Below are 60948 nucleotides of genomic sequence, written 5' to 3' on the forward strand. Positions count from 1 at the left end.
TATCTACAGTTACCTATTAAGTTTTTGACAAAGAAAAATTATACAACAACAAATTTGTATATTCTGTTTGTACATTTGAGGTTAAAATAAACCCACAAAAATACATCAGTATGTACTTTCTTTAATGAGCTTCATATTCAGATGAGCTATGACAATATAATTAATCAATAAGAACCAAGGATCAGTCTACATTAAATCAACCAGGAGTCATTTCCATGGTTATGAGCTTTTATACTGCCAGGCCATCTTAAATGCTTATGCAGCTGACAGCGTCAGAGCTGTAAAAATTTCACAGGGTTGGCAAGGCAGTGACCAAATACATTGTGGTGTGGCCAGAAACTGTTAGGTTCAAAGAACAGTTCAGTTCTGCAATAATCACACTGAATCGACAGGAAAATTCACAAGTGTTTTCCAAAACAAATCACAGAAAGCAGGCTAGAAGCACTTACTATTAAATCTACACACATATTTAAACATTATGCTGTCTAAATTAATTATATATTTATCTGATTAATATACATGTTAAATGGGTTTAGCAGTTGTGTTTTTATAGGAGGCTTTTATAAATCCACACATATAACTGTCCATTTTACCCCATAATACACAAAGAATAGTTGTTCTGAGCATTAATTTGTCATAATTTTATGTAAGTATATTTATGTGAATAATTAATTCCTGTTTTTTGTTGTTATTTTATGATTAATATGCTTACAAGTAAAATCTTAAATTAGTTAGTACATTTCACCTCAGGGTATCACTGCTGCTGCCCTCTGGTTTTGAGGGAAACTGCTTCTTGAAGCACACAGGAATAACTAATCACTTAGCAAGGGTGGCCGCAGAGTGGACAATAATTGCCCTGGGGTGACCATGGCCCTGTGGCACGCCCCCACCCCCAGCAGCTAAAAAAATAGATATCAAAAAAATTAAATGAATTTAAAAAAAAATAATGTAAACAGGAATCTTAGGATGATAAATTCTCTTTTGACTGCATTTGTGGATTTTTTAAATATTTAATGTTCTGAAAACAGTATGTATCAGTTCTTTCTGGATAGAGTGTTTTCCCAACTTAGAACAGATAAATGATCAATGTTCAAGTTGCATTATGTTTAAATGTAATAATATTTCATTTGCTAACAATGTTTTATTAAACAAGTTTTCCAATGACTCGTCTATTTTTATGCAAGTTTGTTGAAGTATGATTATATCCCTGGTAAAGCCAGAATATCTGTAAACAACCTCCTGCTATTAGATGTTATTAGCAGAAGATATATAGCCAAATAGCACTAAATATAAATAAATTATACGTCGAAAAACTAGCTAGTTGAACACCACCAGGGCAATCACCAATTGTTGTCTAAACAAGCTGAACTGGTGGAAAATCTTAGACAGAAAATATGTTTTTATAAAGAAGGAAAATGACCTGCAATCACTCATAATGCATCATATTTGTACAAAGGATTTCCTTTTGGACAAAATTATACTCCCTTAAAATTTTGCCCATACATGTTTACTCAACACTTCCTCACCTAATGTTGTGAAAGATTTTTTTTGTATCATGTCAGCCAAACAAGATTGTGATAGGTGTCTTAAATGCACCAAATCACTTCAGTGAGTGAAGGGGATTAGCCTAGAAATGACCCATTTACTAGCTCTATTTTTCAGATACTGTAGGAGAGGGAAGCAGTAATACTTTCAGGAGCATTAGGAAACATTAAACTCCCAGTGAACTAGAAGCAGAGCGGTAAAGATTGTGTTGGAAATTTTTGTCCATATCAGCAAAAGTGTAAATTATAATACTGTACTGAAATTTCAGCGTATATTTAATCTTGTTTTAATTCCAAATAGTAGGACTTAAAATCGGTCTCCTTAGAGCATTTAGACAAAATTCGTGTGAAAAGCTTTATATTAGCTCATATGTTAAAGTTCATAAGTACTGTTTAGCATAGAGTTCTTAAACTTTCTGACTATGTTTGTTGTTTATTGGATCTGGTTACGCAGAGGGTACTTCACTTATGGATTAAAAAGTTAAGCATGTGAAATTAGATTTATAAAAAATTAAGCTCAGAGAAGCATTACAAAATAAGGGTTTTTAATGATTTGGCTATTCAAAGGCTTCCTCGTGAACTAAAGCAAAAGTTTCTGCATTTCCAGCTTTGCTAATCAGCAAAATGTTTATCATTGCAGTATACAAATTGCAGGATCTAAAATTAATATTTGTTCATGCTAATTTTAATTATCCTATCTTTTCTAATAATTTTTTTATACACCAGTTTGAAAAGGACCTATAAAGTTATGTTGTTATTTTTTCCTTTTCTTCTTCGGCTGAGACATCCGAAGCTACAGGGGGAAAAAAGCGTTTTACTTTTTCATGTTTATATTTAGCTATAAGGAAAAGGATGGTGCTTTTAATGTATTCATCAATACAAACTATCAGGTATGTCTTAAGGGTTACAAAAATATAACCACTGAATTCAAACTGTCAAGTCAGGCCAAACAAATCCTTATTAGTTCTTATCAAGCACCATTCTGACAGTGTTATTAAGAAAGTCCATGCATGACTGGAATCGAAGGAGCTAGTTGCTATGGATGAGTAAGCTTTCCATATTGAAAGTGCTTTTTTTTTTTTATTTACATCTGTGTCTTATTTAAGTTGTGCATGCAGTTTATTAAACGTGTAAGTATTTATAGTTCTACATTTATATTTCAATGTATACTGTAGATGATTTGATGATTTGATACTTTTTTTTACTGTTACACATGAATGCTGCTTCTGTATCTAAACTTAATAAATGTCTTGTTACAATTTAGATTCAAACTTGCTTGCAATTGCTTTTATTTTTTTTTTTTTTTTGCGAGATGAGACACAGATCAAGCACATGTATATTCCTTTGGGTAATAACTACTGTACAAAAGAAATTAAAGGTTCTTTGATTGACTGTTATTTGCCATAGGAAGAGGAATATTGACATTATTGAAGCATTCAGAAACACCAAATAAATAAATTACATCAATAATTACATCAATAATTATCTATACAACAATCTACATGCCTCTAGTTGTTAATTTAACTTTCCATATTATGGAACATATTATGTCTTATCAGCAAATTTATTTGCAAGACAACTAATGTAACGAGCAAATATGCATCTTTGCTGTTTGAGTACTTGACAATTACTGTAATATGATTTAGATGTCTCATTGAGTTTTTTATGTGTTTCCTTCTAATCCTTCTAATTAAACTTGTCCCCTCTTTTACAGCAGTAGAAATGAATGCCTTAAATATTTACCTGGTGTGAAAGGTACCCAATAAGATGAAGAACTCCTAAAAGCACGAGCTGCGGGGGTCTACACATTCATGGTCTCTCAAAGAGCTGCACAGCAGCCTAATTAGCCACTGAGAAGTTGGTACACAAGGTAATGTATCATTCATGCAATTATTTTTTTCTGTACCTTTTCATCAATGATACATGGGCCAGTTTTGTTTTGCTGTTATGGTGAAGCCTCATTATGATTAACCATTGTTCTCAGAACAAACAATGCTTATCTGTAATTATATCTGGGTATCTATTACACTCTGTTTGTACAAACACATTATCATACACATTAGAACTTTGTTTCATTGTCAAATTATATCAATTTGTTTACTTGTAAAGCCTCATAAAATTCCATATTGAGTAATTAATCTAAAGGCTGATATATGTAGATATCATATAGGTTTGTGGTTTGTATTTATAGTTGTTTAACTTTTTATACTTTGTTAAAATGCACAAACTTTATGCAACAGTTTATTAGTCTTATAGATAAATAAATGACTAACAGAACTTAAAGCACAACTTTGAAAAGGAATCGTAAATTTTTCTTTTATTAAATTGAAATATGAGCTTTACTCAGAGAAGCAGCGAAGAGGCCAAACTTTGAAGTGGTTGTAGAGATCCAAAGCTCAGGCAAAGAATCTGTTGACAGATTGCACTGCATAATTGTTGCCTTTATGGCAAATAAAAAAAAATCTTGTTGAAAGACAAGTTTACCAAGTCCAATTTGCAGCTTGGTGCAAGCTTTGCAGAAGATGAAGTTAAAAAAAAAAATTAATATGCTAATTTAGCTTCATGAGCAGGGCCGTGCCTAAACCACATTTCTCACCCAACTTTCACAGTCTGTTATGCTATTTTGACCCAACATTCACAAACCCTCAAATCCCTCACCTCATCCCTATTCCTCTCCTTCAACCAAATATCCTCATCCCTCCAAATCAGATGATCTCATCCTTTCTTCCAGTTCTTCAATCACTACAAATCCTAACTTCAATCAACCTTTAAACTCGTATGCCTCAGGTGTGTTCATTGCCAGTGAAATGAAGGAAGCTGGCAAGATAAGACCATGGCCTACATGTTTAACATTATTAATTGGGTAAAACAAAAACATCACCATATACTCAACACACTAGCACTATTATTAAACATGGTGGCATCAGCATCTTACTACTAAATAAATACAACTGAAAATAAAGATGGTTGTAGAAGAAAACATGTTAGATTTTACAAAGGACATTAGTCCGAGGTGAAGGATGACATTGAGCATAAAAACTACCTAAACATACAGGCAGGGTTACAATGAGATGTGTTAGAACGACCCAGTCGAAGACAAGACCTAAATCTAACTGGTAATCTAAGGTAAGACTTACCAATTGCTGTTCACAGTTATCTTCCAAGCGGTTTGGCTAAGATTCCCAATACAGAGTTGGATTTTTCTATACATTTTAAGCCCATGTATCATTTTAGATCACACACAAAAGTGTGTGCTTTTTTGTCTTTATCACATGAAACTCCGAATACATACAATGAAATTTATGATTGAAATAAAACCAAAAAAGCAAGGTTTTAACAACTATGGCTGTGTCCGAATGCCCGCCCTATGAAGTCAATAACAACTATATAGTGCCCTATAAAGGGGTTATGCCATTTTAGATGAGTGTCTGAACGTCTATTGGATGAAAAAGTAGTGGACTCGAAATTTCCCACAATGCACCTTAAAAAGTAGTGATCATCCATGGTGACTAGACGGGCAGATATATCCTGGAATGCTTTGCGAGGAGAGCTCTCTTCGCATCATGGGATTTGCTGTCACGTCAGCCCGCTGTTGTTTACTGCTGTTGCTACCGGGCAGCGGCAACAAAAAACAAAGATGCCGCAGGTACGGTGCTGGGAAGCGGAGTTGTTTGACCAACGGTGACTGGAAAGTAGTGATCATCTGTCCAAACGGTCAGTTAACTGAGTTCACTATAAAGTCCACTATATAGTCCCCCGCTCTATGTAGTGATTGAGAGATTCAAGGGTTAAGGTGGACATTTCGGACAGAGCCTATGATCTAGTGTGTAAAACCTCTAAGACATCAATATTGACTGTGAAGTATGTTTTGTTTGTTAGCTGTGTAATAGCTGTGTAGTAGCATTAAGAACACAAAAGCAGCTCCAAATTAGTACACTGATGTTGTAGAGAACTCATCTGGTTCCCACCCCATGCCAGGGAGAACCTGGTGAGTCGATTTGAAATAGGCCAGAAAAGAAGTAGGCAGGAAAGAAAAAGGAACAAACTTTAATTGCTAAAATGACAGACTGTGTACCTCCTGAAGGGAATTGCGAATCTTTCAAGACCTGTTGTGACTCAAATTATGCTTATTACTTGGTTCTGATGAAGAATAGCTTATTTTTAAAAGTGACTAAAACTCAAATATTCCAATTCAAATGTGCAAAGTTGTGATTCAGATTCATTTTCAGACAGAAAAACATCCATATCCCCCACCTCCTTTTGCTTTTTGCTCTTCAAAGAAATGTATTCCTCCTGTCTGGGTGGATAAGACGATACATGTCTGGCTGTATGCATGCTGAAGGAATTTGAAATCAGTTTGATACACCCTCCATAGAATTAATGGCCCAGATATACACAGCATCTCATGGTAACTCAGTTCCCAATCTATAACTCTCTAAATGCACAGACTTACAAAATAGATGGAGGAGCTGACGAAGGTCTCAGTCATAAATAAGCCTGTTTAAAAATGAACCTTTTTTAAGTCATTTTATACATCATGACCTGCAGATAACATTATTTTGGAAAGTCATTTTCCTCCAGTGTTATAAACATGCAAAGCTTGTTCTCCACAACTCATGATTCTGAACTGTAAGAGATTTGGCCGGGAGGAAAAACTTTTCTCTTGGTGGAGTAAATGGGGTAAAAGAGATCCAACAAACACAAACACACTAAGTATGTGTAGCCAATCAGCTTTTGGCTTTTCCTGTGAGCATCCTGTTCCTCTGGGCCTTTTGATCCAGGAAAAGAAAGCCAATCATTTTTTCCCTCGGGTCCCGTAATACCTGTGTGATGAGTGCCAGCAAGCAAACTCAACCCACCATGAAAATGCCCCACACAGTGAATCCACAGGCTAGATCAGCCACTCAGGGACCACTGCAGCTCTTTAGAGCCCCCTGCTGTGCCAATGTAAAACAGCAATTAATAAAAACTGCATATAAAATATAAAATAAAGAAAACTGGGCTATATGGCAACTTTTTTCTGTCTGATTTACCTGCAAATCTTATTTTGTTTTACAGATTTGAAATATGTTTTCAGAGGTGTGAATAGGAATTTAATTACTGTCAATTTACTATTGACAGACAAATAAAATCTTTTTTTCAGTTCAAGCTGATAAAATAAGAGTCAGGTGAAAAATTAAGTACAAATTTTCACTGCTGGATTTAAAGAAATGCAATGTTGGTGAGGAGGGGTAAAATGCTAGATATTATTGCCACTGACAGGGAAAATTAAAAGTAATTTCATGGCTGTAAAAAAGTGAAACAAACAAAGCTGCAAAGAAAATTTTGTCCTCATAGTTGATGTGTTAGATTCATGTAAACTGCCTAAGTATGAGGATTTAAGAAGGTTATAGAATCTGTAGTTAACAAATTGTGATTGCAAGCATGTCTCTGAAAAGATGCAGTTCATTTTGGTTGTTCCCAGACTGCATTATACAGGGATCAAACAAAGGTAAACCCATAAAAGAGCCAATGCTCATTTATGCAGAGTGAAGGCTTGGACAGATTAGCAGGTTAGATTTCTAAAGAAATTAATGCTGTTTCTAAAATAATGCAAATGTATTCAGTGTCTATTTTAGCCATAATGTTTCGGCTGCTTTTTAGTTGCAATGGATTAACCTTATTTGTTAAGCTACAAAATCACCCTCAAGCCATATTGTAGATGGCTAAAATGAAACAACTGGTAGGAATTAATGTTTTCAGAACTTTAACTGCTGCTATCTTTTTCTTTTCCTGTTTAGTATATTCTGTATTCTGCTTGTATCACTTTTAAAGAAATGTGGGACTTGCTAGTAAAGTGGTAAAGCATACATTTTAACAACCTAAACTGTCCTCTTTCTAACTGTGGAGCAATGTTTTTTTTTTTTTTTTTTTTGTTCCCTGTGGTTATACTGCAGGTGCATACAAAATGGCTCTGGCTGGTCAGATTCGACTCATTGTAATTCTGAGCATCTTGGTTATAAAAGTAGAAACTGATGCACTAGTTTCATTATAAACATCATCTTAATAGAATTCATCAGGTAGACAATATAATTTAAAACGACTTGGTGCAAAAGGACTGCTGAAGATCAATCCAGAGGGCCCATGAAACCACAAAAACTGTATTTTTGATGTTTACTAGTGCCGTTTTTTTACTGAGATGTAGTGTCTTTACATAGGGCAAAAAAGATTATGCAGCAACCATGCAAAAATCTATTAAAAACATTTAAAGGAAGAATGCCCTGTGATAGACTGGCAACGTGTATGCCTCTCACCCATTGACAGCTGGACAAAATGGATGTATGGATAAAGGAAGAATTTTAACAAAAATCTGCAACAAATCTACCATTCATTAATAATAAAAAAAAAACTTCAGAAATAGGCCTACATCTATTCAGCTTTCTTTTTTTTCTTCATAATCCTAAATACATTTTGCTGTAACACAAAATGCTATATCACTGCAGGATCTCTCCCAGAGGATTCCAATTGTAGGTTTGTGCATTGTTTTGAAAAGTACAAGACAAAGGTCTTGAGCTGTCAACAGATTAGAATTATTTGTTTAGAATAGACAGAGTGTGGTCCTCTTGTGTATGCATGAAATGTCTAATGCCATCCATAACTGCAAATCATTTTTATAGTTGATCTTTTATACTGACTCAATTAAGAATACAAAGGGCACAGATCCTGGCTTTGCATTTTAAATGCATATTTAAATTGTTGCCTTGGAGCTGTTGTTTAAATTAAAGCTGCTTTTTATTGGATGAGTGCTTTACCATCAATGATTTACTGTCTGCAGACCAAATCAGCCATCCTAAACGGAAAACTGCATCACAGTTGCTCAAAGATGATCAAGGACAGGTTCTGGAAGCCTCCACTTAACCACCATTATTTTGTTGGGTTTTTTTGTGATTCAGTCAAATCTGCTATATACAATACACTAAACCAGAATTAACCATTCATTTTTCTGTTCCTATGGGGGCTTCCTGGATAGGAGAGGTCATTTTTCATTGTTTGTTCATTTGCATATTCGCCTTAATATACACCTTCTTTATAGTTGAAACAAAAAAATGAAACAGATGACTTAAATTTATTTCAGTATGTGAGAATATAATAAAAGGTTTACTTAATTCAATGGATCACAACAAAAAAATGTTGTGCAACCTATAGGCACAGGCTGTTATATTTCATGTTTATTTCTGATTTGTAACTTAGGCAGCTTGGGAAAACAATTATGGTGATACCACTGTCATTAAAGCAGGTATTGATGTAAACCTTGTTAGCTGATGGAAACTTTAAGGGTTCTGAAACTTTGATCCATTTAAGAATGAGTGTGAGTGTTGGACATACATTGTAATTCCCCAGCAAACTGTTAAAAGAAACTTAGTTTCGCAATCATATAAAGGATGTAGTTATTCGTGTATTTAGTTTTGGTTCCACTTCACTGTCATTAACATGCTTGGAATCAGGTATTCTTAACATGAGAAAAAGCATTTTTGGGCTTACTATATCTGTTTGACTTCAAAAACGTTCATCTAATTACCGAAATGAATTAACTTGTTATTGCTATAGTGACATATTCATGTATACCTATGCTGGTCTTCTAGTACTCATTAAATAAGTCTAAGGATATTTCAATAACATGACTCATTTGTGTTCGGTTGCTGGGGTATTTCTTCTCTGCATATGTTTTATTCTTGCCAGTCATTAGTGCTTTTTAAAAATACCTGGGCTGATTTCACCTTGGGGAGCTTTTCCAAGCTCTAACATTTTTTTGTATCCATGACAACTAATGTGTCAGACTCCACAAAAAGCTCAAAATACAGTCATCCCCCCTCCTTTTCTGGAGATTCATCTGAGCCAATTCATTATGGTAATTTTTGTCATTAAAACAGAAGTAGGAGATTAGAGTAGAGACGTCCTACCTTTTTAAAAACAACAGGAAAGATAGTCTGGTGATTTTTTTTCTCCTATAAAGACTGGGCATTTTACATCTTAATTAGGAAAAAAATATGAAAGACCAATTTGATGGACTAATGAAACCAGGCAGCACAACAGTCAGGTATTGCATTCTGATAATACAACTGCATCACTGGTGACAAGTTCATAAAGGCCACTTTTGATCCTCTCCTTCAAAATTAATGAAGACAGTTGGCACAGGCTCCACAGGCACAGGCTCCATGCAATTTAACCTCATAGGGGAGCACGCAGATGGTTGTATGACGTGGGTAAAAAGCAAATAGGATTTGTGCCATTCAAAATGATTCCTGAAACATCGTTCTTTCAAGGTCAAACTTATAGTCAAGGTATGGATTTTTAGCATGACACATCTTTCCAAATGTGGTTTTATGTGTTGTGCGTTGCTGCACCAGGAATAACACCAACTAACATCAAAAGGTCTTAACAATATAGTATAGGAACAAGAGAAATTAAGCTAAAGAGTTGAACGAAGGGCTTTGGGTCAATGCATCAAAAAGTCATTGTGCCAAGACAGACATTCTAGATGTGAACCCACTGGTTGACATCAGCATGAGAATTCAATCTACTGAATTCTGCCAAGAGGTACATTTTTGAAAAACTTTATATCAGATGATATACACAATGCCATAGGGAAGGGCACATGTTCACTGCAAACTTTGTAGTTTAGATAAAACTTGTGGGATAAAACCAACAAAAAGTATTGATTTTTATTATTCATTAAAATGTATACAACAATAAAATAATGTATAATAATAATAATAATAATAATAATAATAATAATAATAATAATACAAGGACAATAATACCTTGTTTATCACTTATGTCTGCAAAAAAGCTCAAACTCAGTCTGCTTGGATGGAGAGTGTCTTTAAACATCAATGTCTCCAAGACTTGAAATTGCTTTGATCAAAGCAGATTGATAGCTACTGTTTGAACAGCAAGGGTTGTTTTTCATCTACATTTATTTATAACCCTCCAGCAGAGTAGTTGTTAGTGAAGAACAGCTTTCTCACAGTCTGATGCCGTCCCCTTCATGTTTTAGCCTGGGTATTACGCACTAATACTAATACTAATATTGTTCATTTTCACTTTTTGTCTTTAGTGAGATTTTCAAAGCTCAGAAAATTATTCTATAACCAAACTTGCTTTTTATGTTACCCCTGATCTGTTTACTATATTCCTTAATAATGCTATTTACCGGTATTAATTGTTTTCTCTAACACACACCAGAGAGCTTAAATTAACAGTTGTTCTTATGCTGTGTTTGAACTGCATTTGGACTATATTTGTATATTATGTCTAAAGACAGTTGGTAGCACTGCATTATATTTAGTGAAATCTTCAACAAGTATGGATAATTTGGCAAGGAACTGTCTATGAATATACTAACTGAAAAACAAACAGTATTTGAATATGACAGTTAGTTGGGGTTTTTTAACTGTGCACTTAAAATTCAAAAGTAATATAGTGAAGCCTAAAGAGGAATTGTTAGCCTTTCCACTTTAAATTACCGTAAGTATCATTGGTGATTTTACTTCAAAATTTGATGTTTTGCATCAACTTCAAATTTCAATACAAATTAGAAACTACCTTATTGGTTTTAAGCATCGGTAAGTCCTTTTTGATAATAAAAAATTATTGTAAGCTGAAAAAAATAAGTCTGTGTATGGATGATGAACAGATTGATGGAAGCAACACTAATTATCACCAATCAACTATTTCGGGCTGTATGATCATGGGGTTCCATCCTTGTTATCACCTATTCATCAAATGTGATATAACATATATCCATGAAAACCTCTGAGGTGTTTAAACATCAGTGAAATTGCAATTCTTCGATCAATAGTTCTATAGGCTGTGGCTAAAATGCGAAACCCTCATGCTAAGGTGGTAGACGTGTCTGAACCACCTCTGCTAAATTTTCTCAATGTGAAGCAGCTCTATGCAGAGCCTTTCCCAGATCATCCTCTTACGGGCTGCATGGCCACCCTGCATAGGAAAGTCTAGCTATTTGTATTTTGGATCTCGTTCTTTTGGTTGTTTCCCAGGTTATTTCATAACCAAATGTAACGGTGGGATCATAGACAGAAAGCTTCACCTTTTGGCTTAGCTCCCTCTTCACAACAACTAACCCTTTAGCATCTGCACTACAAAATCAACAACACCAGCCAATCTGTCTGTTTCCCGCTATATTTTTCCCTCACTCTTGAACAGAGCCATGTGATAATTGAACTCTTCCACATGAGGTAGAAGCTCTCCTATGATTTGGAGAGAGTAAGCCAAATTTTTCGTGGTGCAGAACCATTGCCCCAGAGTTGGAAGAGCTGATCTTCATTCCAGCTGTTTTGCACTCACCTGTAAACCACCCCAGTGCATGTTGTAGGTGATGACAGGAGGGAACCAGGATAACCACGTCCTCCGCTAAAACAGTCCCCAAACGAGACCACTTCTCATCCTTGTATAACTTTAAGTGATACCAAACCAAGTTTGCACCTAGAAAAGTCAAGAAAAGTTATGAAAAAGACTGGAGACACAAGGTAGCCTTGCTGGATTGTAACACGCTATGGACACAGATCTGACTTGCTCTGGCAATGCAGATCGGACTCTTGCCTGCATGTACAGAGCCAGGACCCCTCTAGTAAAGGGCCCCCCAAAGGACACCATGAAGGACATGGTCAAATGTATTCTCCAGTTAGGCAAACTTCTCTGAACCCTCAAAAGCCTTGTAGAGAGCTGGTTTAGTGTTCAAGTACAAAAAACAAACTGCTCCTCCTAAAGCCAAGGTTTGACAACCTGCCAGAATTTCTTCTGCAGAACCCTGGCATAGGCCTTTCCAGGAAGGCTTAAAACTCAGATCCCCATGTGGTCACCCTTCCTGTGAAGGGGGAACTACCAACCCGATCTGCCATTTCAGGGGAACTATTTCTGACCTCCATGCAGTGTTGAAGAGGCATGCTAACCATAAAAGTCCAACACCCAGAAATCTGAGGTGCTCAGGGCACATCCACAATGCCTTGTCAGAGTGGAGCTTTTTGAACTGGGTGATGAACAAATCTGAGCCTGAGCATTCCATCTCTACTTCCACCACTGAAAGGTAATTCAGGGGGAGATCCTGAAAGTATCCCTTTAACCATTTTAAAACCCCTGCAGTCAAATTCACCAGATCCCAAAAAATAAATGCACATTTGGCAGAATTTCTCTTGCATAGATCTGAACCTAAGCTGGTGAACCATTTGGTCCCTAGAGAATTAACTTAATTCAGCTCTTTAGTCTTCTTCTGCCACCTGGGATGCACCATGCTTACATTAGCCTTAAATTAGTAGCCCTTCAAGCCAACCACGCTCAATACAACTCCCTCTTCAGCTTGACTGATCCCTTACTTCCGATGTCATAGGATTTAGTAGTATTGGAAGAGAACATGGCTTACTCAGACTATGCCCTCAGGCTTACCCAAAGGTCCAAGAGAAGCTTTCCTAGAGGTGAGAGTTCAGCATGTCCCTGAATGAGGGCTCTGCCAAATGTTCCCAGCAGATCCTCCCTTCCTCCTCTTCCAGCATATCTAACTCACCACCTGATGATTATCAATGGACAGCTCTGCCCCTCTCTTCACCTGAATGTCTAAGACATGCAGATATATGCAGAGGATAAAACTACAAAGTTAATCATTGTCCTGGAACCAAGTAGACTGATGAACACCCTTATGCTTGAACATAGGTTTTGTTAGGTACTATCCATAACACTGAAGCATTACTGCTAATGAAACACTGCTTGGGGTCGGAACTGGTGGGCTGTTCCTCCTAATCACATCCTTTCATAATGATTTCACGTTTCAATGTAAATTCTTTCATGGGCATTAAAGTCCCCGGTAGAATGCTAGAGTCCCCGAGAGGAATGTAAAGCCATAAGACATGATATTAATTTTGCACTTTGTGGAGAAGAATTCTGTTCTGCTGTGCAGACCCAAAAATGCACCACCCCCTCTGCAGAAAACTCCCCCCATGTCACCCCCCTACTTCCACACCACCTCCACTAAAGATAAAGAGGCTAAAAGGGTCCCTATTCCTAATTATTCTCTCAGGAACAATCCCAGAATGTTAAGAATAAAATATCTAAATAATTATTGATGTCTAATTAGGCAAACCATTTAAAAAATTGATTACCCACCTCTGGGATTTCTATTGTGAATTGGTTTGACCAGATCCTAATTGCTCTAAATTATTTAAGTTAATTTGATCTAATTCCAAACTATTCAATAAAAACTTTTGTTTAATGCTGAACTGTAAAATATAATTTCATAATTTCATTGATAAGGGTTTTCAATCAATTTTATTTGCCTTTTTTTATGTGTACATAACTAATTACTTGAGTTAACGTCTGATAGTTTAGTCAAGTTTTCAACTGAAACATGTTTGATCTAAAATTCAATTATTTCTTAAAAATATATTCTTATATTTTCAATAGAAGTTGTTGTGAGTTTGACCATGATTTGAGCTCAAATCACACTTTCATTTGTTGTCCTAACACACAGCCAGTTGGGTTTGTTCACAGAACAATACAAAGATCAGAGAATTATTTAATCCAATAGCATAAAGTCATAACAGCACTCATTTGCATAACAGGGGCACTATCCAGCACCCCCACCAGGAATGCTAAAAAGAAAAAGGCCTGGTTTTGCCGTGCTGCTCATAAGCCTCTCATCTTCTGGAAGGGATGGGCCCCTTTTACTCATCAAAGGTAACTCAAATACAAGAAAGCTTAGCTGGGGTGACCAGCAGACCTATCCCATTTTGCCTCACCCCCCATGATATTCCAAAGTAGGAGAGAATCCAGCTCCTGTCAAGGATGTGGGATCTGAGCTGTGCTTGGAGGTGTTCCCATTTCTACCTGGCACTATCAATCTCCCACACAAGCAAAGGGACACACCTCATGTCCCCAGAGCCTGTTTAAGTGTCTGTGGATCACCAAGGCCCCGCCTCTAACTGCTGCCAAATCCTCTTTGCACCAATCCCTCACAGTTCCTCCTGCAGGCGGTGGGCCCACTGGGGGATGGTCTCAAACGACTGATGCTTAATGAATTAAGCAGGTTAAATATGGATTTTGTCAAGCAAGTTTTAGTTATTATGAGCTCCTTGGGGTGACAGTGGCGTGGGCTGAAGGAGTTTGTCCTGATACCGGAGGGTTGTTGGTTCAAGCCTGTCTGTCTTTCGGTGTTGTTCTGTTTTGGGGCAAGACACTTTTACCCACATTGCCTGCTGATGGTGATCAGATGACCTGGAGGAGCCAGTGTACCCCAGCCTCATTTCTATTAGTGAGCCCAAGTGTGGTTTAAATGTAGCTAACCTCCATCAGCGGGTGCAAGAATGACTGAATGTAGTGTAAAGTGCTTGAAAAATTGCTATATAAGTACAGGAAAAAGCAATAGATGAGTACAGGCTGTTTACCAATTATTAGGCTGGGGCATGTTACTACTTCTATTAGTCAAATGTTTCACAACTTGAATATCTTCTGGTTTTATCAATAAACTTCAACGATTTATCTATTACCAAAGTACTGAAATATTAAACCAGTGATTTAAATTCCTGGATCAGACTGCAATAAGCCAAATGTAGCAGTAGCTCCTCTTAAAAAGCCAGAGGAGCAGACTATTCTTGCTAACAGGGTTGTTTCTTCTCTTCATTATTTATCTTGTTTTAAAAAAAATCATACCATTTTCAGTGGTTCCTCAGTGAAAAATAAAATGGTGAATGAATAAACTGACATTTTTGAAAGGGAATTGCATGTAAATGATGCCAAGAGCAATGAATGACTGAGGAGTCAAACATAAAATGGAATGAATTAAGCTAAGTATTAAGAGCCTGAAGTGCTATAATTATATTATTCAAAAATTAAACTTATTTTAACTATGAAACACATGAAATCTAATTCAAAATTATTAATACATGAACTCAAAGTTTTTGACACCATAAGAATTATTTTAGCATTCATTTTATTACATATTTACTGTATTAAAGTCATCATGAAAGAAGATGAACTGTCCCTATTGCACACCATAGAGACCCAAGTATGTGATTGGCTAATTTATCAACTTCAAAATAATATCTTTTATGCCAACTAACAAGCTGATAATCTTCATAGATGTACAGTAAGTCATGTCATAAACAAGAATTTTGGGATCAATATAGGATGATTGAGGCGTAAAAGAAATAACACTTTTATGATTGTCTTTACTTTTTGTACTCCATTCATGTTCGTTTTTGGTTATGTTGTCTTCTTCCATTGTTAGTATTTGCTTTGATGCTTCTGCTGTTGCATGCTTGCAATTTCTGGCATTAGTTTTCTTACCATAGTTGGTATCTGCATTGATGGTCTTGTTCCTGTATGCTAACCATTGCTTGTATCACCTTTCTTCAATATTCTGTTATTTGCTTTATTAACATTGATGGGAAGCAGTTATGTTTATAAGTATCCTTATTGGGAATAAAAGGGGTGGGAGTAAATATGTTTTTCTTCTTCCCACTCCTTTTTGAGCTGGATAACCTGTTATTTGTTTATTTGTATGAACTATACATTTACTTGTACTTGATATTTTCTGCTCAAAATAATTTGATAATCAACCCTACATATGAAACAGATCCGTGTTGTAAGAGATAAATCTGCGATAATCAATAAAAACAAGCATTATGAAGAAAAACAATTTCAATTTGTTTTTTTAATTTACTAATATGTATATTTTTCAAATTGCTAAAATATTTTGAGACTAATTTATTGAAGATATGCTATTTACTTTTTTTTTATCACATAAATCTGGACACTTTTAAAACTAAAAACAAGAACTGATATTAAGACCCACCATCAACAACTGGAGTCATTCATTTTTAAAAACCCAAATATTTTTGTTGACGATAAGAAAAGCAATTGTTAGCAAATTAAAATGTATTTCCATACCCTTTTTCATATGTACCCAGACTTGGCCAAACTAATCAAATTCCAGACTGCCTACTAATTCTGCAATAGAGGCTGAGTTTAATTCAACCGTATTCAACTGTATATCAATATATGGGGTAGCTTTAATACAGCACAGGCTTACGGCCTAAAACTAAACCCTGGTGATTAATGTCATGGTCTAAAAGAAAAAGAAAGCTGTTTCACATATCACACAAATAAGAAATCTACAAGGTGGAGGTTCATAACATTTGTACAACCCCTGACAAAAATTATGGAATCAGCAGCCTCACCGTATGTTTATGCAGTTGTTTAATTTTGTAGTAAAAAAGCAGATAACAGATATCACACAAAAATTTCCATCCCCAAAACTATCACCAGCATCAAACTGGATCAAACTTTGGAGAGCTGCTACAAGTAGACTGACATGAATCCTGACTCTAACTTAGCAAACTCTTAACCTCTTACACCCTAAGGGGGTATAAATAAATTTCTGCCTGACAAAAACACACAAAAGTAAATAACTTATAGCCTCAAAGCTATTAGATTTAAGAAAAAACTTTTGGTACGTCTGTAAAGGTAAGATGTCATAGAATGGTTTTCTGGTGTCAGCACCATTGTAGCTTTGATCCTGCCTGAAATATTAGGGACAAAATACAAAATATTTTGCATTTTTTGAACCTCGCCAAAATTTTCTTTGAAATAAACATTGCAAAACACTACCAAAATATTATTTATAGCACAAAAAAGTAGTACAGACTTTTAAATCTAAATGTTGTATAAAAATATACCAAATTTGGACTCAATCAGATGAATCATATTTATTTTAGAATGGTATTAGTGAGAAATTTCTTAGGCCATTTTGGCACATGTATCCATAAATGTCACCAAACTGTGCCAAATATGTTTTTTACATCAATACTGGGGGTTTGGTAAAATTACGAGGTCATGTAGCAGCTGGACCCGCCGGTGGGTCCGTGGGGTTCAAGGGGTAAATGATCACAAAATTTTGCAAAAGATGTTGGTTGTTCATTCAGTCCAGAGTCTTAAATCTGGACCAAAAACAAATGGCATTGGAAGATTGTTAAAGGCAAACATACTGATGACCAGGAAAGACATCAACACATCAAGGCAGAAAACTTAAAGCGACACGTTTTAAAAAAACAAAAATGCAAAACAACTGAGGATTGAATGGACCAAGTGGACAGACATGAATCATGACTCCAACGCCAGAGATGTCATTTGAAACAAGGCCTGTAACATTATCAATGACCCTTCACATCCCCACCATTGCCTGTTCTTCCTGCTGCCCTCTGGGAAGAGGCTTTGAAGCATTTGATGCAGGTCCAGCAGATTCTGTAACAGCTTCTTCCCCACAGCCATCAGACAGCTGAATGTTGAAAAAACTCTAAATCATGTCACAGACTCTGAATCATATTGACAACACCAATCCAAAACCCTGCAAAATTGCACCCTAAAATTGCACATCTATTTAATTTTCTGAACTTCCATATCAATGCACTTTTTGCACCATGTTTTTTTCTCCCACACTGTTTACATTTGATCACTGCTGCACTTTAAGAAATGGAAATGTCATTAGAGCTGTACAAAACTAAATTTCTTTTTGTGTACAGTCAGTTGTGTATAGAAAATAAAAAAAATTGTCTAAGTCTAAAACCGCCTAAAGGATATGAGATTAACAAAAAGGAAAGCTAAATGAACGCCATCATTAACGCCTAAACAGAAAAAAAAACAAGGTTACATTAGACTAAGGAAAGGCCATCGTTGACTGTGGATGGCTGGATGAAAGTCATATTTAGTGATGAATCTTGAATCTGCATTAGGCAAGGTGATGATGCTGGTGCTTTAGTCTGGTGCCGTTCCAATGAGACTTATAAAGATGACTGCCTGAAGAGAGCATGCAAATTTCAGCAGTCATTGATGATATGGGGCTGCATGTCAGGTTAAGGCATGGCTGTAATTACAACTTCAATAAATGCACAAGTTAACGTGGGGTTTTTGGACAATTTTCTTATTCCATCAATTGAAAGGATGTTTGCGGATGATTAATTTATTTTTCAAGATGATAATGCATCTTGCCATAGAGCAAAAACAGTGAAAACTTTCCTTGAAAAAAAGACACATAAGGTCAATGTCATAGCCTGCAGAGTCAGGATCTTAATCCAATTGAAATTCTTTGGTGGAAGTTGAAGAAAATGGTCCATGACAAGGCTCCAAGCAGCAAAGCTGAACTGGCAACTGCAATCAGAGAAAGTTGGGGCCAGATTGATGGAGAGTGGTGTTTGTCACTCATTAAGTCCATGCCTCCGAGACTGCAAGCTGTTTTAAATGTCAGAGGTGGTGCAACAAAATACTAGTACTAGTGTTGGAGCGTTTTGTTTTTCACGATTCCCTCATTTCTTCCCTCTGCTTGGTCTAAAAAAGTAAAAGTTACTGACTACCAGCTTTTAAAAAAAATTCTTTTGGTGTTTCTTAAAGCCAAGACAATATCCATTTGAAATGACTTTAGTTTTGTGTCATGTCTGTGATCTGCTTTTTTAAACCAAAATTAAACAGCTGAATGAAAATCAGCCGAGGTGGTGATTCCCTAATTTTTACCGGGGGTTGTATTCTTGCTCTTGATTCAATAGCTGGAAGAGGCAGCTTTTGGCACAATACCAGCTGCAAGTCTTCTGGAATGTCTACTAGATTCACAAAACTAGAGCCTGAATAATGGTGCCTATTATTTTTAGGATGGCTCAAACTCACACTGACTAAACTGAACATGTGATTCAGAGCCATCCCATGAATGCTTTTCTCTAAGCCATCCCATGGTAGCTCTGGTTGTGTACTGCTAGAAGGGAAACACTCATGAGTCTCAAGTCTTTACATGCCGTCTATGCAACTTCCAACCATCTCTATCTCTCTTTGCCCTTTGGGAGAAAAAAATTCCCCAAAGCATACTAACACCCCTTATAACAGATTATTCTGTCTCAACCAGAAAGAGCAATCTTATTTTCTAAATGTAGGATCGTTTTAGAACCTAACGCTTGTTTCATCCTCCTACTTTATCCCAGGTCTGTGTGGTGAGCTCCTTGGTTGTATTGTATCTATACGCGATATATTTCAACTTAAACTAAGTACTGATGAGGTTTAATGGAATGCACTGGACTTTATTTTGTTATATCAGTCTAAAAGAGAATTAATTCAATTTCATACCAAATTTTAAGATATAATAATCTTACCTTATCCTTGTTTCACTTCAAGTGTATCCTTTATTCTATGTTGGTCCCTACCTAAATCTTTTGAAAAATGCACTAAACTATGTGTTTTTATAGGACAAACTGTGAAATAAGGTAAAGGAGTATTTTTTTTTACACACCACTGTAATACTGAAAGTGTTGCACTCTTCAGTGACGATCTCCGAGAGGATGTGTTTAGGCTTCTCAGTGTGTGATCGATGAGCAGCTCCAATATAATCCTCGTCATTCAAACCCTCATCAAATAATTAAGATGATTTAGTCTCGCTTGAAGACACAGATGAGAAGCAGTACACGGAACAGCATGAATCTGAAACTGTTTAATCTGAGCTTAACATCACGCTGAATGTGCAAGATCAGTGAGATAACACATTGTCTCATCAGTGTGGTTTAGTACGATTGTTATTACATGAAGCAGGAATAAAATAAATAAATACAGTGTCATGTGAATTTATGCACAGTACTTCAAAAAAAAAGGCTTGTATGTGACTGGGTCCTTGAGTCTGAGTTAACTTGTTTTTCATTCCCACCACGTATCCATCCTCCGTACTCGCACTTTCTGCTTATAGTGGTATTCTTTCAAGTGTTTTTTCAGCGCATTTGGAATGGGGAGCATGTTGATGCCGTCGTATGTTGTGCAGCTGCTTATGACGGCTCGGCAGATGTGCTGCAGGCTGAAGGGGTGTGTGCGGTGTATGGGGTTGGACAGAAGGGGCTCGAAGAACATGCAAGAGTTGGGGTCCTTGTAGTGCTCCAACAGCCCCGTAACTGTGGGAGCGTGGAAGACGCTGGGGTCGTGGACGTCGAAGCTGAAGTTGTGGTTCCACTGTTCAATGCGTGCGTGCAGCGACCGGCCGTAGCGACGGAAGCTGACAGAGAAGAGGTAGTCTTCCTGGGCAGAGTCACGCAGCAAGAAGGTGCCTTCAGGCTTTCCTTCCAGCAGTGTCTCCGCTTCATATCGGTCCATGACCCCCCAGTAACACGGGAGATTAGTAATCTGCAGCAAGTCTGGGACTAAACAGTGAATGTAATCGATCTGAGTGTGAAAATGGTAGCCTTCTTGGGATTTGTGATGCTCTGTGCTTGGAAGTGTGGATCTTAATGTCAAACTGTTTGTTGTCACCTCTGGGTCAACCAAAGGGTCAGAGGACATGTCGGAGGAGTGCAGAGAAGCAGATGCTGAGGCTGCGACCTCATCGAGAGTATCCAGGCAGCTCTGCAGCAAGAGCTGGTGTTGCTGCTGTCTTTGGAGAAGAAGCTGTTGCTGCTGCTGGGCAGAGGCTCTGTCAGCCCCAGCTAATTCATTCATGCCATGAGCCAGCTTGGGGCCATGCTTGTACAGTGGGTTAATTTGAGCTGTCACCTCAAATGTGTGGATCTCCGCATTGGGGGGTGGCTCGACTCCTTGCTCAATGCTGATGCGCCTGCGCTCTCGCAGCTTGTCATCCACGTCTTCCACAGCAGCCATTGCTGAAGTTGGGACACTGCACACAACTGAGGGATCTAACAGCGGAGGCTGGGTAATGGGGGCTGTGTGTTGCTTGATGAGATACCATTTCTGAGCCAGCTCTGATCCTACAGGGAATGGGCAGTCGTCCAGCATCAGTTCACTGAGATGGATCTTCCGCCTGGAGGAGGCACAGGCAGCTGATGATAAAAAGGCCTGAGGGGTTGAAGCTGGTGCTGCAGCACTATGCGTCTTTATTGGAAAACACTGTCCCATTGCATCCTGGATTTTTTGCCTGAGAGTGCGACTGCTGCTTGAACCTCGGCCCTCTGCATCACACAGAGCCTGTATTTCTGTGGCAGAGTTAACTGTGCTTTGACCTTGCTTAATTGCAGCACTTTGTCCCAAAAACGATCCAGTGACATCGAAGCTCTGCCATTTCCAGGTGTCCTGAGGGGATGAGGAGGTTTGGCCCTTTGCCTCCAGATCATTTAACAGTTCCCCATACTCAAACCCATCACTGACAGGCCGCTCAGCTACAGCTTCATGCGAGGAGAGGCCTTTTTTCTTCCCCTTTCCGCCTTTCCGACCACCTCCTGAGTCTCTTCTCTCCTCTGACCGGCTCTGCCTGACCTTTGGCCGGGCCCCCCTCTCTCGATCTTTCCCTCTGTTTCCTGACTCGTTTGGTAATGACATCATGGATTATGTGGAGATGCAACTGTACCACTCCAGACAGCCGTCAGTTGATAACTTGGAAGTGCAGATTTCTTTCAGCAATTCTTCCATCCACATCGCTGGCTTTGAATGTTTCTATACATGTCCAAGATTAGTGATCATATAGATGTTAAAAAACCTGCAAAAAACAAATAAGAAATCAAATCACTGTTTGCTATCATAAGAAATTATTCTACACAGATACAAAACAATAAGTTACACCAATAGTAGATGTATAGAAAGCTTTAAATTATTGTAGTCTACTGACACACAATTTTTAGAAATGCTTTAAGTTTTAACAGAGAAAACAATCAGAATCTGATTAGTACATAGTGCTTGAACCTCTCTTAAACAACCAATAGTTTTTTGTTGTTTTATTATGATTGAAGAATCTAAATACTTTGAAAAAGTTGAATTTGTATCTGATATATCAGTGTTCATGGTTGATCTTTTGTTTCATGTGCTAAAACATCAAATGATGACCAAATTTTTGGCAGACTACCAATAGCATTAATCTAAAATATCCATATTTTAAACACTGCATAATATTATGCATAGTAACTAGGTTCTCACCAACTCTGGGAGAGAACACAAAATTGAAAATCCTCCAGTGGGGTTGTGGTGCTTTTGAACAAAACCCATTACCCAAAGGGAACTCCAGGTAAGAAAATTAGCTGCAACACCAAGAAGATCACAGCAGGTGGTAATATCCAATCCACAGTTAATGCCATATCTATTAGCCTCTCCAAGTAATCCTAGATCCCATTGTAAACCATTTCTTTCAATCAACTACTTTCAGCTCTCTCTCATGAACGTAAAACTTGACAAACACTTGATGAAAACACATACTTCAAACTACCACCAAGAATGTCAGACTGAGTAAATCTGATCCTTTATATGGTCAGAGACGAGGCGCTGTAGCCCTGTTGCCTTGCAGGAAGAAGTTCTTGGGTTTCATTCCTAGCATATGGCTTTCTGCATGGAGATGGTGAATTCTGCCCCTGCATGCGTTCTCTCCAGGAAATCTGGCTTCCCAACCACAGTCCAAAACACATGGAGGGATGAAGAGATACCACTGACCCCTCGCAATGCGAAAAAAGAGTGAAAAAAAAATATTAGCAAAGATACTAGGAAGAGAGATGGGTGTAGCAGAGTTTTTTGCAGGATACAGCCAGTGTGCAAAATTAACTTCTATGGAGGTTGCACTGTCATGCAGAAATCATTTGTGTGCAATTTATACTCCCCATGGTGAAAGGGTTTAAGTTTTGCATGGGAATTCAGTGGACCAGCATTCAAATCCAATGTAGAAACTTGAGTTTTATAGATATTTCTTATTAAATGTCACGTTGTATTCAGTGTATTGATGCCTTTTGATGTGCTTCACCTGTGAGGATTTTTCCATTGCTAGACGCAAACTCCACATTGCTTTCAAAGCAAAAAAGTTCTGTGTGAAATAAGGAGAGACGCTGCATGTGAAGCCACCACAGGCTGCAAAGTAAGAGGTACAGGTGATCGGTTTCTTTGATTGGCAGTGTTGGGGTTAGCACATAACAAAAGTAACGCATTACTGTAATATTCAGCAGCAAGAGTATTATTACAGTTGTTAAGGTGGGTAAAGTGTTATGATCTGAGCTGAACACTCCATGGCAAACCGCTTAAAACAAATTTAAAAAAAGCAGACTGCTCTTTAGGGAGTGTCGTTTTATATCAGGAGAAGACAGTTTTAAAACAACAGAAGAAGAAAACGGTTTTAAAACAGAAGAAGACAGGTTTCAAACAACAGAGGAAGAAGGCAGCAACAACAATATGGCTACAATCGATTCAACATTGCCAGCTGGCTATACTCCAATTATTTTAATTATGTCATAAAAATGGATAGGAACATCACAATAAGATGTGCTTTGTGTTTTGGCGGGCAGGCAACAGAACTGTTTACAGTTGAAAATGGCACAAGTAACCTCATGAAACACCTGGAGGAAGTGCACACAACCTTAAGCTAGAGGTTAACGAGCTCAGACCAGCCAGAAATCGGAAAAAAGATGGCGCAAGCAGATCTAAACAACTTCTCCATATCAGAGGTGAAGATGAGAAGTGAGAACGCTGTGGGCTGAGTATGTCATGGAGGATGCGCTACACCTCTCTACAGCTGAAGCACATGCTTTCAAAATGTCATTAGAAAAAAATTCCCGTGAAGTTCTGTAATGGTATAAACAGGCTTACATAGATACTTCATTTAAACCCTTCATGTCAACATTCACATGCAATTTAAAAAAAATGTTTTTTAGCCTTTAAGTAGTTGCCAATCAAGTGTCATGTCATGTTAAGGTTTTACTTGTGAAATTATTCTGTATAATATTTTAGTGATTCAGTTATTCATGACAAAATATTGCACACCATTTTGTAATGCTGATTGGAAATGTGGGCCGTTCGATTGACCGACTACTCAACAACTCTAAAATGTTTCGATCGAGCTTGTATTTCAGGATATAGTGGTGGTTTCCTTCCTTAATATTAATATAATATTTTGTCTGATTTTTCTAAGATGCTGCTTGGTCAGTAAACTTTCACAAACCAAAAGTAGTTTTTATTTCTATCATTAAAAACATACTTGCATATAGTTTAACTTTCCAAAACAAGTGTTTTTGTACTGCCAATAAAGCATTGGTTTTATTTTGCATGTTTGATCCGGAAAAAAGACCTTTCCAAATGAAGCTCCCAGTTTGAGCCAGCCCCTGTTGGAAAGCCAAATTTGACAAAAACTGGATGATAAAATGCTGAATTTGAAGAAACACAACCAAAACAGACACAAATTAAGGAAAGAAATTAACCCATCAAATATGGTACAAAAATTAACACCTTGTTTTTTGTTTCTCTTTAGCCATGTTCTATCATCTTGGAAACTTAAATCCTTAAATACCAACTGAATTATAGATTGTTACAGCCTTTGAGGGCTGGAAAGTGCCACTTAGATTTTTTTTTTTTTTTTTTTTTTTTTTTTGCTCTCCTAACCATAATGGTCAAATAAATTGATCTGTGCAGGGTGTTTTCTTTATACTCCAGGACAATGGGACATACCAGGACGTGACAGTTAACAGTTTTAATCACGTGGCCAGAGCAACTATTTTCCTTCCTTATCGCATCCTACTGACAAGCATAAAGATATATCAGAGTGATCCATGATGTAAATTAACGTAAAGTACAAAAGAAATTTTAAACTTCCACCCTAATGCAGATGTTTCGTTCAAACAGTTTGTTTGTTTAATGGCAAACATCTTAATTTTTATCTTTGCCTTCTTTTGTTTAAAAACTAAGGTTCTGTCTCCTCAAATCCCATTAAGATATTCTAATTTCTTCGAAGAAAGTGGAATATAACTTCATCTCATTACGTTCATATTTCCGTTATTTATTTTTTTTTATTCTCATTTTCAAAAAGTAGCTTCGTCTTCCCGAAAATAAATACGGGTGAAGATATCAATATGTTTTTATGCTACGTTAGCATAGAAGCTAAACCAAGTCAGCTGGTAGGCTCTGTAAAAGAAGAGTTAGCTTAGCAGCTAGTTCTCTGCTAACTTTGCTTCTTTTGAGTCCAGGGATGAAACGACTTGGTTAATAAAGTGAATACGTGTAAACTTTAAATTTAATCGACGCCACACAAAAAAATATACGCACCGTAAGCAGTTGTAATAAAGTTTCCATGAAAAGCTGAATGTCTCTCCCCGTTAAAGGACATAAAAAAAATGTAGCTGGCCGCTGTTAGCCTGATTAGCATCCGTGGGAGGAGGAAAAACGTTTGACCCGGAAGTGAAAGCTACAAGCGATTGAGACGGATTTCTGAAGTAAAAGCAAATAAGGAAACCATTTTTATGTTCAGTAATAAAATTCATATTTAATGTAAAAAAAAAAAAAAAAAGTCAATCAGGAAGTGGACAGAAAAATGTTTAGTTGCAAAAGAACTGAACCTCTTTATTTGGACTGTCTTGATCTGACAGATGTTGCACTTCAGACCATTCACACACATGACAGTAAAAAAGTAGAACAAAGCATGTGATGCAAAAAGTTCACAAAACATTAGAAAATGTCTGGGGAAAAGTAATTCATAATTAAATATAAATTGTACAAGACAAATATGCGCAGTTTAACCTACAGCTGGCTGCAGAATTGAACTATTATAAATCCTGGGCAACACTTGGTAGATGTCTCCATATGACACAGGCTCTGTACCTCTTATTTTGAATCCTAACATGTTTATATAAACCAGGCTAAATTCATGAAATGCATTCCCAGCTCATTTCTTGAATCGCTGGAATGTAAACATGAAGTAAACGTTTTCCTTGGCCTGTCGATAGTGTTCCGTTTACTTTCAACATTTGGCTCAGATAAGCATCGTCATCCCCTGCTGCATCAGCATCATTAACACACACTTGCAGAAAACTGAATTGTACCTCTGTGTCCATTAAAAGCAATAAATAGGCTTTAGAAAGCAACAGAGGCTATGAAAAGGATAATCTGAGCCATTTGTAACAACACAGTTAATGAAGACTGTTAAAAACAAGACTGTCTTACAAAGCCTGCATTTTTCACACACTGGAGTTCTTTCTAACAGGGAGTCTAATGATTTTTACTAAGTCAGATCCATCCAAGAGCCTGCTCTGAAGAAATCCATGACTAAAATGCAACCACTTTTAAAATAAATGTTTTCGAGTGCTGCAGTTTTGCACTTTAGGCACCACATGAACAGTTTACCAGGACATGACAGCTAACAGTTTAATCACATGGCCAGAGCAGCTGTTTGTAAAGCATAATCTGGAAAATCTTGAGTGCCATTTTAATTCACAGATCTGCGTGAGAGGATGTTTTTTTTTCTTTTAGACCCACCTATCTCAGAGTACGAGAGGGCTTTAGTTCTTTTATGCATTACGATGCAAGACAATATTTTACTCATGACATCAAATATTATGAATCAGGGATTATCCCAGAAATGTGTAAACAGTGACATCTAGGCGATATGAAACATACATTTGTTGCAAGATGACTGGTTTCTAGCTGTTGGTGACACCTGACACCGTAAGCCATCATGTCCTCTATCTACAACAGTGCTGTATTAGTGTGGCAAAACATGCAATTACAGAAAATAAGCATAAGTTATCAATATCAAGGGAGAATAGAAATACAATTGGAAAAGATATCTGTAAATAACCATCTTTACTAGACAGACCTCCTATGGCTCTGCTGAAATAATATATGGTTATCCCTGCTTTATGAAGCAACCAAAAGTGATCCAAAAGACCATAATCACACAGACATGCACCTCTGGCTCTGTCACATTCATAGACAGAGGCTGTTAAAAGACAGTTCATGGTTCAACACTGATACCAGATGATAATGGTGGAGCTCTGAGCTTGAAACACAGACACAAACAGAAAATATGGACATCGTCAAGCACCTTGAATAAGAATGATTCATCAAATCATCACAATGGCCTTTTTTAAGGACAAGGGCGTTGTGAGGTTTAGGTGCCGTGCTCTTTTGCATTTCTGTAAAAGATTAAGCTTGTTTTCATTTTCAAAAGCCAAAGCTAAAGAACCAGAGGGCTGAGACCTTTCTCATTTATCTAGCTCTGGCCAGCATTATGGTGGTTATTTGAAAACAATATGGCCTCAGTGCTTTTATCAATTCAATATCTAATTAGCTCCTGCACAGAACAAACCTCACTAGCTCTTACTAACCCCCCCGCCCCCTAGGGGGAGTCCCTGACCAAAAATGAGATTCATCATCATTTAATAAGGAGGACATTAAAATAAGAGACAAATTTGTGCTGGCAATAATGTTTCGCACTGCATTTTTTTGTTTTTGTTTTATTCTGCTCCAACTCACTACAAATATCTTTCTCGAAGCAACAAACAAACAACCCTTGTCTTTGGTTTTGTAGATGCTTAGAGGACAATCACTTTAACTTTAAATGTCAAAGTAAAACAACAAAGGAAAAAAAAGGGTATGTCCAAAAGTTTAAATACAAACTATTTCTGATTTCTTTTGGTCCTCTCTTTTCCTTTTTCAAAAAAGAAAAACATTAGAGTGAACTAAAGTAAACATCTGCCTTAATTCAAAGCCCTGACTAGAGCATCCTATGGAATCAGGTTATTACCGATGTCCAGGGAAAACCTCAGAGTTTTTACCACCAGGGCCAGTTACATTTAGTGCCTAATATCAAAGTCAATAAAAGTGCCTTACTTGTGGCTGGACATTTTCAGAACCTAGAGTGTGTGGTGAAGGGGTTGTCAGTGTGTTGTAGATAGAAAACCTTGATCAAAGGTAGCAAGAGAAGAAGAGCAAATTCAGGGAAGAACCCTTTATGACAGCACCAATCCACTTCTTTTTTTTTATATCATGGTAAACTGAACCGCTGCACACCATGCCACAGTCCTGCTGCAGGTGGCATGGCACAGCTGACACAGTTAACCTCTGTTCTACAATATAATAGTCATCTGTACTCCATTTTAATAAACTTAGTTGTATATAATAAAGTACAAAAATATTAGAGAACATATACACAGTTTTTTGTCATATTGTAGTGACTGCGTTGCCTGGGCTTTTGGAGCATACATCTATCTTTGTGCTGAACTGAGCAGGCCTCAAATGAAGTGTCTATTTCCTTTCTTCATATTGTTGATGTCCGGTCAGTTCCATCTGTGAAGAAAACAAGAGAACATTGAAAGAATACAAATAAAAATAATAAAAAAAAGCCCACATGATGCATAAAGGGATTTGCTTATGTGTGCTTTAATAAAAGCAATACATCTAGAGAGTCTGGGAGTGAGAACTTTTTATTTCCTCTATGCATTTAGTCTCTAAAGTCAACATTAAAATAATGTTTTTGTAAGAGAGAATCAGGTGATTGATGACAATGATTATTTTATGGACATAAAAAATCAACACAATGCAGTGCCCAGATCTGAGCTGCCTTCTACTAAAGCTCTGCTTAAGTTCCAGAATCAACAGATCTCCTACTGCTTTGGCCAAATTTTTTAAATGTGTGACCAAATTCTATTAGCATAGTTTGGCAGGAGGCATTACCAATGTAAACATTACAAATTGGTCAAATTCAGAAAAGACAACATTCATTATGGCTTTCTGAATGTGGCAAAAAAGAAGGTAATGACTGGTTACTAAATATAACAATTAGGAGAATGGTAGATGTTGTCCTAAAAACCAGGTAAAAGTGACATGTAGATGTTTCCTTTATGTGGATAATAAAAAACAAGCCTCTGTTGATGGTAAAAAAAAATAATGTTTTAATGTAAAATTTTATAAACAATTAATTAGAGCCGATTTGAAAAAAAGAAAAAAAACATGACAACTTTACACTGGCTGATTCCCATTTTACAACCATTCAAAAAGATGAAATATAAAATCCCTATTTGAACAGAGGAAACTCATGTTCTCACTAGAGACAAGCTGGTATTCTTTAGGTAGAAGAATGTGTGTGGTTTCCCAACAAGTCGGACTGGTAGCTAGATGCCAGTGAGGCACTTACCCCCTAAGGCATGCTCCGTCATACTGAGGCACAGTGACTCCAGCGTGGGGTTGATCTCCAGGTCAGAACCTGGAACTTGGCATTCTAAAGAAAACACAAATTTATTTTAGATTTTATAAATATTTACGATCCCCATTTATGTTTTGTCTCTTTTTTATGCATGCTTTGAAGCACACTAAATGCAACAAACAGCTGTGTTTATTAACAAATATGAAATAGTTATACTGAGTCACACAAAGTTACCACAACTCCACCTATATAAAAATAAGTTGTTTGTACAATCACCTGCAAATATCCCATTATGTTAGATAAGGTGAGATGCAGTTTTCTTTTTTGTATTTTTTATTTAATACAAATTACATTAATCCATATATTTTTACACTCTTGATATGATTCCTGCTCTAAGTGGGTTGCCCTGTCAGCTAAAGGCGTGTTTCACAGTCTATACTATATTCAACGATAAACTGATAACTAAATTAGTTGACAATTATTTCAATAATCAATTAATCACAATTAATCCGATTAATTGTTTCAGCCCTAAACCAAATATGAACTTTTATAAGTTATAGCTTGAAAAAATATTTACCTGAAACAATGCGTAATGTTAAATACTATCTAAGGTCCACATTGATCAAAAGTGTACAGTTTATTAGCATTTAAATAAGAACCATAGCTTGAAGGTGCAACAACATGAGCATAAAAATAAACCAATAGAAACACACTAGACCTTGTACTATACCTTGCTGCTGGAACATCAGCATGGTTTGTGGAGAAGTATGAACAGGCAGCGAATGGGTCCGCTGCACAGAGCTGCGACTCTGACTTGGCATACTGTTACTGCCCCCAGGGTTGGCAAACCACAGGCTCTGTGGAGAAAAGGACACAATGAGAAATCAATCTTATTTATACCGGTACTAGTGGACATGCTCTTCCAAACTTTGCAGCTGTAAAATAAATCTTCCGATTTAAGGGAAAATTTAACTAAAGCGAAGAAAACAAAGGTAAACTGAAAATGATATACGCTTATGTTTCTTAAAATATACGTTTAGTTCTAAGGCAAGTGTTTCATCCACTGGGGACGCTATACCTGTATAGGTAAAGTGTCCCTAGTGGATGCTAAGCTTGGAGGTTACAGGTCCTACAACCTCCAAATTAAGCACAGCGCAAGGCCACTTGTAGCACTGCACTGTTGCATGCTAAACATTTTCCCTTTTCGTTTAGGATTCTAACAGCAGGCCCATTGGATCAGCACATGATGAACTCACTTGTAAAGACATCCCCCTCAATTAAATCCTACATCAGAGAACCAAAGATATATCTGATCAGGTAAGTGTCATATCTGTTTTGTTACTAAACAAACTTTCAGGGGAGCTCATGCTGCTATCAAGCAACACTTTAGGTCACATGACCCATTTAGCAACAGACCCATCCGTCTTAAGTTAAACAGACATGTTTATGAGAAGGGCGGCCCATCTGGAACACTGAGATGCACTGACGGGAGCAGATTGATCAGAAAAGTCCTTTAATATTCCTCAAACTAAGCTAATACTTGGTTCAAATCCGATGCCGTGTACACAGTTTATTTTCTTTAACAGTATTTATTAATGATTTTTTTTTACAACAGGTGTTATGTCTTTTTACACATAAGCAATGAACTTTCCAAAATTATTTCACAATAATGAATAATACTCAACTAATACCTATGCCTAATTGTTGCTTGGAACATGTTTTAAAATAAGAATATAAAACCTCTTATCCAGCATCCTCCATCCAGATATAACAAACTATTCCAGTGCATCTGCCAACCTTCTGAAGTCAATTAACAGAGTACAGGTCGTAAAGGATATTAGAGGTTCCCGGTGCTCCAGCAGCATTAAGAGGTCCATACCAATCTGGTGAGTGATTAGGATTCAGTGAATTTAAAACTAGATTGGGTTAGGGGTGAAAGTCGTCGGATGTAGGGATATGCAATCGAAGGGTTCAGGGTTCAATCCCAGGCTCTGGCTATCAATGTCGTGTCCTACTCATCTGTATTGCCTAACGATGGTGGTCAGAGGGCCTTGCTGCGCCAGTGTAATGCAGCCTCACTTCTGTCAGTGAGCAACAGGGCAGCTGTGGCTACAATGTAGCTTGCCACCATCAGTATGCATATGAATGGGTGAGTACAGGCCATTTACAATTTAAAACAATTTCATCTGAGGAAAATATTACTTATGGTATAGAAAGTGTCTTCCAATTACACACATAAGATACCAAGCAGTGATATCGTATGTGCTGTTACCCCAGCTGGCCGATATCTTTTATCCTTTGGCCTTGGCTGACACGTGCTTGCCTTGCTAATTTATTAGTCCATCCAGTACATGCATTGCTGCTCCCTCCGTTTGCTACCCACTAATGTTTTCTTTGATTTGTAAATAAATATTTCTTTTGTGTTTAAATTGAGACAGGTATAATACTTGTAACACTCTGTCATTTTTAACATTAAATAAAGAAAAATTATAACGGCTTCAAGAATCTGCTCCAAAAATACCTTAATGTAAAAAAATAACCAGCTACACATATCGGCGAAAAAAATAAAAAATAAATCGATATGGACAATAGACTTAAAAAAACACTATCCCTAATACCAAGAATACCAAGTTTATGACTTTCACTTGACAAAACAGATGAATTTTAATAGGGTTACATCGTTCTGCAACGCGTTTTCATATCACTATCAACAACAACAGACCTGGTTTTATTAAGCGGTAGCAATATAGCAATACTGACTTGTCTACCCTGCCCTGCTAATGCAGGATTAGTGAGCGTGTGGCGTGGAGATGCTCCACCGATCCCACCAGGAAGACACATGCGCCCAGCTGGGAGTCCTCGAGGGGTCATCTGGAACTGCCTCTGGCCCCTTCGGCTTACACCTCCACTCACAGAGCCTGCTGTGGGGAGGGAGTTTGACCCATAGTTCCAGCTGAAACCACATAACCATAAATGAGAATAGATTAGAAATAAAAAGATCTGTCTGTTGCTACAGCTAGCTCAAATGAAATGACAGCGAAGTAAAAGAGATAACCAATAGGAAAGACGAATCAAGCGAAAAGGTTATATTAAGACAATGTGACATGTTTTGCTGTTTAACAGAAGTTCGAAGGTAATGGCCCGAAGTCTCACCCTTTCTGTCGGTAAGCCGACATGTCAGGCATAGTTTTCCGAGGGAAGAGGCGCAGCAGCTTAAGAACCTGTTGCTTCCAGGTGACCAGCCTTTTCTTGTGAGTTTCTGTGAATGCCTGATGACAAAACAAAACTGAACTGAGACAACGTGCATAAATTCAAAAGTTTGAGAAAAAAAAAAAAAAAGGTAGAAAACTTCTCACCTCGTGTGCGAGACATTTTTCAATAAGTTGAAGGTAACAACTAATGTTTTCCTCATCTGGCCTTGAAACCAGCAGCTGGGTGCATACTGAAATATCAAAACAACAATTTATATGACCAATGGTAAATACACAAAGATATACGAGGCCAATGCAGTATTGAAAGTTTCTAACTTGGGATTTATAACTTTAAATAAAAAAAGGTAATAGTAACTAAGAAAAATGCACATGAAAAGCAGCAGATAATTGTTCAGAGGGGGGTGGGTGGATGTGGCAGTGTGGCATAACTTTGTATGTGGCCCTGCATTACTCTGCTACTCTGTATATAAAGAATTTCAGTAGAACCACCTGCCTTAAGAAGTTACCATCTGAGATTTCATGTCAGTACCAAAACCTCTAGCAATTTTTTCCCCCAAAAAACAATTACAGACCAAGTAGCGACCTCTGTCAGTGTTTTAAGTTTAGTGACTTTATGTGAAAACAATTGTTGTAATTGTCTGTTACTGTCATTAGTCTCCTCCTGGTTCCCTGTCTTACAGAAAGCTGCCTCATCCTCAAAGCTAATGTATAAAAGATCTGCCAAGCTGCCGAAGGTTCTGTCCTGGATAACAAAGCTGGACATAAATATAATTCAAAATATCATTTTTAATATAGTCTCTTTTTTTCCTCTGAAACTGTTTCTGCTAAAATATTAACCTGATTACTTATTTACTCGTTCTCATTATGTGGGTATTTCTGATTTGATGTATGCAGTGTTGATTCAGGTACTGTATAAATATGGATACCTTTTTTCATAAAATGAAGTTAACATTTGTTGCATTTTAACCACAGTGATATAGGTAATTTTATAGTTTTGACACAGTTGTGCATAGGGCTGCAACAACGAATCGATAAAATCGATAAAAATCGACTTTTAAAAGCGTTGGCAACGAATTTAATCATCGATTAGTTGTGTCGCGCGATTAATGCGTCATCCGCCGCCGCCGTCATCCCGGGGAAGAAAAAAAAATATGGCGGAGCGAGTCAGCGCCGCAGTTGTGTTGCCAACTCAGCGACTTTTTAGACCCCTCCAGCGACTATTTTTTAAAAAAGCGACTAGCGACAAATCTGGCGACTTTTTACGGTGTCACTGGCGGCTTTTGGAGACTCTTACGTGAAAGCATGTATCGTTCCTGCTCTTGTCCTCCAGCGGCAGCTGCTGCTGTGGGGCACCTCCCCCATCCCAACCCCGTTCTCCCTCTCCCACAAGAATCCCTCTCAGCGCTGCAGTCCGAGCCGCGGGATTTTAGTGAGGAGTTTACCCTCAGCGTCCAGACTGCAAATGAAGCGCGCATGCCCCTGGGATTGACGGCGCAAATTGATCACAATAATTAAAATAGCCTGCGCTTTGTAAAGTGAAAAAAGTCGTAACATGCAACTTTTGTAAAAAACAAATGAGCATGGCACGGAAGCACCACTGTTATGACGCAGCACCTGAAAAGAAAACACGTTGGAGCCTTCAATGGCAGTGAAGAGAGCTGATCAGCAGGATGAGTAACCATGTTTGTTTGGTTTTAAAGTGGGGAAACGTAAGTTAGTTTCTCAGGTAGCTCATCTGATGCTTTCCTTAGCTTGTTAGTAGGTTACAGACAGTGATAAGGTTGGCTTCTTATTTTACTTTTAATTTCATTTGAATTAGCTTAAGCAGCGTTTATATTTTCTTTATAAATAAATTAATTTGCAAATTATGAGGGCAAGGCTTTTAAAGTTTAAATCTTCTGGCAAAGAAAGTAAAGAAGATCCTGCAATTTATGGAAGTAAAGCAGAATAAAATCCAGCAAGATCAGTAATATGTCAAATAATTATATTTGCCACATTCCCATGTAAATATCTGTCTTTGGAGGATGTGTTTTTTAGCACCCCTAGTTCTCTCATTTTTATTCCAAATACAATTTATAATTTGAATCACAGGGCTATTTTTATTTCTATGGTTCAGTATTTTCTCAAGTAGCATCTTTAACTGCTATACTTTCCTGTCTTAAAAGGCAGAACTCTTCTAGTCTAAAAAAACCTCATTTGTTGAAATGGGGGGGCCTATTGTTTGAGCCCCTTAGGGGCTTTAAAAAACAAAAATGCCTGTCTCTTTTTGCGCTTTATGAAACAAAGTACCCTATATTTTGTGGATGTACAGCTACATTTCTCATGTAAGTTTGCGTAGTTTTAACACAAACATTTATTTTTCATATTGCACCAGTACAGTTAATGAGCAACCTGTACTTGTGTGCTTGTTTGTTCTGTCTAGAATGTTTATTTTGGATTAAAGAGGTTAATATAAAAAAAATATTTTGTGTCCGATTCATCGATTAATCGAAAAAATAATCGTCCGATTCATCGATTTTCAAAATAATCGTTAGTTGCAGCCCTAGTTGTGCATGACCCCTTATATCCCCCACCATTAACTCATCAGCAACAAATTCATTGAAAAAACACTGAATCCACTGTGAAAACCACAGACTAAAAAACATCTTCAAGGAGGTAAATGACCATAAAAATGTTTGAGTAAATGCAATATGAGTTAGAATGACACAGTCAAGGTACAGAACTAAATCCAATTAAAAGAAATTTGGTTGTTTGAACCTAAAAGAATGCAGTTCATCAGATGAACTAATTCCAATCTGTCTGTGCTTGACCTGTCTGAAGAAAAAAAGGGCTAAATATGTCTTTATTGTCTTAATCTGGTTTTGTAGAGACAAACCCACAAGATTTGCAGCTGATTTTAGACTGAAATGTGGTTTTAGAAACCACTGGCAAATTATTAAGCATTACAAAACTATTGACAGTTTGTTTTTTATAAAATAATGAAAAGCTGTTTAATTTAGCTTCCATTTCAGAGTTATTCAAAGCTTATCTTTCTCCATCATATAAAATCTCAATTAAATATATTCAGGGGACATGACAAAACGGTTTTAAGGGAAATAAATCTTTTTACAAAACATTATGAATAGGTATGAGCAGGTATAATGAGACTGATGACAAAACATAAAAAAAAGATAAGCTAGCTGGATTTTTTTTCTTCTTCTATTTTTAACTGTGCTTACAGCCTTCAGGGTTTGGGATTGTATTAAAGTTGCAAAAATGTATCTTACAAAGAGGAGTTTAACAGATTTCTGTTTCCGTTTAGAAACAGTTTTAGTTTAAATTAGCTACATGCTAAAATTGAAATGCTTATAAATGTACCTTTTCCCATGACGCGTGTAAACTGTCCTGCAATGTCCCCATCTGAAACAGGTGTGACTGCAGAGTCTCCGTCACAGGGGGGTTGGTTGTGAGACTGAAAATCCTCCGATGTTGGCTCTTTATCTGCTTCTGTTTTTGTGCCTTCTGTGGAGGAATTGGAGGCATCTGAGACAGCCTGTGCAGCGCTGGGTGGACTGTAGGCCTTGATGGGTGTAATAATGATCTGCTGAAGCTCCTGGAGGGCATTTCGCAGGTTCCCCCCCTCCAAAATATCCTGCCGGGAGATGTGAGCACCAGTATCACACAATGCAGAGATAACTCATTCAGAATAATGCACATGTTGGCCTAAAGGTTTAACTTTTCTGTAAAATGAAAGTGGTTTAATATGAAACCTTGTAGAAAAACTTAACTGTTACAACAATGTGCTTCAATAATTTCCTATAGTTGTGAGATACAACAGAGCTAAACAAACTTTCATGATATAATCCCAAAAGGGAATGTTTATTGCCTTTTTCAGCTACAGAGAAACCATAATCACCTTTTCTAAAGACTTGAGAACACCTTGTCTCTCTCGCAGCTTTTGGATACTCAACGCAATCTTGTGTCGGGCTCCTTTAGTGACATTCTGAAAAAGCCAGATGAAAAATGACAAAATGGTGTGAGAAGCCATGTCTTGAGGGTACAGTGAGCAATTTTTACAGGCACTAAATAAACCTAATCACCATCTGTTTCAATACAGGCAAGCAGGAAGGGGAAAAACATCCTACCAATTGTATAATGCGTGAGTGGCTCAATATAACCATAGGGTGGATTGTTTAATTTCATGCCTCATTGAGAGCTGATGTATCATCAAGTTTGAAGGCTACAGAAATCACACTTTGAAAGCAGGGAAGGTAACCAAACAAATGGAAACACCTGAGATTCTAGATGTTGCTCCGTGAGTATCATCATCTCCTCATAGGTCATCTGAGAGAATAGGGATGCATATTTATGAAGACGGAGGCTCTTTAACCACGCAGGAACATCTACAACACAAGGGACAGATCTCATAAACAAGGAATGTGAGGTGATTAAAAAACATTAACCTTTTAATTCTGAGTTTAATAAGACCTAAGCTAAGCCAAGCCAAACTTTTCACTTTGTGGAATGTATCACAGACGCTAAAATAACACCAAGTCATTCTAAGAATGAGACACAGTGGCTTTACAGAGGCAGTTCAATTAATTAGAGCTTGAGCTGGTATTAAAAAGTTATCATCTAAAAAGGTGCTAAATAAAACAGTGTATTCCACACAAATTCTAAAACTTTTCATTTTTCAAAATCAAGGTGCTGCTTATTTGAACACAGGGCTGGAAATCGCAATCCTGAATCAGTAGATATGAAAGGGTTCAGAGTAAGGCTGAAACAATTAATCGATTATTGAAATAATCCTCAACTAATTTAGTAATCGATTAATCATTAACTGGAGTAAAGAGACTCTAAAACTGTTGTTATAGAACTTGGATTCTTTCTGTATATATTATAAGACTTAGTGGTAACATTTATTAATCGATAACAAAGTAAAGTTGCTTAATTTTATTGATCGACTATTGATCAATTGATAAGCTGCCATATTCTTAAAATCTGGATTTTTTTTTTCTTTGTATCAAGATAACATAAAAGACTAATGTTTGAGAATATTCTGAATCTTTTAAAAAAGCTGCACAAAACTATATTTTAACTATTTAACTGTAAAAAAAATTATCAAACACTCACTTATAGAAAAAAAATGTGTGTGTTCTTACACAATATAGAACTCAGATATATACACTATTTTTAAAACATAAGAAAATGTTACAGTTCTGAGTGATAATCATTTAAATCGTTCTCTATAACCTTATGAAAACCCAATCTTAATGAAAATCTAATGGTTTTAAGCAAAGCACGGAATGCATTTACATATCTGCTGATTATCTTTTGTAAACTATTATGCATAGATAAACACACACAGGATGTTTTAAATTATTGGTACAAATACTAAAGAGAAAAAGGTACGACAACGACTCATCAGTTATACAGTCAAACGCGCTACAACATCATTTTTGTAACAGATCTAATTTTAGAATTTACAATTTCTAAATGCAGATAAGGGGAAATTGATACGGCATAACAAAGTACACCACATTTTATAGCACCAGTAAAGTAAGGCTGTATTATAGTGAACCAACAGCAGATTAATTTTACCAGAGCCACCTGAGGGCTTTGTTATTTAATTAACTCTGACCTTTCATGCCGCTGCCATCCTCCAGGAAAGTGTTGCGAGCGGAGCCCTGCTCTTCTGTCTGCTCACTGCCTGAAGATGCTATGCTGCTCTGAGGTGAAAGGGGTGCATGATCTGTGGAGATGAAGTTCTGCCGCCCCCCTGTGTCATCCTGGCTGCCCCACTCTGAACCACAAGCCTGGGAGTTAGAGGGAATCCCCTGCATGGGCTTCTTCAGAGGGCTTGGCTGGATTTGCCCAACCATACCTGCCAAGGGAGCAATCCATGTATGACCAAAATATCTTTAATAAAAGAGCTGGTGGCTAAGAAGCTCCCAAATTGAGAAGTAAAAACGTACCATTACCTGTGTTATTGCTGTTAACTGGAGAGGACATCCCGCCTGGAAAAGGCATGTGTCCATTCTGGCCGGCAGGAGATGTGCTAGATGAAGGGGACTTGTCTGACCATGCATTGCCTGGGTCAAGAACCTCAGCAGAGCTGGGCCATTCATCTGAGCCCTGGCGTGGGTGGTAAGGGCTCGGAGGTGCCCGAGATGCATAACCGCTAGAGAGGTGTTCCTCCAGGTGATTTAGCCAGGAGGCAAGTGAGGTGCGATCATCCAGGGTGGTGGCAGGGTGGATGAGTGCATAGGAGAGCAGTTGCCTGCTTTCTTCCACAAAAAGGCTACTCTCAATCGTGTGGGTTAACACCTTCTGCAGCAGCTTCATGTACTCACATTTGGCCTCACAGTTACGTGGCTGCAGCAGGGGCAAGTGGGACAACAGCAAGGAAACCACCTTTTCCTTTGGCTCCTGATGCCACTGGCTGACAGTTGCTAATAAAATTCAAAACAAATCAGTGGTTTTTTAGTTAAAATAATGTGTCTTATTGCCTACTTTTAAATAATAAACAGCAAGCTTTACTTACCTGCATTGTTGGCCTCAGCTTCAAGGATGTGGATCTCAGTGCAGTCTGCCAGCCAATGTTCAAGGCAGATGTGGAGAAAACGAGCCTGGGTGCGGGACACCCTCTTCAGAAGTGACAAGAGTGCCACCGTCTGTTCACACTCATTCCAGCCTTTGAACCAATCTGTGAGGATACCCACCTGATCTCGGAACATCATGGCGTGTCCCCTTGGTAGGGAAAATGGGAATGTTTAGATGGGGAGTTGGTAGTTTTGCTGCTCTGTCACACAGAGACAGGATGAGTCCTTCCCCGCACAGCGGGGTCCTTGTTTCAACAGTCCAGGGATCCCCTCAGATCAGACCGAGGGGTCCTCACATGGTTCAGGTGCTGGATGAGCAACAGACAGGAATGCTGTCTGGATCTGTAGGAAGATGTCTTATGTTCACTGGGTGTCAGCCAGAATCGGTAATGGCTCCCAACGGCGCTCTTTTATTTCACATCATCTGTTCCCTGTTGAAGCAGCAAACAAAAATTAAAAACATTTCTCCAAATGCTGCGTATTCATGTTAACCCACTGCCATTGTTATTAACATACAGCGCTTTACTTAAGTACTCCTAAACAATCCGTCGCATTAGATCCAACAACTTCAATGTATCTAACTGGGATTCAACACATAAATGTGAATAAGGACAGGGTTTATTTCTATTCAGCCCAAATACCGCATAGGACAAGATAGCCTCCTGGAACAAGTTTAACATTATTGGGATATTATTTAATAGATATTGAAATATCACTTGACGTTTTGTTCGATCTATTGCACTATGTGGCAGTTTATAATTTCTCATCATGCAAGGAGGATGCTAGCAGTGTCATATTAAAGGTATGCTTAACTGTAGTAAGAATAGGAAAGCTTGTAAAGATAAAAGGGAGGATAGATGAAGTTATATAATCCAGGAGGAAAAGTCAAAGACCTAAATGCTGTAAAAGACATCATCAACCATAGTTTAGATAGGGGTGCATGCAAAGCATTTGGCCAATCTGTCTTTCTTCGATGAGTAGAAGGAACACACCTTCCACAGATGGAAAATGTGGTGGAAGCATTATACTCTGAAGACATTTGTGTCTGACGGGGAAGCTTTTCTAAGTTCATTGCAGAATGGATGAAGTCAGACACAGGACAGGGAAGTGGGGATATACCTACTAACAGAACAGCGACCCAAAACAAACTACTAAGGCTGTGATAGAATTGGTTCAGATAAAAGCATATGTGTGCTTTAGAACAGCCCAGTCATAAGTACACCCACTTAGAAAGACTGATATCCAATTTTTAAAAAATCAGATGCAGAGCCTAAAAGCTGTGAAGAACTATTTTTCATCTTTGCATAGAAGAGAAGCAAAAAAATGAAAACTGATAAAAGCATTTACAGCAATGCTAGAAAAGGTTGCAACTGTAACTACTTCCACAAGGGACTTATCAACTTACTGATAATGTAAAACTCAATTCAGACACACACACACACTTAACAAATTCTCATTTGTAGAAATGTCTGAAAAGTTGAAAATCCGTTCCTCTCTACTTCCGAGTTATTCTGTGTTGCCTCTTCACAACAAATACATTTAAGTTTGTTGTTTGTGGCATAACAGAATCTTGAAAAATACATGGGACATAAAATGCTAGCCACTGAGGTTTATTCCCTATAAAATCAAAAAAAAAAAAAAAAAAAAACAATGATAAAATAGTTTTTAAAAAATTAAGTGAAAGAGAATTTTAAAATAATATGCAAATCAAACAAGGGTAGCGACAAAGAAAGCAACATTAGTAGAAGCGTTCAAGACAAGAGATACTTTATCAAAAGCAGTTTCCTAACTATGTGCAAATAAACCTTCATGTTCTGACCATGCTTAGTGTGAGGGATTGCCTCAGAGTCAATGACTCAAAGCAATCAACTGGTTTTCCTTAGAAAACTTTCAATTTGACTGTATGATCTTGTGATCTGTAAAGTGCCTTGAGATGACATGTGTTGTGAATTGGAGCTATATGAATAAACTGAATTGAATTGAAAACAAATGTAGGGAATAGAGAAACAAGAGAAACCGATGCTGCTGGGCAACATATTATGAATATATTAACAGAAAAACATAAACTAAGCATCAATTTAAAACATTCAGTCAAACAAATAATTAGGCTTATTATAGTTTCCCTAAAGTCGAAAAGAAAATCCATCCTCCACAGCAAAGGGAATGAGAGATTTAAGTAAATGTCAAACGAGCTAACTCTCATCACGGCAAATGGCTTCTCTTAGCATTATACCAGGCTGTGAAAAACTAAGCGTTGTATCCTATACTGAATATAACTTACCAACAGTGTGTGTTTGATTAGTGATTTTAAAAGTGACATACATTGAAAATCATAACTCTGTGCAGCTGAACATTCATAAATAGCGGTAAACTGCAGTTAGCCTGGTCGGCCGAGTCTCTGGTGAGGGATTCGGGATGTGTATTGTTTTGCGTTGACGCTGCTCCTAAACATTTTCTCCGTTTGTACTTAAAGAGTTTGCCACGAAAACCGTCTGATGAAACGCATTTTCTCTCTAAGAGAAGGCAAAGGTCTAATAACATTACAAATATACACGAACTGTTAATTATACCTTATGGGATTTAAAAATAAATGTTTACCTTTCTCAGATGTGCTTGGTTAGCAAGCTAGGCTAAAGTGCTAATCCACAGCTAGCTCGACAGAGGAGTAGGAATAGTTCTGCTAACGGTTGCAGTTACGTTAGCTTAGCTGGCAGAAACGCTGGTTTTCTGTTCCCCCGCGTTGTAAAACGCTAAGAGCCGTCATTGACAGCTACGAGCGATGGTTGTTTTAACCGTAACATTTCTGAACAGGCGTATGAACAGAAATGCTAGTTGGGATACAGAAAACAAGGAGTGTACGCCTGGAGAAATCCACTTCGATTTTTGAGTTGACGTAAGACGTAAGCAAAACGTCACACGTTTTCACGTACGTAAGCTAGTTTTCCACCCAACTGTTCCAGACATTTCAAAGCTTCCTTGACGGTTGTCTCGTTTGTAGGTTGTCAAAAATACCCCCACAGAAATCAGATAACCTTCAAAGGCTTATGTTGGTGACAGTCGTTCACCTAACTAAACCTTGGAGGAATTTAATCGTCACTGATACCAAGTTTTTGGTCTGGCCTGCTGCCCTCTGAACTCCTACTAAAGCATTCTTTTGTATTTAGTCATTCTTCTTGCTTGTGTATTATAGATACTGTATATACAGATAAAACAGGTTAATGTTGATTGACATATTTATAAGTAAATCAGTTAAAAATAGCCAAATGCACCACAATAGAGTTCACAAAACAGGTTTGTAAGACATGACAAAAAGGTTCTAAAGACACTAGGGTCTCAGCTGATTTTAAATTAACCCTGATCTTGTGACCATCTCCCAAGGCTCACTGATGGAGCATATGGCAATGGTGGATGGCCAACTGCAATGGCGTAACAAAACAACAATAAGCCCCTAAACAATATTATCTGGTTGGGCCCCATATGAAGTTCAACACCCAGACCCTTACCCGCCCCCCATTTTGGGAAGTTTTTTTCCATTCTTCCAGCAGGTCTTTGCTTTTTCTTTTCTGGAATCCGCTTAAGTACCGCTTTTGGGTATCCATTGTCGCTAACACATTGTCCATAACGGTTATGGTTTTAATCTACGCTCTCGATTACCCATAATTCCAAGTCATAGAGGAAAAAAATAAAATACTCAAATACATCGTTCTTTTAAGATCTTTGTTACGGTTTGAAACAATTGTCTAATGAATTATACACAGTTATTAACATAGTAATTAAAAGTACCGCTGTCTGCTTTGCTATTGGTGTTGTGTTTAAACGGCTCATCATCATGTTGAAATCTGGCATGTCTTGGTTTATAAATCAGGTCTGGTCAATCACCCTAATATCGGGTGGATTTTAAGATGAATTTTTTACACCATTACGTCCTAGTCCATAATTGCGAAGGGGGCCTACCAGGTGTCAGTAACAGGGCCCCTAAGCAACTACAGTCTCTGCTTTCCAATATTTACGCCATTGGATGGAGCATATGGCAATGGTGGATGGCCAACTGCAATGGCGTAATGACACAACAATAGGCCCGTAAGCAACATTATCTGGGTGGGCCCCATATGAAGTACAACAGCCATCAGCAGCTCTTTGCTTTTTCTTTTCTGGAATCCGCTTAAGTACCTCTTTTTGGTATCCATCATCACAAACACATTGTACGTAACGGTTATGGTTTTAATCTACGCTCTTGATTACCCATATTTCCAAGTCGTAGTGTAAAAAATAAAATAGTCAAATACATCGTTCTTTTAAGATCGTTGTTGCGGTTTGAAACATATTATATGAGTGTAATTATTACCAACCGTCTAATGAACTATACACAGTTATTAAGATAGTAATTAAAAGTACCACTGTCTGCTTTGCTATTGGTGTCGTGTTTAAACGGCTCACCATCATGTTGAAATCTGGCATGTCTTGGGGTATAAATAAGGTTCGATCAGTTACTGTAATATCAGGTGGATCTTAAGAGGCATTTTTTTCGCACCATTACATCTGCAATGAGACGTCTTAGTCCATAATTGCGAAGGGGGCCTACCAGGTGTCAGTGACGGAGCCCCTAAGAGGTCGTGGGCCCCTAAGCAACTGCAGTGTCTGCTTACCAATATTTACACTATTGGATGGGGCATATGGCAGTGGTGGATGCCCAACTTCATGAAGTGCAAAGCTTCTCAACAATCTCTTATTGTTCTTGGGAACAGAGCTCACTTAAAAACTGAATACTTATGAGAGTTTCTTTTTTCATTCCACATTTTAGCTCCACAACTTTACATAGTTTAAGTTTATTACATATTTATAAATAAACGTGCAATTTTCTGATGACCACCTTGTCCTACACTCCAAATAACAAACCCATGAGACGTTCAGTTTGCCAATTGATCACAAAAGGAACACTGGGGATTACCATAGCAATTGGTACTTGACCCCTAACTCTTCTTCATTTAAATTTGTCAGTTCTTTCAAAAAGCGGTGTGCAGTTTACTTAATTCATCATGTCAGGGAAACCATTGACTCAAAATTGGATCTGTCAAATTGTTTGCATTTAATAAAACTACACACTTTCTTATTTCTGTAACCATTAAACAAATGTATCCTTCATTGCAAGTCACAATAGGCAAAATGATGTTTGTGGAGCATACTTGTGTCTTTTAAGTGGTTGAAATGTAATAAAATAGTAAATCCCCTTTTCATTACAAATCATAAGTAAAATAACTATTCTATAACCATCTGTGGAAGCAGGTGTTTCACAATTATTACAATTCTTTCACCTGCAGCATAATAGATTAATCTGGGTAGTAGCTAGTACAATTTACTCAGTTACAGCTGAAAATTTTTACATTTAGGAGTAGTTTTACAGTATTGTACGTTTTAGTTTTACTTGACTAAAAAATATTATACAATATCACTGCTACTACTTAAGCAAACTTTCTGGTTACACTATCTATTGTGAGTAACTTAACTAAAAAAAAACAAGCTTGTTCTAAACAAATATGCACTATTGAGAGATTAAAATTCTTCTTTTCTGGAGGCTTATTGGTTAAATTATTATTTAGTTCTATATACCGTGTCTGCCGTATCTTCTGCGTTTGATTGACAATACAGAGAACAGTATATTGTAACCTAACACGATCTTGCATACTGTGACAATTGATTTTGTAAGGTTTATAACTCAAAATATATTTATCCGTTTTTTATAATCATGGGTAGTAAGTAGATCAGTTACTCAGTACTTGAGAAGCCTTTTTACCAAATACCTTTTTTTTTGTTACTTTTACTGGAGTGAAAATATGATGAAGTAGTGTTACACTTACTTAAGTACCATTTTTGGGTACTCTACCTAATCGCTGATCTGCACCTTAGATATTTTGAACAAAAGTGTACTGGAATTAATCTTTGGGACATATAATGTTTTTCCATTTAGCCATAGATTCTTAGTCTGATTGACTCTTTTGTTGGTAATGGTTTGCAACTTTAAAAGAGTCATGATCAATTAGAGTGGTTAACAGATCCAGCTAAGGAAGGCGTAAGGCATGTGACCAAAACATGTTCCGTCAAAATCATCTGCATGGAGTTGAGAAGTGAAAGTAACTCAAAACAACTCTGTGGCATGAAAAGGTGACTGATTTGAGAACAAAGAAAAAAAAAAAGAATAAATAAATCTCTGATAAATTGGAAAATATTTCTGTTTTGTGGTTGTTTGGTTGTTTTAATCTCCATTTTATAAAAAAAAGAAGAAAAAAAAAAGAAATATACAACACACCGCAGTACTTGTGCAATAGTGGGCTCTTGTGTCAGTAAAAAGAGGAAAGAGTCCTGCCACAGAACTTAGCTGTCTGCCCGCCCTCTCTTCACAAAATAAAGGAGGATCTCCTGACATTCTGAGAGAAGCCATTTGTAGCAAACGGTTTCAGCAAGAAGGTGTAACACAGGACAGGAACCTTTCAAAATGGTATGTGCAACTGACACAATGACTAGTTTTTATTTTCAGCTTATTTTTAAAGGAATTGTTTAAATTCTATCCATTAACATAAAAAAGGATACATTTTCAGCTAACTTCATCAGTAATGCACAAGTCAAAGATTTATCTCCCACTTTCAAACAGGAAGTCTGCTCATGCAGCATAACACTTCCTGCTCTTAACATGTCAGAATGGTAAAAATGTTTATTAAAGTTAGAATTGCAGTTCTAATTATACACATTTTTTTTGCAACATATCTGCAGTCGAGCTCTTTAGTCGTGTGCGAAGTGGACGACAGTCTGAAAGAAAAACTGAAAAAGTTCAGATTCCGAAAAGAAACCAACAATGCAGCCATACTAAGTAAGTACTGCATTCTGGAACAATTAAACATTTAAGAAATTTAAATCAATTTGCACATTAGGTTTTTCTTTTACATGCATAAAGATGAAAACAAATTTCTTTATTTCAGTGAAAATAGACATGGAGAAACAACTTGTTATCCTTGAAGAAGAATATGAGGTAGATCCAAAGTAATGTTTAAAATTAATCAAAGCCATCTAAGAACCCCGATTTGAATCTGTGAAGGAAGCAAAGGATTATGGTTTATGAGAAGAAGGCCTTCCAGACTCAAAGGTGTTTAGATCATCACCAAAGATAAATCATCCAATACTTGTAAAAATATGCAAAAAGCTAGTAAAATTTATGAGAAGAATCAAACTGCCATAATGTCAATAAAGGCCTTTCTATTGGTTATATAACTGCTTGAAATAATTTTTAAGATTTAATCTTTGATTACAAGTAAATGAAACAAATAAAATAACTGATAGTCATTTATTTATTTTGCTTTGAAATAACACATCTAATATCTTCTAGGATATCTCATTGGATGACCTGAGAGACGAGCTGCCAGAGCGCCAACCCAGATATCCTAACTGAATTTCCAGTCATAGTTAGTCTTCATCTCTTTCATAGACAGTTAGAATTTGGTGACAATGACGCAGATTATGACACAATATGCAAAATCCAGCACAAAGGTACACTCGCTGGTTTGAGTCCAGACCTTTTTTAATATTAGGAAAAGATTTAATCGCTGCAACAACATGAAAACTGAGAGGTAGATCAAAAATGTGCATAATTCATTAAATTGTACAAAAAAAGTTCATCCTCCTTGACAACAGCTCACATATATCGTCTACAGCTACAAATATATCCATGCCGATGGGAGGGTGTCTTATCCGCTCTGTTTCATTTTCTCAAGCCCAATGGGTAAGTAATTAGAGCTTTCTAACTCAACCTTTGCCTCTAAACTGTTATAGTTTAAATGTGTCCTATGAAAATAGGGCTAGCTTTATTGAATTCTGAGTTGGAATTTACAAATTTACAAAAACATCTACTTTTTTTATTATTAGATTTTTGTAATGAAAAAGCAAGAAAATTCAAAAATAGTAAGACAAAATTGCCCATGCAGGTGTAACTATATATTTATATGAAAGAAGAAAAAACATTAATTTAAAAAACAGACAATAAATGTTCTTCAATTCAGTCATATTTTAAATAACTGTTCACAGTGAGGTTCGCTGGAGTCCCAAAGTCTTTGAAATGATTACTGCAAAAACGATCTAGAAATAAGTAAAAATGTCTTCAATTAAGTGTATTTACCCTTAGCTTCACCAGGTTAATAAGATGATTTGCCAATGGAATGAGTATTTTTACTCTTAAAATAAGATAAATAGATAATATGCACTTGAAATAAGACAATGCTTATTTTAAAATGTAAACTGTCTTGTTCTGTTGGTAAAGTGTCTCCCTTTCTTCCTCAATAAAAAAAAAAAACAGCACTTAATTTACAAAAAAAAAAATTTCTTATTTAGATTTAGATTTTTTTGCGGTATAGTGCTGTCCAAACTGATATAAGTCATTAATTTTGAATTTCTTTAGATTGGGGTTTTATGTTTTGCTTTTGGGATATTTTACACTACTTCATGTTGTCAAGCATCCATCCATTTTCCATCACGCTTATCCCAAATGGGGTCACGAGGGGTGCTGGTGCCTATCTCCAGCTGTCTATGGGCAAGAGGCAGGGTACATGCTGGACAGGTTGCCAGTCCATCGCTGGGCAAATTTAGAGAAGCCAATTAACCTAACAGTTTTTGAATGGTGGGAGGAAGCTGGAATAGCCGGAGAGAACCCATGCATGCTCAGAGAGAACATGCAAAGTCCATGCAGAAAGGCCCCGGGCCGGGAATCCAACCTGAAACCTTCTTGCTGCAATGCAGCAGTGTTACCCACTGTGCCACTGAGTAGCCATGTTGTCAAACAGGTTCTATTCAAGTGATTTTTTTTAGATATAATTGGCAGATGGCAATTATTAGATCTGGTTGTGGCCAGGTACCATGCCTAATCAGAATAACTTGTTTACAAAACAAAATCCCAACAAAAACACATTTTATACAACATATGTTTGTTTTTCTACCGTCTTTAATATTACAGGGTGTAAGCCAGAGCAGCAAATGATGTATGCAGGCAGCAAGAATCGACTGGTCCAAGCTGCGGAGCTCACAAAGGTAATACGTTCATTTTGACCTGATTATAATTACATTGTCATGTAATGTCAATGGTCATGAGAGGTCATGTAATGCTAATTAAAATTAATAATTTCTTCATTCTTTTAAACATTGGATAAAACATTCTAAACTAAAATGCATACATTTGGGTATTCTGACACTAAAATATACACACATGGACAAAATTGTTGGTAATCCATGTTTAGTTAAAAGAAAAGGACCCACAATGGTCAAAGAAATAACTTGGATCTGAAAAAAAGTTATTAAAAAAATCTATGAAAGCAAACAAATTTAACTCAGACATTGATTTGCAACAATGCTTCAACAGAATGGTTTAAAATAGGATAGAATAGAATTCAACTTTATTATCATTGCACTGTTATGAGTACAAAGCAACAAAATGTGATTTGCATCTATCCAGAAGTGCTAGACAGGATATACATAATATTACAGGTGTATGTACAAGCAAAAGTAGTACGTAGTTAGGGACTGTAAAAAGTTGTGTATAAATATTAATATGAATATTGGAGCTACATCCATAAACTAATGAATTAGATAGTACCCCTAGAAAAGACTGAAAATATTGGTAAACAAAGGGACATATTAAATCAAGGTGTGTCCACTAATTAGCATCACACCACTATAATCTTATAATCGGTGGTTCTATTTATAGGGATACAGCTAGTCACTAGTCTGTGACATGGTGCGTACCACACTCAACACAGACCAGAGGAAGAGATAAAAGGAAATTATAGACAATCGTGTTGAAGGTAAAGGCTATAAGACCGTCTCAAAGCAGCTGGATGCTCTTATGACTAGAGTTGCTCCATGGGAATGTAGCCAACATCCCTGGACGTCCCAAAGGGAGGGAAATTAATGACGAGCCAAAGAAACAGATAACACGAATGGTAACAAAAGAGCCCAGGAAAAACTTGTAAAAGAGATTAAAGGGGAACTTCAAGCTTAAGGAACATCAGTGTGGGATTAAACCATCCGTCGTTTGAGCCAAAGTGGATTTAATGGGAGACTCATTTACCCTCATTTAAAGCAAACCATTAAAAAGCCACACTGAAATCTCCCAAACGAGATGTAATAAAGCCTCAAAGCTTCTGGGAGAATGTTCTATGGACAGATGAGACAAAAATAAAGCTTTCTATCAGGACTTTAATGGAAAAAATGAAGCATATCAAGAAAAGTATGCTGTCTCTACTGTGAAGGATGAAGGAGACTCCTTTATGTTCTGGGGCTGCTTTGCTTCATCCGACACAGGTTGTCTTGAATTTCCGCAGCTTACAATGTATTCTCAAGACTATCAAAAATTCTAAAGAGAAATGTGCTGCCCACTATCAGAAAGCTTGGTCTTAGACAACCTAGTCAAAAACACACATACAAAAACATCCAGTAATGGTTAAGAGGAAAATATTGGGACTACAGTATTCTGACATGTTCTTCTATGAGCCCTGACCTAAATCCTATTGATCATATGAAAAGAGCTGAAACATGCCGTCTGGAAAAGAAGCCCTTCAAAGCAGTTTGCTCATGAGGAATGGGTCAAAATACCTGCTGAGAAGAGCAGAAGTCTCACTGACAGTAACAGGAATATTTGATTGCAGTGATAGCCTAATAAGGTTTTGCATCATTTTTGTCCAGGCCTGTTTCATGCATTTTTCTTTTTCCATCTGCTGAAGCATTAGCATTGTAAAGCAATGTCTGAATTTTGATTTTGTAGATTTTATGTTCGCCATTCAAGTTATTTGTATGGATATGGTGGGTTTTTCCTTTCATTAAATGACCACCAACAATGTTCTCCACGTGTATGTCAAATTGAAAGAATTTTGTTGCCATTTAAACAGCATTTAAAATACAGAATATGTACATGATTTAGACCATTTTATGCTATTTTTTTTATATGTGTTAAGACTTAATGTATTAATAGCATCCATTTTATTCTGTCAGGTCTTTGAAACCAGAAATGCTGATGACCTGACAGAAGAGTGGCTCAAGAACCAGCTGTCATTTTTCCGCTGAAACTGCATCTCCTCCAGTTTTCAAACCAAGTTTTTCCATTTCTAAACAAGACAATTAATTTTATTTCCTTTTTTGTTCTTTTTGATGATAAAATATTTACTCTTTGCTGCAGTTTTGGCTTGCAAGGCATTTTAGACCTGACCTGTTACCTTTTATCCTTTATTTAAACAAGTTTAAATAAAAGTAATGCTTATTTTATTTTCTGAAAATTGCTGTTTTTTCCCCCAACACTGGCAGGTGACTCTAGTGTTTTGAATCTACAGGTTGTAACCAGAGGTCTGTGTACTGCCCAACATTAACATTTTATCATTGTAATTTAAAGATAATTGAAGTAAATTATAAAGCTTCTACGATGCAACAAATATTTGAAAATGAATCAAGTCTTTTATCCAAACATAACCAGTGATTTATTATCCATTTCAAAAGCTATACCAGTATAATTGGTGATACATAAAGAGAACAAAGATTTTTTTTCCCCATGATTTTAACAAGTGATGAAAAAAAATAAAATAAAATAAAACATCTACTACACCGGGATACAAATCATCAAATAAAAACTTGACTAAAAAGGATGGAATAAGTTCCAATGCAAAGAGCATTCTGCACACATTTGCTGTTATGAAGAAGCTCCAGCTGTTGACAACGTCATAGGTTTACTGACGGGGTGAGAAGGTCAACATTTTGAGCCGGGGATGGAGTCTAAGCAGACTGCAGATCTTATTCACTGTCGCTGGCTTCAGAGGAGTCCGATCCCCTCTCACTTCCACTTTGAGCATGGGTCTCTGAGTGGTCACTGCTGCGGTCGCTGTGTACTGGAGAGGCGCTGTGGCTCCTGTTGTTCTCTGCTTCATCCTCACTTCGACTGCCCTCCTCCCCGCTGCTCCGGGCCGGGTTCTTGGGCTCGTTGTCGTCGCTGTCGTCGTCACTCCCAAAGATCTCCACTTCATCTCGCAGCTCTCTGGTCCTCTCTTCGCCACTCTCACTTCCACTGCCACTTGGCTTCCTCCGCCTCTTCCCTCTGTCCTCCTCCTCTTCCTCTTCTTCTCCGCTCTGCTCCTGGTCTTCCTCTTCCCTCTCAGATTCGCTGCCAGAGTTCTCCGCCTCGCTGCCGCTGCCCTTCTCTTTCTCGTCACCTGGAAAAACAGTTGATAGATCCATTTGACAAACACATTCTAGTAATACTTCAGTTTTTACTGCTAATGAAAACAAAGATGAACATAAAGATGTTCCTTTTGAAAGAACTTACCAGAATCCTGCATGTCTTTGTCCATGTCCATGTCTTCTTCCTCATCTTCTGGCTCATGGTTCTCCAGCTGAGCTTTACGTGCCTCCTGAAATATAAAACAAAATCATCAGTGAGCTAACAGAAAACTAAACACTTAGATGTAGGATACATACAGTAAATAAATCAAAATATATTTTTTTATCATTCTTTTTTATTCAGATAATAAATTTAAGAATTTATTTTATTTTTATTTTATTTAACCTTTATTTTACCAGGAAGTCCCTTGAGATAAAATCTCTTTTTCGAGGAGACCTGGCCAAGGGGCAGCAGTACAATAAGACATATAAAAACAACATAATAAAATCAATCATAAACTAGAATGACAATAGAGACAATTTGGACTCCTGTAATTTAAATGTTTTTTAATTGATTTGCGGCTGTTAATTAGCAAAGCAAACGGTATAAGTAAGCACTCTTTGTGTTATATTTCTGTGGACCAGATGTTAAACAGTATGGGCAGCTTATACAGGGCATTCAATACAGCTCCTGTTTTAGACAGCAGATGGCACTGCAGATTGAACCAGCCTGTTGTTTCATCATCTTGCAGTAGGGGCAGAGTCTAATTCTTGAACGCTATTCAGCTGGGTCTATCCTTGTAAGAACAAAAGTCCTTTCATTGTTTACCTTTACAAGCCTTTACAAAAATAGAGAAAGTAATAAAATGTGTTTCTGAGGATAAAGACAACAAGTATAAGGCAGGTAACAGATCCCTTAAAGATCTTCTATATGGGTCAATCTGTAAAGTATGAATGGTGTGACAGACACCATAGTGAACAGCCAAATCATTTCAAATCTGATCAAAATTAATTGGAGAAATTCAAGGGCTTGAAAGGATCATAATAATTATTCTTGATGTCTTAACTTATTACAAACTTAATTATTTTGGGCTACAAGCTCAAATACAACATCTTGATATATGCTTTGAAGCCCAGAAACTTGTCATTAAACTCTTTAGCAGTAAATGGTTCCCAAACACAGCTTCTACGCCCGACGTGTGCTCAGACACACATAAATAAAGAGCAGTGACTGACCTGGGCCTCCAGCTCCTTCTCATTCATATCTCTGTGCTTACACACCAGCACCGCGTTGGTGGTGGACTGTGCTCCAGCCTTGGCTCTCCTCTTGCTCAAGCGTACCCTACAGGTCAAAAAGATTTTAATGAGGAATCAAACAAACCATTAATCTTTTTTGTGGAATTGGATAGTCATTGTTTAGGTATTTACCTAGTCTCCAGCTCATTGTAGTAAACACCGTCGCCATCTCTAAAGATGAAGAAGTAGTTCTCCTCATAACCTTTGCTGGCTTTGTTCTTGACGTTCCAGTTGTATTCCCTGGCAATCTTGTAATCATACCTGGAAGAAGAAAAAAAAAAGACATATTTTAATTACTTTTGGCATTTACGCATAAGCTGCAAAAATAAGTTATACATACATATTAGCGTGGTGGCTATAAATGTACGTATTAGCCTTTCATATTAGTCAACATAGATACTTATTTTTTCTTTACTTATTTGATAGGCTACATTAAAATTGTAAACTTCACTTTTTTAAGCGTGGTCACTGCTGCGGTCGCAGCAGCGTCTTTCAGCGTCTTCTGAAAATAGCACAACGCCCCAGTGGGCTTAGTTTGAAATTTGACTTTATTCTGTTGCTCTTCTTTTTTGATAACAATTGTATAGGCAACAAATGCATTTATCAAAATTAAAATATCTACAAAAATTGAAGTGAAAAGAATAAATATAATGTTTATTATGCATAAGGTTTAGGTGAACGCTAACCCTTCCAGTTCGTAGGTCAACACTGGTAGCCCTTCCTATGACTCAGTACCCATGAAGTGCTAAACCTTTAAAAGGCTGATGACCCCCCCCCCCCCCCCCCCCCCCCTCTCCCTACACCCCCCAGAATGCTGCATGGTTCTAGACTAGAATTCACTGAAATAACAGATCTTTCTATTAGATGTATTTCTATCACAATACATATAGAAATCATTTTATTGCCCATCCCCACAGTCAAACGTTTACTTACAGGTCCTCAGGCATATAATCCAATCCCTCTTCACAGTCTCTCTTCCGTTTGCGAAGTGTTTCCTCATTTGGCAGGAAGTAGGCCACAAACTGATTTCCCTCCTCGTCCATCATTCCTCTGTAGTAAACACACATTACATAAAGGTTAACAGAAAAATAGAGCTTTTAGTCAACATTGAGCTCAAAGAAACTTGTTATCAGTTACCTGATCATGGCCTGAGACATCATTTCAACACCTGCTGGCCCTGATATGTCTTTAGGAGCAGGGTCAGAGTCAAAGATGACCTGAGCACAAGGGTTGATCCACATCTGGAAGGAAAATGTATGAGACTCATTAATCAAAGCTGGATTTTTTATTTTTCCTTGTGCCAATATAAGATAACGACTGTAACTGTTCACTGAGCAGTGAGCCTACCTTAAAGTCAGGAAACACAGGTAAGACCTCCACAGGGGTGACTCTGGGTTTACTGTAGTGCTGTGTGATCTGCAAAGGAAAAGCAACGCAACATTTTCTCCTTAAAAATAAACCACAGCTAAACATGTCTGCCTTCTTGAAAAAATGCACCTTTAAAATAGAAACAGGTTAACTGTATTTCTACTTAATGTATACATAGAAAAAGTATGGAGGGAGTGCTGTTTCTTCTTAGCAGGATCCAAGCTGTATCCTCCCTCACCAAAAAGAAGTCTCTCAATTCAACTTTTTGCATCAGAATTAGGGAAATAAAATATAGTTGACTTCAAGAAAACAAACAACAGTTCAAGGAAATGGAAACAACGGTTAGCTACAACTATAATAGCTTAGCTGATTGTATTTTAACGTTCCTTCTATCCACCATGTAGGTAGCATTAGCCTGAAGAGTTATTAGAATCAATCAGCATGTTTTGGTAAGAGAAGAACAGAAAACTGACTTAAAAGAGATGCGAAGGCATGAACGGTGGCGCCCTTGAACATTGTACATCTGCTTCATCACTGTAGTGTAGTTAAACCATCATAAGTAATATATGGAGAAAATATATGGAAAAATGAATCTCTGATGCCTGCCTAATACTCTGCGTGCTATTCTGCTTAAATATCTGTTACAGAAGGCAGGTAGTTAGAGATTTCTTATCAAAATAAAATGTTTTTACATCACATTCAAAGTTATGTGATTGGTTCTAATCTGTTTTGGCTATAAACATTTTCGCAGCCTAAAACATGTCCACTCACCGATTTCTGTGCATCTTCAAACGTCTTCTCAATGGCAGAAATCTGACTGTCTCTGTCTTTGTAGATCTCTTCTTCTGTAAACTGCTGTTTGACAGACACTCCAATCCTGAACACAAAACATAAATCCGTCATAAACTCTAACAAGTCTAACCTGAAGGTAACACAAACACACCTCTATACTTTTCCTTTGTGGAAAAGATCAAACTTACTTGACTTCCACTTTCTCATTGGAAACACCGTATCTGTTAAACTCTGTGGAAATATATTCTGTTTTCCTCATCCATGGCACAACCTTGGCATGTTGTTGTGACCTTAAAGAAAAAATAGAAAAGGAATGTTATTTTTTTTATATTTTGTAAAAGGTTAACATTTATCCCCTTAGTTAATGATTCTTACCTTTTGGAACTAGATGGAGGCAGGGTGTCCTCTTCCAACAGTTTTTCATCAGCAGGGTCCAAAAGAACTGAGAATTTAAAGTGCTTGTTTTACATTTAAATTTAAGATATTTCAAGAAGTTATGAAGGATGAATAATTCACTCAAGCGTCCCCTTCAACTGAACTTACTGTTGGGATCGATACGGTAAGTATCAGGGTTGATGAGGTCGATGGTGACACCGAGATCTGGCTCAGTCAAGAGCTCATGTTTATGCTGTTTCTCAAGAGAAGTAGCTTTATATTGAACAAACCTGCCAAGCAGAAGCAATACCTCAGCTGTTGGAGAGGCTGGATTTAACAGAGAGGGAAATGAGTGTATAAATGAACTCACCTGTGCTGATCGAAGGGATAAGTGATGAATTTGGGATCAAACGGGATGTCGGGCAAGCTGTTACAGTACTTCACTCTGCAGACGATTCCTGACCTGTGACAGATCAACATGTATGACTGAACTCATAGGTAAATGTATTAATTGCTAAATGATTTATCTACTTACCTCTCTGGCACAGTTCTGTGGGAAGATGGCCTGCTAGACAAAGCAAAACAAGTATTTAGAAATGCTATGATCTATGGTGGATTGAGCAAATCAATGATTATGACAAAGAATCATTGCCATTGGTGACTTTATAGGATTCTAACGATAGACGCTCAAAGCTTAGCAGGAAGGTTGCTATATGACTGACTTCCTATCAAGATTTTAGAACATTAATATATCAATTATGTAAAACACATTAATCAAATCTGCTGCAATAAGATCCTGGGGATGGACTGAACCTTTGGGGAGACATTAGGTGACTACCACGCTGTTAAAAAGTCTTGGATAGATAACAGTGCTGCAAAGTTGAAGGTGCTACATAAGTTAAGTCATGAATATCAGGTTCTCTATGGATAAGGGCCTGACAGAATAACCTGGGCAATATGAACCAATCACTGGCATGCGTATTCTGTTCAGGAGTTATGCTCATAGACCCAGACTTATGGATTCAGCAGCACAGGGTATCATGTGTGAGAGAATTTAGAGAAGATCTGGGGATCTCTGCTGCTGAAGAAATTAAGAGAAAGAGGAATCCAAGCTGGTGGTGATTCTGCAACCAGCCTGTGGGGCTCAGCTCCAACAGCCGTCTCATTATCGAGGGTTCTGACATCTGCTTCCCGTTGTATCAAGATCCAGTTACAGACAAACGGATCTCTTCATATCTTCCCCAGGAAGAGGAGAAGCCAGCTACTGGAACTCCAGTCACCAAAAAAAAAACACCAAAGATCCATATGAGCAATCTCTCTCCTGGAGACAGAAGGCTCCTCTCCAGTGCCTTTAGCATCTGTGCTCTCATCCTCACCAGCAACAATGTTCTCAGCCCCACCTACTTCATCCTCATGCCAAAGAGGATTCTGGCTTTTTTTTTTTTTTTTTAATACTTAAGTACTTTTAAATGTATGTACTTTTGAATACTAAAGTTTTTTTTTTAAATTATAACTCCTACACACGACAGCGGCATCGGATGTAGGGATTTGCTCTGCAACCGGAGGGTTATCAGTTCAAGCCCGTCCAGCTTTCAGTGTTGTGTCCTTGGGCAGGGCACTTCACCTGCATTGTCTACTGATGGTGGTCAGAGGGCCCGGTGGCGCCAGTGTACGGCAGCCTCGCTTCTCTCAGTGAGCCCCAGGGCAGCTGTGACTACAATGTAGTTTGCCACCATCAGTGTGTGAGTTTGTGCGTGAATGTAGTGTAAAGTGCTTTGGTCAAGTCTCCTGACAAAAAAGGCGCTATATTAGTACATTAATACTTTTACTCAAGTACTACTGTTGACTACTTCATCTCCCACTCCTGCCCACAGTGTCTAAAGTATTCACATGCTTAAACAGCTACTCTCTCCATTGATGCAGTAAATCATGTAGGAACAGCCCTAACAATATATGTACTGCACAACATTATAAAGCTCTGCAAGAAAAAAAAAGTTACACACATACAACTCTGATACCTATTGAAGGAGAACATTGTTATCAGCAGGCTAATATCTCTATTCTGAAAAGCCTTTTTTTTTGTTTTCTAATTTTATTACTTTACTTGTATAAATAAATTGCGAAAAAAACACATTTGATACAACAAAGCCCTGCAGAACAATAATGCTGATACAGGCACAGATTTTTTTTTTTTTTGTTACTTTTTAAAGTTGCTTACTAAGTTTGTAACTTTTTTATTCTTTAATTTACAGTAAGTAACATCACAATCAGTAGGCCACATTAGATCACTAGTATTAACAGTAGGGGTGTAAATCACACCCATCTTTGCGATTCGATTCAGTATCAATTTCCTGACCCAACGGTTCGATTATTTTCAATACTCTAGAATACACCGTGATTCGTTTCGATTAATTGGTAATTTTATTTTTTTCCTTACAGGCTAGACACCGTTTCAAATTTGAGATATATAAATAAATGAAAGCTGTAATATCGTTCTGCATTTTATTTGAGAAACATTAACTAATGGAAGTAGAAAAGTTGTACTCCACCTATTCCTATTAAAATCTCATTCACTGAGAAATAATAATGCCCCTGCGTTATAGATTCTGAAAGGCCTTGCATCAAAAATACTGCAAGCGGAAAGAAGGTAGTGGCTAACGGAAGCGAGGTAGGAGCTCAAAATATGCTTAGCACCATGGCAGCAGAAGTACGGTTCAGAATTACATCCAGGAGCCAATAGATTAAAATAGAAAAAAGAAAACATGAATCGATACTTTTGCGGACGTGTTGATGCATCGGATCGTCAGCTGTTGGATTGATGCATCGCTACAAAAGGATTATTATTTACACCCCTAATTAACAGAGGTGGACTCTGCAGAACAATATTATTTTTGGCCGCAAAGTAGTGTTTATATCCAAGTTACCAACAATGGCAAATTAATGGTACATTATATTTTGGCAGTAACCCTCTGCTTCCGTCTCCTTAAACCCCAGGCGGCCTCAGCAGATGGCCGCTCACACTGAGCCTGGTTCTGCTGGAGGTTTCTTCCAGTTAAAAGGGAGTTTTTCCTCCCCACTGTCGCTACAAGCATGCTTAATGTGAGGGATTGCATCAGAATCAATGAAATCAACTGGTTTTCCTTAGATAGAAAACTTTAAATCAATTTGACAGCATGATCTGGTGAACTGTAAAGTGCCTTGAGATGACATGTGTTGTGTAAGTAGCCCCTTTAATTTACATGGAGTTCAATTAATTCATTCCAGACATTTTTTAAGCATGTTTGCCAAACTAATAAAACGAATATTGATCTTTTTCCGAACGTTAATACATTTTTCTGCCCATTGATTGTCCTGTAGCACTGTTGAAACCTGTAAAGTGTGCAAAAATAAAGCCGTTAATATGTTGCAACCATTCCTAATATTGAGCATTATCCCTTTAACGTCATACGGATCATGCTAAACGTTTAGAGCCATAACAGCTCGACTAATTCTGCCAGTTTGCTTGTTCTAAGTAGTTTATGTTGTTCGTAATTGGCTAACATGAAACTTTAACGTCTAGTCGTTCGTTTTGCACTGAATACTTTAAGGGGAATCGTGCTGAAAAAGCAAACAAAATGTGGCGGTTTACCTGTGCCCGTCTTCCCGTTGAGCTTGAGTTTGGATCGTTGGAGCCATGTTTACGATCAAATAAAAATAAAATAACCTTTACAGCTCAAAACAAAGCCGCACGTTTATGGAAATAGCTGACGAAGACCCGATCGATGTCAATTGAAAACCTTCACTTCAACGACCGTTAGGTAAATATTGCTACAAACAAAGCATCGCACAACACATTTTTATTTCCTCCAAGTCGAAACAGGAAACAACAGCTACGAATTGGAGGATTCTGTTTGCCGCGAGCGCCACCTGCTGTCTCGGAGTGGTACACACTGTAACGTTGACACCAAAGGTTCAGCATCTTTTTGTTTATTAACTTAATATACAGAACACAAACATTGTTTGTCAAAGATACAAAAAAACAAAAAAACAAATCTACTAAAATATGCTGCTATTCAAGGGAAAATGTGATACACATTTAGATTTGAGAAAAAAAATAAAACAATCTACTGGTATGGTTCTGCTTTACATAAAGACATTTATCAACAAGTGGATAAGTCACATCTGATATCATACAAGATGCAATTTTTTTCATATCAACTGAAAGATGACAGCAGCGTAAAACCCAGATGCAATAAAGTCCATAAGTATAAAAAGAAAATTGAGGGATGTTTTTCAGGGGAACCTTTAAATTCAGAGAACTGGTTCATTTCTACTGCTTTTCAGTTGAAACTGAGAAAAATACTGCTAATAGTACTAATTCAAAATATAAAATCTCATTAGATTGCAAAAATACCATTCAATCAAGTCCAATGTTAAAAAAAGATAAGTTTAAAAGTCGGATAAAAAATAGATCAACTTAAACATCAGATTTTATGCAATCTGTTACCTGAAAATAGAGACGCGGCTGCAAAAAGGAAGCAGTGGCTGCATAGAGTTGGTTAAACACAGAAATCATCTCAGTGCAAGTGCAATATTGAGGGAGAAAAAAATAAAGTGTCATTGAGCTCATATGAGAACCAAGATTGCATATTTTATTTATATATTCTATTCTGCTCCTCAGAATAATTTGTAGTGGAGGATGCCATGAACTGTAGTTGCACTTTGACTAAAGTTAAACTTCCCTTCTCACGATTTACAAGGGGCTGTTGACAATATGGTAAAAGTGAACAGAAAAGAAGATGAGTAGTTGGTTTTATTCTTTAGCTTTTCAGTCGCATGGTAGCAGCAGCGCTTCATTAAAAGTATTCTTCGAATCTCTCGACACGTTTCCATCTCAGGTCTGTGCCTCAGTCTCTGCCGGGTTGTCAACTCTGAAAAAATAAATACATTTAGAGCTTGAAGAAATGGTTGTAACAGCTTAATATTTATTTATTAGATTCATAAGTTCAATAATCAAGAGCTGGAACATCCCACCTGCTCAACACGTAAATCATCTGCCCAGGATCTGCAAACGGCCTGAAAAATCAAATGTACATTTAGAACCAGCTTATTTTCAGTTAACTGATTTAAATAGTTGGAAGACCTCAATTTTTTTTTAACATTTGTACGTTTTCAAGGGTAAAAAAAACAGTTAAATGAAAAAAAAAAAAAAAAAAAACTCTTACCCATCTCCCCAGTGATAAAATGCCTGATCCTGGTAAAACATCGACAAAAACAGCCATATACTTATTGTCTCGGCCCAGAAGATCACAAAAAGGAACCATAGCGATGACAGAAGGATTTCACACAACATAATTGAGCTCTGTAAGAAAAACAGATCAATATAAACCCACATAAAAAAATGTAATTCCGCTTGATAGAAATCAGCTTGGACAAAACACCACTAAAATTTCATTTTTTTTTTTTTTCAGATTTAAAATATAATGTCAGACTCTTAAAGAAAAAAAAGAACAACATAACATATCTCTTTTCCTAACAGAGGCAACATCTTATGACTCTTTGAAATCCTACACAGAACATTAGTTGAATATTAGGTCCAAACAATCAAGTACCTGGGTTGATTTTTTTTTTTATCATCTCTTTGCTGTGCAAACCAGCCTTAAAAAACAAAAAAAACCCCAAAAAAAACAGCGCAGCTATTTTGCTATAAACACATAAAATATTGG

General features: G+C 37.3%; 4 protein-coding genes across 6 annotated transcripts; 1 reads left to right on the forward strand and 3 right to left on the reverse strand.

Moving 5' to 3' along the window:
* Positions 1 to 20046: 20046 nt before the first annotated feature.
* socs9 (suppressor of cytokine signaling 9) lies at positions 20047 to 25704 on the reverse strand. 2 transcript variants are annotated; one of them, XM_038303394.1, is made up of 2 exons: positions 25572 to 25704; positions 20047 to 22041 (listed from the first exon to the last, which is right to left on the reverse strand). In XM_038303394.1, the coding sequence occupies exon 2, from the start codon at positions 21885 to 21887 to the stop codon at positions 20262 to 20264; it is 1626 nt and encodes a 541-aa protein (XP_038159322.1). In that variant the 5' UTR covers positions 21888 to 22041; positions 25572 to 25704; the 3' UTR covers positions 20047 to 20261. The 2 variants fall into 2 exon arrangements, with proteins under 2 accessions (XP_038159322.1, XP_038159323.1); XM_038303395.1 differs by lacking the exon at positions 25572 to 25704 and adding an exon at positions 22752 to 22948.
* A 135-nt stretch (positions 25705 to 25839) lies between these two features.
* Positions 25840 to 42131, reverse strand: LOC119795368 (protein Smaug homolog 2). Its single transcript, XM_038303348.1, has 13 exons — positions 41837 to 42131; positions 39181 to 39669; positions 38618 to 39088; positions 38278 to 38520; positions 36930 to 37039; positions 36553 to 36639; positions 36015 to 36288; positions 32802 to 32887; positions 32599 to 32714; positions 32206 to 32398; positions 30176 to 30302; positions 29437 to 29520; positions 25840 to 28589 (listed from the first exon to the last, which is right to left on the reverse strand). The coding sequence occupies exons 2-13, from the start codon at positions 39374 to 39376 to the stop codon at positions 28561 to 28563; spliced, it is 2016 nt and encodes a 671-aa protein (XP_038159276.1). The 5' UTR covers positions 39377 to 39669; positions 41837 to 42131; the 3' UTR covers positions 25840 to 28560.
* A 3511-nt stretch (positions 42132 to 45642) lies between these two features.
* Positions 45643 to 50696, forward strand: gmfg (glia maturation factor, gamma). The gene is made up of 7 exons (XM_038303358.1): positions 45643 to 45731; positions 46004 to 46100; positions 46210 to 46259; positions 46614 to 46663; positions 46924 to 47006; positions 48231 to 48304; positions 50261 to 50696. Exons 1-7 carry the CDS (start codon positions 45729 to 45731, stop codon positions 50330 to 50332), a joined length of 429 nt encoding a protein of 142 aa, XP_038159286.1. The 5' UTR covers positions 45643 to 45728; the 3' UTR covers positions 50333 to 50696.
* A 17-nt stretch (positions 50697 to 50713) lies between these two features.
* paf1 (PAF1 homolog, Paf1/RNA polymerase II complex component) lies at positions 50714 to 59128 on the reverse strand. Of its 2 annotated transcripts, none has more exons than XM_038303356.1 (14): positions 58872 to 59127; positions 55779 to 55811; positions 55614 to 55706; positions 55412 to 55533; positions 55244 to 55310; positions 55057 to 55158; positions 54848 to 54953; positions 54056 to 54124; positions 53846 to 53949; positions 53642 to 53758; positions 52841 to 52969; positions 52649 to 52754; positions 51579 to 51663; positions 50714 to 51465 (listed from the first exon to the last, which is right to left on the reverse strand). In XM_038303356.1, exons 1-14 carry the CDS (start codon positions 58916 to 58918, stop codon positions 51050 to 51052), a joined length of 1596 nt encoding a protein of 531 aa, XP_038159284.1. In that variant the 5' UTR covers positions 58919 to 59127; the 3' UTR covers positions 50714 to 51049. The 2 variants fall into 2 exon arrangements, with proteins under 2 accessions (XP_038159284.1, XP_038159285.1); XM_038303357.1 differs by having other exon boundaries at positions 51050 to 51465; positions 55779 to 55808; positions 58872 to 59128.
* Positions 59129 to 60948: the final 1820 nt, after the last annotated feature.

Source organism: Cyprinodon tularosa, unplaced genomic scaffold, assembly GCF_016077235.1.
Source record: "Cyprinodon tularosa strain WSP-4 unplaced genomic scaffold, ASM1607723v1 ctg51, whole genome shotgun sequence".
In the NCBI taxonomy this organism is placed as follows: Eukaryota; Metazoa; Chordata; class Actinopteri; order Cyprinodontiformes; family Cyprinodontidae; genus Cyprinodon; species Cyprinodon tularosa.

What these genes read in the sequence shown, in the direction of transcription:
- socs9 (XM_038303394.1), bottom strand. Translation starts at nt 21,887, where the DNA reads ATGATGTCATTACCAAACGAGTCAGGAAACAGAGGGAAAGATCGAGAG.
- LOC119795368 (XM_038303348.1), bottom strand. Translation starts at nt 39,376, where the DNA reads ATGATGTTCCGAGATCAGGTGGGTATCCTCACAGATTGGTTCAAAGGC. An exon ending in AGCAACATCTAGAATCTCAG is followed by an intron (nt 36,640 to 36,929) that starts GTGTTTCCATTT and finishes TGGCTTTTTCAG; the next exon opens with AATGTCACTAAAGGAGCCCG. An exon ending in TAGCAGGGCAGGGTAGACAA is followed by an intron (nt 30,303 to 32,205) that starts GTCAGTATTGCT and finishes TTTTCTCCACAG; the next exon opens with AGCCTGTGGTTTGCCAACCC.
- gmfg (XM_038303358.1), top strand. An exon ending in TCCTTGAAGAAGAATATGAG is followed by an intron (nt 46,260 to 46,613) that starts GTAGATCCAAAG and finishes AATATCTTCTAG; the next exon opens with GATATCTCATTGGATGACCT. An exon ending in CTGCCAGAGCGCCAACCCAG is followed by an intron (nt 46,664 to 46,923) that starts ATATCCTAACTG and finishes ACAACAGCTCAC; the next exon opens with ATATATCGTCTACAGCTACA.
- paf1 (XM_038303356.1), bottom strand. Translation starts at nt 58,918, where the DNA reads ATGGCTCCAACGATCCAAACTCAAGCTCAACGGGAAGACGGGCACAG. An exon ending in CCTCCATCTAGTTCCAAAAG is followed by an intron (nt 55,159 to 55,243) that starts GTAAGAATCATT and finishes TTTTTCTTTAAG; the next exon opens with GTCACAACAACATGCCAAGG. An exon ending in ATGTCTCAGGCCATGATCAG is followed by an intron (nt 53,759 to 53,845) that starts GTAACTGATAAC and finishes TGTTTACTACAG; the next exon opens with AGGAATGATGGACGAGGAGG.